This window comes from Schistosoma haematobium, chromosome 4 (genome assembly GCF_000699445.3).
Source record: "Schistosoma haematobium chromosome 4, whole genome shotgun sequence".
Taxonomy (NCBI): domain Eukaryota; kingdom Metazoa; phylum Platyhelminthes; class Trematoda; order Strigeidida; family Schistosomatidae; genus Schistosoma; species Schistosoma haematobium.
The window spans coordinates 22992681-23052860 of record NC_067199.1 but is presented as its reverse complement, the minus strand read 5'-3'; the positions used below and the strand labels follow the sequence as shown (position 1 = coordinate 23052860).

General features: G+C 33.5%; 3 protein-coding genes across 4 annotated transcripts; 2 read left to right on the top strand and 1 right to left on the bottom strand.

Annotated features, from left to right (window-relative positions):
- Positions 1-2510: 2510 nt before the first annotated feature.
- Positions 2511-16936, top strand: POU6F1_2 (POU domain, class 6, transcription factor 1). Of its 2 annotated transcripts, XM_051215999.1 has the most exons (7): positions 2511-2608; positions 3648-3840; positions 5571-6017; positions 8394-8607; positions 10167-10419; positions 14140-14335; positions 15091-16936. In XM_051215999.1, the coding sequence occupies exons 2-7, from the start codon at positions 3699-3701 to the stop codon at positions 15198-15200; spliced, it is 1362 nt and encodes a 453-aa protein (XP_051066547.1). In that variant the 5' UTR covers positions 2511-2608; positions 3648-3698; the 3' UTR covers positions 15201-16936. The 2 variants fall into 2 exon arrangements, with proteins under 2 accessions (XP_051066547.1, XP_051066546.1); XM_051216000.1 differs by lacking the exons at positions 2511-2608; positions 3648-3840 and adding an exon at positions 10903-11063 and having other exon boundaries at positions 5239-8607.
- A 2465-nt stretch (positions 16937-19401) lies between these two features.
- On the top strand, positions 19402-37840 carry MS3_00007682 (uncharacterized protein). Its single transcript, XM_051215998.1, has 9 exons — positions 19402-19782; positions 19822-19909; positions 19955-20102; positions 21980-22235; positions 29095-29253; positions 31213-31318; positions 33159-33332; positions 35314-35406; positions 36398-37840. Exons 1-9 carry the CDS (start codon positions 19682-19684, stop codon positions 36545-36547), a joined length of 1275 nt encoding a protein of 424 aa, XP_051066545.1. The 5' UTR covers positions 19402-19681; the 3' UTR covers positions 36548-37840.
- A 2988-nt stretch (positions 37841-40828) lies between these two features.
- Positions 40829-56394, bottom strand: SNX2 (sorting nexin-2). The gene is made up of 10 exons (XM_051215997.1): positions 56309-56394; positions 55056-55201; positions 54891-55019; positions 54607-54859; positions 54276-54574; positions 49186-49279; positions 46744-46949; positions 45141-45290; positions 42765-42917; positions 40829-42013 (listed from the first exon to the last, which is right to left on the bottom strand). Exons 5-10 carry the CDS (start codon positions 54333-54335, stop codon positions 41963-41965), a joined length of 714 nt encoding a protein of 237 aa, XP_051066544.1. The 5' UTR covers positions 54336-54574; positions 54607-54859; positions 54891-55019; positions 55056-55201; positions 56309-56394; the 3' UTR covers positions 40829-41962.
- Positions 56395-60180: the final 3786 nt, after the last annotated feature.

Sequence of the window (60180 nt, the reverse complement as noted above, 5' to 3'; positions counted from 1 at the left end):
AAGGTTTCGAGTTATGTAACCTATTAGACATTGAGACTTAGAGGTCTGTTTTAATATATGTTCTGTAAACGACAAGTCTTGGGAATATCTAAGTCCTAAGTCTACTACTGTATGTAACCTAGATAACACTTCTCCATTTATGGTAATGTCTAGGTTGAGTGATGTATCACCAAAGCATATCCATCCACATTTAGCCGTATCAAGCTCCAGTTGCCATTTTAAGCACCACTGTACTATCTTGTTAAGCTCCATGCTGACGCAATTTCGCATACTGTTCAGCTCATGTGGAGAAAATGAATATACTACTTTGAGATCATTTGCATATAGAAGCGGCTTACCGACACAAAAGCTTTCACAAATATCATTGATAAACACTAAAAAGAGCAAAGGACCTAAGACACTACCTTGTATTACACCACTTCTAACGGGGACAGCGTTAGACAATGAAGGGTTAATTTTAACTATTTGATGTAGATTGCTGAGAAAGGACTCAAACCAAGCTTGCAAATGATTTGAACCTCGTAAGATGCGAGTTTACCTATAAGAAGTTGGTGGCTAATCACGTCAAAGGCTTTAGAAATGTCCAGATATAGCACTAAGACTAGATATCCTTGGTTACGTAGAGAATAGACTAAATTAAAGAAGTCAAAATGGCATGTCATGCAAGATCGATTTTTAAGAAATCCATGTTGAGTATCACTGATGAATTTTCCAGCGAGTAAGTAGTTGGAAAGCTCATCACTTATAATTTTTTCCATAATCCTAGAGATAACTGGAGTAATATTTATCTGCCAATAATTGGTAATGTCAGTCTTATCTCAAAATTTGTAACGTGATATGATCTACGCGGTTTTCCAACCGTAAGGGTAAGAACCATTTTCCATAGAGAGAATAAACAGCTTTAGAAGAAGAAGTGGAATATCTGGGCTACCATATTTGTAGAGAAAGGATGAAATGCCGTCTGCTCTATGACCTCTCGAAAGCCTAAGGGTATTTATAGCCTTATTAATTTTTATGCATATGGAGGAGATATATTTTATTGAGTTGCTAGTCACTCACATAACTCTTGAAGCATAGCCACTTATGTTTTCTACACCATTCGCAAAAATACCACTGAAAAGGTCTGCTATAGTTTTAGAATCGTATATAAAAGTGCTATTATGCTGGTTGCATGGTATATCAACATTTTGAGTTGCTTTAGCGCGTTTATTGAAATGGAGAGGTCCCAGTCAGCATGCTTATATTCTCTATATTGACAGGCTTTTTGAATGGTTCGGCTATAAGACGGATAGATAGGGAGAGTGCAGACTACTATCTTATCGTCACTGCTTTCAACTTCATCAAGTACTTTTACAGATAGTGGAATAACATCTCCACTTAATATTAGATCGAGTATACTATCGCCTCTAGTCGGGGTACGAACCCACTGTGACCAGCAGTGCATGTTAATGGTTGCCGAGGACTCATCATTACATGACTGACAACTAACTGCACTCCAGTTAATCGCAGGATAATTGACATCCCCAGTGATAACCTTAGCATTAAAGTTAAGAGCAGATGCATGTATGAATGCATTGATAATAAGATCATTCCCATTATTCGAACCATCAGGAGCTCTGTATATACATCCAAGGAGTAGACTATGATTAAGGGAGTCGACTGATATCCCGACTGATTCTGGTAAACTATTCAGGACACTATCTTCAACTTTATTAGTTGTTAGGGTATCCAAAGCATATATAATACAACCACTTCCCCGCTTAGTTTCACTGTCACAACGATAGAGTCGATAGTTCTGGATATTTACAGTGTTCGTGAGTCCCAAACTCTAGTACTGCACGCAAGAGGCCAGTCCCCGTGTAAAAAGAGACAGTGCGGTTATATAGGGTCTAAAGAATCCCAACTAATCTGATTCGTAGGACGGCAAAGCCCGTGAATGATGATAAACTGGCTAAGCTAAACCTAATCCCATTGTCATATCAAAACACTAGAGGTGAGTTGATAACAGTTTTCAAATTACTTAGTGACGAATTCGCACCTTACATTCCCTCATTTTTATTGTCTTACAAAACAGAGAATTTACGAGGACACTGTAAAGAGGTTCACAGGCACAGAACAAATTACTTGTTGGCTGACTATCGACGTTCCCATCGAATCATCAACTTGTGGAATTCATTACCTCAACATGTGGTTAAAGCTCCATCTGTCAACGCCTTAAAAACAAAATTAAATCAACTGAGAGACCACTGTTGTTAGGATTAACACAGGCCACCTAGCCTCTTATCTTTTCCAAACTGAAACTGATGTCTGACTAACCAGAACGAATAGGATAGTGCCAAACTAAAATCATTTATCTGCGAGAACATACTAAAGAACTGCACAGTAATGGTGTTACGACATGAGCCAGTCCATGTGGCATAATCGACTAGTCTGCGTCAGCCATCCTTAACCTTGAATGTATTTTTATGCTGTTTCATTAGCAGTCATTTGAGCCTGTACAACAGTGAGCAGTTTTCAAAACCTTCAAGGTTGCCCATTTGTCTTCGAATGTCTAGTCATTGGTAACACATGCAAAACCTGTGGAGCTTTACTTCAAATTAGCTTGAAAGTAAACTGTAATATATTAAAAATTTTCTTCCCAATTGTGTCATTTATTAAAAAGCCATTTCTTGACACAACTAAATAAGATTTGTGAAATAAAAGTGAACTTTGGAAGAAAATACATGTATTTTCCCAATGTTTCCTGTACAGACAACAGTAGCCAAAATAATAAGTGTTAATTGGGGAGCATTGCAACCAAAGCTCATTTCCCACGTACGTTGGGGAAATAGTGAGACATTTGGCCTAAATGTCCCTCATAAGGCAAAAAGTTTGTAAATCATCAACTTCACAATCTCCCAATTTTAGGGTTCTCTCCAGAGTCCAATAAGAGATGAAATACCTATCAACCTCAATAGATATTTTCTCTTACACCTTTGTAACAGTAGTGAAATTACATAAAAATGGAAACAGTTGGATGCGTTTCGTTTGTCCCTTGCATGTATCTTCTTCGTAATCTTGTCAGTTGGCATACTTGCCTGTCTCATTGCTCACTGGTTCCCTGTGGTATGATTTGGTACGTGCTGCAGTCGATAAAAATGACTTAAATAAAATATGGTTGGAAATTTTATTTTCAATGGTTTGCAAGTCAGTCATAATCAACGCGGCACAAATCTGCATTAACCCATGTAGACACACTATAGCAACGGAATAAAGCCAAATTTAAGAATAGGACGGCATAATCTGCTTAGTACTCACCCGTTTGTTTTCAAATCACTGAGTGTAAAACTTTAACTTTCATAGCTAGGAGTCATTTATGCATACCATTTATAGGTTCTGTCAATGTCTGTGCTGTAGTGTTTCGTGATTCCTCTTCCTGTGGCACGAAATCAGTTTGTAGCACCTTGCAATCGTCTCATTACTTTTAGTATTTTAATCGCTGTTGCTTTTAGCCAGTGATACAGTGAGTTGATAAATAGTTGAATCTAAGTGTCTTATGCTATACAACAACACCTACATTACGTTTGGTCTAGTTTTTGGTTGTTCACACTCATTACACATCCGCGGTGACTATAGGCCCCGATATTTTTTTTAATTTTGCTTTGCAGGTATATAAGTACTATTCGTCGGTATACTTTAAAATTACATTTCGTAAAGTTATGGCTTTGGATCTTTCAAGTGTGAATGACACTTCTTTCGAAGAAACTGGCTCAAATACAACCTATAATTGTGTTTTCCTCTCTTCAGAAGTTATTTCTTTCCCTGGGACTAATGATATTCTCTTTTATATATCTGAAATAGGTAAGTGTTTGCAGCCTGTTTTAATCTTCATTTAATGACTGTTCTAGTTAGATGTGTGCTGGTGGAACCTTAGTCAATATAATGCAGCAGAGACTGATGTTACTTTACCCCTTACTATATTATATGCCTCATAGATCTGAGTATTCTACAAATTGATACGAGCATAGTTATGTAAGGACAATAGTTTCTGAAATGCATATTGTTTGACTGAATATCGTAGTTGCCAAATAAAAGTACAGGCATATAGAATTCTTAAAGGTCAATCCATTTAAGATCCTAAGTTTTCGAGTACAGTATTCTGTCGTGATTTCAATTTAACCTTTCATCAAATAACGATTGCTATTAGCGTATTTATCAGTGTTCATCATAGAGTAAGCTTGTGTACCAGCATCTTTGTAAGTAAACTGTATCTCCTCTCTATTAGTTAACTTCCCTTTTACTTGAACTTATGAAAATGGGACCAAAGACACTCAGAAGAGTAAAACAACAGTTTGCGAAACTCATGAAGCAACATCTTAATGCCAATATGTGTTTAGACTAATGACTCCTTTTCAGTCACAGATTCTTGTCATTCTGGCTTATTTATCTTATGGTTTTATGGTGCAAAGTATGTTTCAGACTGAGGGTCTAAAACCAATTTGTTAATAATATGAAATCTGAAACATACAGTGTGTATAATGGATTTTTTGACTTCGATCAAAATACAATTCAGCTTTTAAGATTTGGTGCAGCCAAATTTTACTCCAGTAACTATCTCATACACTTTTTAAAGCTCAGCACAACAGTTGTTTTACTCTACACTGATAGTACACTTAATGTAGCATATTTTTCAAATAATTTTGTCGATTTCCTGGCCTGAACTTTTTCTTCTTTGAAAAGAGTGTGATAGTTCTTCTTGGTTGGATTATTTGTACTGCTCAAAAAGTTACTCTTCTTCCAGTGGTGGATACAACTTGATAACTCATTGAACAGTAGCAGTGACTGATTTTTCTTGTAATTACTGTAAGGTACCAGTATGTTTTTTTCCTTCAGAATTTGGTAGGAAGCAACGATCCGATCATCTATATGGTGCTGTCTTTTTGTACCTAGCTTCATAAGAGCAGGTAAACAGATATATGCACATTGAATCATTCAGTTTTGATAGTCTGTCTTTTATGGATATATCTACTAATAAGTATATAGTTTAAGATATTCCCAAAGGAGCTGTTCGGAATATTTGTGGTAGTAACCTAGCCATACGACTTACATATTTCATCTATTCCATCAAGGTTTATATATTGTCGTGATAACCCCTGAATCGCTTTATATTTCTTTCTATAAACCATAGAAAGAGGCCATTTTCTACAAAGCTAGCTCTAGTGTGCTGGTGTTCCTTTTCTTTCCTGTTTTATGTGAACTAAAAAATGAATCAGACTTCTACTGCTGATCACCCATATGTTTTTTGTGTAAATATACCCCATTCATAACCCCAATGTTTCTCTCTGAAGATATAATATCTAATACGGACTACACTATAGGGATTCAACTTATTACTCACATGTGTACTAACAAACAAAATTGTTCTTCATATTACTTAATATTAACACAACTCTTTAGTTTTTAATGATGAACTCGTTCAAATAAACGTTTTGTTTTAGGATCATGACTTCAATAAATACATATTCTTTGACCGATTCCATCGAATCTCCAGTCAACTATTTTTTTACTATATAACAATTTTAACCATGTAGGTCATTTAATTTTGGCAAACTTCTTCGTTGAACATTCCAATGGAAGTTACATACTTAAAAAACTTCCACATATCAAATTTTCACATGATTCATCCGATTTACCAACAAATCTATCTTTGGATAAAAGTCTCTCAAACCAAGAAAATGTAATATCACAATTCTCAGTAAATGATTGTTCAAATATATTGGATTTAAACTTCCCTAGTAAATTTGGACGTATTGAGACAGATATACAGTCTTCAGCTTTGGATTGCACAAATGTTTCTCATGTTCAAACATGTTCACAACAGACAGTAGTTAATTCATCATCTTTGAACGTACCAGAATTAGAAAATCCAGCTAATTCTACCATTCCCCGTCCACAATGTGAAAACAGTTCAGCTAATATGAATAGAAGTAAAAATTCCTCGTCTCGCATTTCACGATCAAAATTTTTAGGGCAAATCGGTAACTAACGTTGTCTCTTTCATACTTAACAGCATTGTTTGTTATGGGTTGGCCTTTTCTATTTAGTTCCATGTTTTGTTCAATTGGTTAGTACCTTGACAATTGACTTGTTTAATTACCTAACTTTCAAGTTTCATTCATTGGCAGTTGTTAGTGAATTCTGTTAACTAACCGATATTGATGAAGATCTCAGTGTCTTAGAAGCATTTATTCAATTTTAATAGTTGACTTTTAGAAAACGAGTTTATCTCGTTTCTGTAATTATTAATTAGGTTTATTTTCTTGTTCACAAGGTAATTTATGATGAGTTTACAATTTAATCCAACTCATAACTGTAATGAAACATTGTGACCACAGTATAAACTACTCAAAGCACTTCCAAATTTTCCACTCAATGAATAAAGTTTGTATGTTGCAAGGATTCTGCGATATGTCCAATTCCAAGTAGCGATAGTAAAATCTTTACATCGGAATATAGATTTCAGTCCTTTTAAGTCTTTAAACCTGCTTTATAATTTCATATGGATAATCGTTACATATTTGACCGAAATATTTCACAAAAATTGTGAATCAAGTACATAGAAGTTATTATATGTAAAAATTCTATTTAAAATAATTTCAGTGGTTGAAATTTAAGTTGTTCTAACATTTCACACAGCAAGCTTGTCTGAACATCTTCAGGGTAATCATCATTATTATGAGACAATTTGTCCGGTTTAGAAATAAGTCTACATTGAGAGTTTATCCAATCCTATCTAGATGTTAGTTTTTATATAGTAAGATTATAGAAGTCGTCAGAGTAGAAAAATGTTCACAATGTGAAAAGGAATGATTACATTTGTGTGCGCTTTCATGTCATTAACAGTTAGAATTTTTAGTGAATAAATGAAATCTCGGGCCACTACTAAGACATGTCAGATATTTGTTAATTTAGCAGCTACCAAAGCTCAGCCAATTGTATTCAATCTTACATCTTCAAGCTGTTCTGATTAGCCCATCGTCGTTGCTTGATTCCACTAGCTAAATTTGCCAATCAGAATTATGATTATAACTTTCCTACTCCACATCTACTAATTTGTCTATAGATCAGAGACCTTACCGACACTATTAACCTTGAGCTAACGTGAACTTCTCTACTTTTGGTTCGCCCACACACACACATCTATTCCACTCTTGAGTCCAGAAAAGAGGTTCGCAGCCGAGCCTCTGTTGTTATATTTCTACGAACTAGCCCAACGGTGATCTCAAGCACTCATTGGTTTATACACATGACGAGTTCGACTAAGTCATACCATAAAATACAAGACCATAGCTCAACACGATCAAGCCAAAAGTGGCTGTGAACCGGAAAAACTAAATAAGTGATTAGCAATAATCTAGGATTAATAAAACGTGTGATGATGATTAGTGGGTCAGATAGAAGCTTATAATACGTAGAATATAAAGGTTTATTTATTGAGTGATTTAAAACAATAATATTGCAGAAAATAGTTCCTAAAGTTCTGACTTTTTCAGTACTCGACCGGTTATAACATTATATGGTCCTAAACAGAAAAGACGGTATACAATCAGCTGCGCTTTGGCAACTGCTAAACTAAATAACTGGACCTTATTATTATTACTATCCATCCTGTTTATAATGCTGTTACCTTGTTTCCAACAAAGAAATTGTTCTTTAAGTTTATTATCACAACTATTTGTTCAACTTTTCTCATTTTACATACATTTCGACGACCTAGAGTTTTCGTTTACACTGTTTTTTAGATAAATAAGATGACCGATGTCCTGAGGGAGTACCGACAAGCTTGCTGGATAAAACTTTGGAATTACTCCAATTTTAATCACATAAGGTTTTCATATAATGTTTATTTTGCTATGAAAAGGCGTTATTTTTCACTTAGTTGAGTAATCTATGATCTGTAATTAAAATGACTGAATTATTGTAATTTTTACTAAAATATTATTACTTGTACAGTTGATATCATTCTTTCCTGTCAAGTTCACAGTAATGCTCACGACTTCTGTTACTATGTTTACTAATTGTGCATAAGCATAAAAGTGTGCTTGTGGTCACTTCTTGGTTAGACTTGTTTGACAACAGAGTCCATAAATTCTGTTTTGTAAATTAATTACTGGGAAAGTTGACAGATAACTCAAGTCATCCAGTATGACATTTTTGTACATTCCTATAAAAGGAAAAACTGCAATAAAATCACTGTTAGGAAGGAACTTCAACCAACATAAAACTGCATCGGCTAACAATTTACTTAATCCTAACATTTTTATAATCTTTTCAACCTACATGCACATAGTGACAAATATTCATTTAAATATCTCATTTCTTTATACCTCATGGGATGCTTTGTCTTTCTGTAGTTTGTGGACTCTTGAACAAAATGAAGAATCGTATGACGTCATCAGAAAGTCAAGAAATTATCATTCAAGGACATAATTTAACTGAACTGGAGCATTTTGTTAAACGCTTGCGAGAGTTTCGTCTACATTTAGGTCTTTCACAAGTTCAACTAGGTATAGAGCTTTCAAAACATTTTAACGATAAAGCCTTATGTAGTCAAACTCTTTTATCAAGGTAAGATTTTTTTGAGAATGAAAATATTCCAAAAAAATATTAACGTCTAGTTTTTTATTCTGTTCCCATACAGCTTGCTCATATTTTATTCTTGATTTGATGTTAAATGTTTTTGTTGACATTGTATGTATTATAAAGAAATATAGAAATGTATCTAATCTCCTATGCCTGACACTAGTTTTATCGATTGTAATTAATTGGTAATTTTGTCATTCTACACCTCGTTCTGTCTTAATCTGCTATTTTTTTATATTTTGAGCGATTTTCTTGTTGACAGTTTATCATTTTTTTATTTTCACTACTCTATATTTTATTGATTTTGCTTGTTTGTACTATCTTTAAAAAATAGTTATTAGGATCTCATTGTGTCTTCATGTCTATGTTATTCTCCATCCATTTACTGTAATATCTTTTTCACAAGCTGAACATAAATACTCGCATTGTTTCTTCGGTATTCGAAATCTTGATTTCTTAGTGGACACTGCTGAGGATATTCTCTATTTAAATACGTCAATATCTATTCAACACTGTAGATCATTGGATTGTATTTTACCATTGGAAACTTCTAAATGACAATCTAGCACATGCAGCCACATTAGTTTGCATTTATCACTGTATTTGCATCGATCATAACACTCTTGAACGTAATCCAACGTGTATAGCAAAGACTGTGCCGTTTTGTTAGGCTTCTTCGTAAACTTGAATCACTTATTCCTCTAAAGATGGGTATCAAAATTCCAATCGAAGTTCTACTAAACAACTTAAAATGAACAAGAATAGCATTTTTCTATGACTGAAATTTCGCCAACTCAGATTTTCAGAGCAATGTTATTTGTCCTAAAAAAATGTGCGCTACTTCTATGTTCACTGTAGTACTGTAGCTCTGAAGAAGATTGTCAACAATTTTCTAACAATGTCATTACAGTTTTATCGTAATGCGCTTTTTTTGTATATTAATCACCTTTTTATTTCGCATTGTTAGATTTCTTCCTATTACCTAATGATCATTGACCCCTAACTGAATGTTTGTGGATTTTTTCTCTATACTTTTGACTATTTATCAACTAATGTTCAACCATAAAAATAAATTTGTTAAAAAAATTATATATATATATATATATATATATATATATATTGAGTATGGATCAAATTCATTCATTCATTCAACCATATAAATAGTCAGTTGGCTGATAGTCTTAATACATTGACTTGTATTGAATCCAGTAATTCAACATGTAGAGAGATGATCTAGTAGTCGAAGCACTTAGCATTCAATCAGTTGGTTTCAGATTCGAATTCTACTCCATCTACTGCTGTTTAGACAGTCGGGTAGTATTACTAGTCGTCACATAAATAGTGTAATTCAAAGTGAAATTCTTAAACCTAGATATGGTACATAAGTTACATTAGTCACTCTACATAAAGATCTCTGGTTTACTTCAAGTTATATACTGTTTAAAATAATGAACTTCAAGTACATTCAGAATTAAATAAAATCAAACGTACTTTTATGAGGATCTATGTTTTAATAATTTTTTCTGATGAATTTTTTTCATCAGGTTTGAGAAGTTAAATGTCACTGTTAGATCTGCTTATCGGCTTTTGCCCTACCTGAAACGTTGGATTTCACATGCTGAACAAAATCAATGTGGTCAAATCACTATTGAAAAATTGTCCGTCTTTCATCATTCGATTCCTGTACGTGCTGTAGGCAACTCCCGTTTAACTACATTGGCTCGTTTAGGTCGTACCGATTATAATCCTTCATCCTCTTCTTCAACTTCATCTGTTTTAGCTCTCGTAAAAAAACAAGTAATTCTCTTTTTTATTTATTTACCATTGTGATATCTTTTAACTGTTGTGTGTTCATTTGCATCTTTCCCTGTGTGCGAAAAAACTTACAAAAAGTGTATAGAAAGTCTTTCTTGTTACACAGAACACAAATTAATCTAAAAATTATTCCTAAACATTAGCTTTGCTCGTCTTGTAGCTTATTGTAATCTTAGGGTTAATACTATTCTTATTTAAATCGGAGTAACTACATATCACTGATCTTGTGGAAGTAAAGTCAAACTATCTTGTGGTAGATAGAGAGATAGCAGTTAATTCATTGACTTTGCTTAAAGCTATAGCTTACTGTTATTCCTCCTACAATTGTTTTGATGTGCGCATGAAAATGTATGCGAACATACTTTAGTAGAAGTGCTTTCATCTTGTATGTGAAATAATGAGAGACTAGGACATTTGTCATTTAGTTTTTTAATTTTTCTTACAAATAATCCTTTTCATTTCTAGGTAGTGAAAAAGTTTCAACCACCCAAAATGCTTATTCTAAAAGACCTTAGTGCATATCCAGTCAGTGTACAGATAACATAAGAGAACTAGTTTAATTTGTAAAACTAATGACAACGAAATTTCACAAATTATAACATCTAGACTACTTGCTAACATGGTCAGTAAGTATAATTGGTTCTTGTTTATCTATTAATGGATACTTTACTTTGAGAATACACATTCATTTTCCCAGTATATTTATTTTCTAAGATCGTCTTGATAAAATACATAACTTTACACATCATAGGATTTGAAATAACTCAACTATTTTAATAGTTAAGATCATGAGTCATTTGAAGCTAGACCACCATGGAAAACCTGGAAGCCCTAGACGGCCGTTTCGTCCTACTATGGGACTCCTTAGCAGTGCGCATCCACGACCCCGCCTCGCGAGATTCGAACCCAGGACCTATCGGTCTCACGCGTGCCCTTAACCACTAGACCACTAAGCCAGAATCCAACAGTGTTAATTCCTAACTCCAACTAATCCATGAAATTGAGCGGCACATCCACCATTGTCATCGGTGAGTTACTATCTCACAACTGACCCGGTCGAACTCCACTATTTTAGTCCATACCTCTTAACCACTACCGTAATATTTGAATGTAGCCAATTAATTTTACCCCATTTAAGAGCATATTGTTGTATTTGTAACTTATTCAGTCACTTTAGGAAAATTTAATTCTACAGATTAAAGTTTTAGTGTTTATTGAATTTGAGCAGACGTTTGGTAATGATATGGACGTGTGATATCTTGTTACAGGATATCGCCAGCTAGAGTTTTAAAACAAAGTAAGTCACCAGTTGACAGGAATACACACAAACTCCATGATTTCTTGCGATAGGATAAATTCGTAATAGCTAGTTTGATATGAAACTACCTCGTCCTACATCAAGCTATTAAACTACCATTAAGCCCATTTTCGGCAAGTGCGTGTATTATATTATGGATACTTAGTTTATCTGTTTGAAAAGGCTCGTGCTCAGTTTCATTGATGCATAAAATGCCTCATAACATAATTCAATGACTAAAAAAATACTTATCTAAATATATCTGTATAGAATAAAAGGAATATGGCTAGCAATGGGATCCTGGATGCGCATTTCATCCTATTTGGTACTCGTCAGCTGGATGTACCTGCATCCCAGAGTTTATGTTAACTTCGGAACTCAAACCTAGTACCCTTCGCTTAAGACGCTATTATGCTACCCACTTAGCTACTGAATCCGGATAGTAACTCACGTTTCGGATCCCATTGCTAAGGACATTCCTTCTATTCTACACTAACTTGTGTCATAATAATTGTATCAGACAATCCGCATAGCATACATATATGTCAACCAAGACCGATCGAATTTCAGTAAAAATATCAACAACGCGATAGTTCAGTCTATTTAAAATTAAATTAAATACATCTGGTTGTGTACATAGTATACCTCAGGGTTAACTTAGATATTAACCTTGCAAAAAATTGCACAAATTGAGTTGACTTCAAATATTTTATCATAACAGCATAGTCACAAGTAAATTAATTATAACACATTAGCGTAAATCGTATAAAAAGAATAGACACAAACAGAAATTCAAATTAATCAATGGCAGCTTTTTGATAGTAACTGTTTGAGCTTGGATTCTGAGAGATCATAGGCCGATGCAGACAGGAAACTCTGTCATTTATTTCTTTTGAGAGTTAGTGAATAATGTGCTTAGTTTTCAACTAAACTCTGGCTGCCGAATACTTATCTACACCGAATAAAGTACTGGATAGAAAAGCCGGTGATTCTAGAACTCAACTTGCAATCGTCGAATTCAAGCTCAAACCTGGATTCATCTACTACATTACTGGCAGTGTGGTGTGTGTGCTACTGATATCGATAGATATAAGTGGCATGTATCATCAGTTGAAAGTGAAACAACTGGCGGCAGAAGGTGAAGAAGATCGGAGAAAAGAGAACGAGAACAGAAAATAATTGATGTGGAAACGGGGGAACAATGAAGTCTGAGAAGATTGACTGATATTATTTACTGTATGGTTCTCGGATGTTACTAAGAGATTCTGTAATTTTGTGTTCAAATACATTCGATTGTCCCCACTTGTGTTCTCGTTCACCACAGTAGTATCACTGATCCTTACGTGAATTGTTTGATTCCAAGCTGAGTGTATAAACCCACACTTGATTACTAAGTTAAATTGTTTAAAAGTTTAAACTAAAATTTTGTTTAAACACTGATATAAGTCATCTAACTTGGCTAGAGAGATTGTGATATCCTATCTTAAAACTTAGATTTAATATGAATATCCTCTCTTTCTAAGTATTGACGTTTTAGTCAGTTTTTGTTTTTACTGGAGCCAAATTAATTGTCAGTAATTCATTTTTGTGAAAGTATAAAACTTCTGTGATACGTTTGTGTATTATTTTACTAAGTATGGTTTTAAAATTTCTACAATTATTATTAATTAACGTTTAGATTTTATTTAGGAGAAGTGAACACCTGAATATCATGTTGTTTTGTTAAGGTAAGTAGGGATGTTATAGAACAGTTACTTGGGTTCATCCGAATTTTTTTATATAAGTATCGACTTAGGATATGTTAGTGTACTATACAGATTAATGAATATGATTTCCGATTATTTTTTTTATTGGATTTTGTATGTAGTGCACCGTATTTACTCGTGTTATCCTCGATAACTAAACATTAAACTATACTTTGTGGTAACAAACTTTTTCTCTTTTTTGCAGCTTTCCTGTACATTTCAGTTTAAAATTGAATTCCTAACCGTAAGAGTAAGGATATATTTGCAGATAATTGTCGGAATAGATCTAATCATAAAGAAAATCGATAATTTTAATTGACAGCAAATTCTTAATCAGTTTGATAGACGACATTTCTTGTGGAAACTGACATTTTAAGTTGGACATTAACACTGTCGGATGCTGGTTCAGTAGTCTATAGGTTGTGTTCACGCGTGACACTGAAGTTCATGGATTCGATTCCTAGGTACGGGGTTGTGGATACTCCCTTTCAGGGATTCCCATACTAGGACGAAACAGCCATCCACTTTTTGCAGGTTTTCACGAATAGTGTAACTTAGATCGGTTCATTGTTTAAATAAAATGTTAATAAATGTTTTACACTTAATTTTACTGAATATTTAATTACAGACTTTTAAACTTTCTTTTTGTTCCTATTCTAGGTCAAAGATAATGATTGTGTTGCCGATTGTCCTACAGATCATTCTTCACTTTCGGAGCTAACTTCTGATATATCTGAATCCAATTGTAAATTACCAGATCCACAACAAAAAAGATGTCGGCGGCGCCGTACTTATTTTTCCCCAAAAGCTTTATCAATATTAACTGAATTTTATTCTACAAATACTCGACCAAAAGGTATGTACTCGTCATATATATATATAAATTTATATATATATATATATTCTGTGTTAGGTTACTTGTATTCGTGAAACTTTTATTGTCTATCGAGACAGTATCAGTACTAAATTCAAATAGTAATAAACGTTAGGAATTTTTTTATAAGCTACTTTGGCTTATTCTGTCGACCTTAAAGCTGACGAACAATTTTTATTCGTCGAATTTCCCGTGTATCTTAATTTATACATAAAAGAACAGAGTAATCTAAAGTAATTCACATCAATAACTTTGTGCATTTTCCTTCACATTAAGTTTTCTAACGGATGAGATTTGATTTTGACAAAATAATTTATGTATACAGAATTATTTAGTTTGTTCATTATTTCGTTTCTAGTTATTTTTTAATGATTTCTATGTTACTTTAGTGTGCAACTCAACTAAATTTTGTAAATAAACTTTTAAGAAGTTAAACAAACCAAAGTTATATACTTCAACAAATTGTCATCTTAGATTTGGTATTTAACTTCGCTTTCTTTTCTAATACACTGACATCTTACTAAAATGTTTTACTCAAATTATCTCAGTGTTATACTGTTCCACAGCATACTATAATCTGCAAGTCTTCTATGATAGCTGGGGATTTTTCTGTCCTGTTTTGACTTGTAAATAGGAATGTAATCTTTTATAAGAATATTAATCATTATGATTTCCATTTATTTGTTGTTATGACGGCAGTGAGATTTCACCTGTTTTATTCTATTGTCCATTGCCAGGTACTGATTTCACTGAATTGGCATCAAGGATTGGCTGTGATAGAGAATCAGTTCGCGTTTGGTTTTGTAACAGACGTCAATTAGATCATGAATGCTCTCGAAAAGTTTAGAGTGACCGCTTCAGTAGATTTGTAGGGTTGTCATCAGTAGACCGTTTATTTACTTTCTTGTTTATCCACTTTATCGTATCGCCGAACAATTTTAAAGAAAACTGCTATTTGAGAATTAAAGTTCTCAATAATTTGTACATTTGTTATAAGTTGTTTATACTATATTTTTATGCTGTTAATCCTCCATTGAGACCAAACCTTCGCAATAAAGTGTCTTGTTCTATGTTATTAAGAAATTAACCGGTAACTTAAGTGGATCCAAGCATATAATGTAAACTAGTAAAATCTCCCATTACATGTACAGAATCGTCTTGTCAACATTTTATCTGGAAAACAGCGTCCAATGAAGTAACTTATGGTGTGCGGTGCCTGGGACTAATACTCATACACAAACTTCCTATATGCAATATACTCAGTGGTACACTAAGACTGAAAAGAAGTTTATTGGGCTAGACTGAATCATATGTTAGCATTCATACATGAACGTCTACCACTTAAAAGACGAAACCGCCTCTTGGTCAGTAACACGCACTCGTCCCTTAGATTATTGATATAACGTGGCTCCCTTTGATGAGTTAGTTGGCCTGTTGTGTTAATAACTGTTGGTAAACATCACGAGGGCAGTATGTGTTAGACATAGCCAGGTGTTTATAGGCCATCCGTGATTGTAAGTTACTATGCCTGCCGAGTTTCCTATACGATGTCTCCAGGTTACTACAAACTAGCTTTCTGTGTGTTCAGACCCTTCATAGTGTCACTTAAAGGCTTTTAGTATTGAGATGTAGTATGGTGCTATTCCTACGTTCTGTATTCTGCATTGTACACTATTTTCTTCCGAAATGCCTATATATTACGTAAGTTATGTCAGTGTCCCCGAATGCCCTGGTACGACCAAGAGTGGGGAGAGTCAGCTCACCCTCTCGAAATACTTCCACATGGCTACGCGTATACAGCCACTCCGTCTTTTTCAACATCTTCGTGCTATACCACAGAAAACATTTGTGGAACATACGACTTTGCACCGCGCCATCGCTTACACCTCTGGAATTTAACCGGGGACACTGTCGAGAAGCACGAACTAATATATTCAAGTTGGTGTCTTCGACTGACTGCCCTGAACTTTGATTCTATTCATTGTCGACATCTAATTGCTTGTCGTAACATAAACCCCAAAAATCAGTCTTACTAGCATTATTATTCTTATGTACGAAAATTTGTTCCCTGTTTATACTATCCATGTGCTTTTTAGCATGTCAACCTAATTGTGTAACTTATTAGAGTAGGGCCTGTAGCATTTGTGAAAAAATCGACCTTGACCATAAAATGGCATGTCTAGTGTAAATAATGACTCATATTATTCTATGAAGATGATCTCTTAATCGTATGTCAGGACAGAAACTTCATTTACACCATCCGAACCCTAATTTTCCGGACAACTCGAAAATCATGGCATCAATGTAAACGCTCAGAAATATCAGGTTAGAACCAACCCCGCAGTTCTTCTCCAATACGCTATAAAAGCTCGAGTCATCTGCCCTCTGAAAAGCAAGAAGGCAGCCATCGTGGATTATCCGGAACCGACCACTGTCAAGCAATTATGTACGTTCAACGTCCTGGCAAGTATCTGTCGATTGGTCATACCAAATTGTGCGTCGTCTATGATTGGACATACCCAGGAAATTTTTAAAACTACTGTTGATTTCGCTGCAAGCAATATTGAATCTTGTAACTCCGATCCGATTAAGTTGAGTGCTTCTAATTATCATCCACCTTTATCCACGACTTCGAAAAACAGTGTAGAGTCATATGGTAGTCCAGAGTTAAATGAAACTCGTTATCATTGTGAGACAAAAGCCTCTAGTCAATCAACGTCTTCTCGGATTTCTCACGTTATCGTACTAGATATGGTTTGTCCTAACGACTCACATATTTCTGATGAAATTTCTTATAAATCTGAGGAAAATATGTTGAATGAATTAAATCATGATGAAAAATCTGATGCAGTTTTGATAGATGCTTATTTTTCTGATGATCGGTTACCCTCCAATGACATTCTTGATAAATTTGACGAAAAAAACTTCAGAAGAATGAAATCTTGATGATGTCACATCAAATGTCATTTGTCCTCATAATGCACATGCTTCTTGTGTTTTGTCATAATGTTTCATTTATTGCTAGTGAAATCTTTCTTACATGTGTTGAACAAGTATTAAATGAGTTAAAATCTTATTACAGTCCTTATGGTGTCGCATTAGAGGTTATTTGTCCTCATCACGGATTCATCATTAGTGATATCGATAATGAATTTGACAAACATATTCCAAATGAGTCAACTTCTAGTCACGTTTCTGATGTTCTTTTAACAGATGTTGGATATTCTCACAATCATTATGTGTAGAGAGTAATTCTTTGTCAGTGATGTGGTGAATCCGAGGGAGTAGCAAGTTTTCTCGAAGCAGTCGGAGACCTAGTTTGCCCAGATAGGAAGTTTGAATAGGCAGGAAACTTAAATCATATCCAAGATTATCCTAATAATTATGAAGCAGATGCATATTTTTCATTTGATTGTTTTGCATATGAATCACGTGTGTCAGTTGCACATATCAGTGTACAATTATCTGATAACTGGAACAATGGCTTTGTGTCTTTTAACGTGAAGAGCAAAGGGATTTGTATCATATTTTTATGCAAGTCAAAGTCACATGATGGAAAGCCTCAAATTATATGTCAGTGTGTATCCCCAGATACTCACATAGAATAATGATTGAAGTCAGTGTGAGAAATATATTCTAAAGGGAACCACCTTATGCACAACCTGGGGATATTAAGATCCAACATTGTTTCGTGAAGGAAGATATTTTTGGAAATTCTGTGGTTCAACTTTTATGTATTAGTGATGTCAGTACACAGCCTACATGCTGATCATTTGAAATTACAGGACCCAGGTGAGTCCGTTCCAATTTCACTTAATAATTCTACTACTAATGAGTATATTCTATATCACACAGATACCTTATTCAACGCACAGTCTGACAGATATACAATGAGCCTCAGGAGAATACGTACAATTGGTTACTGAAACTTAGATTTCAATTTAAGTTGTAGCAGTTGTGGTGATTGTATGAACTAACAATTCTTTTGTACTTGATGCCTGCCTGACTTTGAACTCCAAATACAGCACGTTCGTTTGTGCTCACCTAGTTTTATCTGGTCTTATTTGCGTCATTTCCGGGATTCCTAGTTCGTATAACTATTCAGATACTTCTAATCATCACAAATAGTTCCGCAAACATTCTACAATTATATTGACATCGTTTCCGCTACCTAATGATGCGCTCTCAAGTATAGCTTCAAGATCACAAATCATAGTGAGACGCTTCTCCTTGTCACTATAATATACTTAAAAATTAATATTTCTCGAATCCAGTTTATCCAATCGATGTGTTAGCTGCAGTTCTTATCAACACTTAATTGTAGTCTAATTGACTGTCTAACTGGCTACCAGGTATTTGTAAAATGAACATTTTTATACGTAAGATGGCCTATGACTATTTAACTTGTGTAGAGTAGCAATATTTCTTTACACTGTATCTATCTGTTGTCGTCCGTCTGCATTAAAGAGACTCCTAAAGAATACACTCGCATTCCATTATCGTTAGCGAAAATTACTCAGACTGTATATCTGGAACTAAGGATGAGTTCCACGTCGTCATTTTCATCCAAAAACAATGATGTCATCTAAGAACAAAAATATTTCTGGTGTATAGAACACGTTCTAGCATCAAAAGGTATATTGACAACTTATATACTGTAGAATTAAGTATCAAACAATCTGCTTTAGTCGTTTAAGCGCCTGGCGCGAGACCGATAGGTCCTGGGTTCGAATCCCGCGGGGTGCGGGACCGTGGATGCGCACTGCAGAGGAGTCCCATACTAGGACGAAACGGCCGTCCAGTGCTTCCAGGTTTTCCATGGTGGTCTAGCTTCCATTGACTCATGATTTCAATCAGTGAACTCTGCCTTATAACCTTAAGTTAATTCCTTCAAAAAAAATTGCCTGACATTTAGTTCAGACTTTGTGGTACTAAAAAGACTGCTGAAGATGTTTCGCTCCATTCAATTCGTTTAATAATACATGGTACTTCATCAAGCTCCCGCAAGATGAGGAAAGATTTGAACAATATAGAGCCAAGGATTCTATGAATCAACTAAACGGATACAGTTAACTAATGTAGTCCTACATGACAAATTCTTTCATATTCTGTTATCCCCTTAGTTGAAATGCCATAACATGTAGTCTAGTATTAGACAGCAGTGAGCTAAAATCTCACTTTCAGCCATTTTCATACTTACCAATCCGAGAAAAAAAAGAAAATCTTTGGTAGTACTGAAATCTTTTAGGGTTTATTCAATATTGAAGTTTGTTATAATGCATGACACTATGCCTATAAAATAAACAACAACTTTTTAAATGAGGAATAATGTCAAAAGCTGACAATCGATTAATGACATTTTTGAGACCTTTTGATAGGAATTTAGACGCAGCAAAGTTTTCGGAAAATATAAGTAGCCAGAATGTGTTGTAAGTTTAAATATAATTTGGGTCATGAAGAGAATTTAGAGATTTTGGCAATGTAAATGCTATGGTAGTGAGAACATCAAATGACAATAAATACTGGATTATTGGCCTTTCGAATGGCACAGTTGTTGTATGAATACTTTCAGTTGATCTTAGGTTGGCTAACGCCTTTTAGCTATTATCCACTGAAGATAGTGAGAAGCAGACAAATAATTTCTATACTTTGAACGCAGATGGCGAAGCTCTCCCTTGTTCAGATTTACAGCCTGTCCCAGAACTCAATGGTCAAATTCAGGATAACTGTCACCTAATTTTAGCCGTGTGTATGTTCTTAAAATTCTCTTTATAAATTTATTTATTGTATTAGTGTTCATGTAAATTGTTTTCTCTAATTTCTTAAAGCTAGTGTACGTTTTAAAAGAAAATTTTATGGTAAAACCTTGTTAGCACTTGTAGGACAAACTAGAGATTGATAGTGAACGGCTGAATCACGTAAATATACCCTGAATGTGATATCTTTGCATTCGAACACATTATATTAACAATTCTCTTTCAAAGTCACAACATGATAATATCTAAAAATCTCAAATTTGCGGTGGGTTTTAGTGCCGTTTATAAACTAAAAAGCATTTTTATTCCCATAGCTACCTTCAGATCAACCAAAATATATAGTTATTAGCCGTATCCTCTTACATTTAGTTTCTAATCGCTTAGTCTTAATCTTATTGTCGAAAGGTACAGTAGACTCTTAGATTTTAGTTGATTAATTTTAGGTGAAAAGGTCTATTTTTGCATGAGATAGATTGAAATCAAGTTTGGGATGGGTTCTGAGTGCATGATACCTGCACACTTGTAGCCTAGAAAGTAAACTTGTTGGTGTATATATGTCTATGGAGACAAATGTCGTTGTGATTAATGTAGCCGTGATTATCACAGATAATAAACTTAGCGTCATCTCACCTTCTATGAAAAAACACTAGGTGGAACAAGTATTTTCTTCACAACTTCAGCTAATTTCAACTAATAAGTTTAGACGTGATTATTCCTGTGGTTAAATACCAACAAGTATGAAGGACTATCTACAGCTGTCACCATGTGTAACATCTTCAAAGATTATAAATTTATTGTAAGTTATTCTTTTATCACCCAAAAGTTTGGTTACTTCTTGAAATATTACAAAGAAAAATGCGAAAACGTGGTATCACTGACTATAACATTATAAGTTGGTTGAAAACACTACTAACGCCTAGCATTTAGCAAGAAATCGCTCACTCGTGTATTTGAAGAAAACGTGAATGCACATTTATAAACCAAAGTGGCGGGGTGAAGCCTGGAACAGATATTTCATGAGACTCATAACTTTGCAGTTCCGATAGATGAAATAATGTTTTGATTCACGGTTGGATATTTTTCAAATAGCACCTTAAATGCTGCTGATTTCCATATCAGCTTATTATGAATGTGAAATATTAAAAATTGAGCTATATTGGGTACAAGTGGCCATGTTAATGTTTGCTCAAGATACGACGTAGTCAATTCTGTTAAACACCGTTTTCCAGTACCATCTTAAGTCTGTTCTAGGAACAAAGCAGATATTTCGAAATTATTTTTGTAAATATCGGGTTATTTGTGGAATGATTTATTAATTTCTTCTATTTGCCAGCTTGTTCTAAACAATCTAATTAGATGGTGAGTAAACTTATCCCAGTCAGTCTAACTACATGCCAGATGCCTAACTTTTAGCAGCCTGACCTTGTTTAGTATTCATTTAAATGTTTTATTTCATTAGTTTGTCCGAACGCTTATTAAACGACATCACTTTGCCACTAGTTGAGCTTCTATGGACGGCAATCACTCAACAGTACCTTATTTGCGTTCAGGTAATCTCTCATATTCCTCTGTGTTGTATCGATAACAACATCTTTGTAAATCAGTTATTTAAATCTTTCTAATATAAACTCTTAGACTTTTAGTCACTATTTTATTGTAAACATAAGTCGGACAATCAGCGATACAAATTACTGAAATATAAGTCATTTAGGGTCGCAGTATGTTGCTTAGTCCCTCTACGGACTCTGTTTAAGTTTTATTCAACGCATTACAAAGATGATGTGTAGTTTATACAAGATAAGTTTTTAAGATATTAGGACGAGATTTTACTCTGACTATTCTGTTTTTTCTCATATACCGTCTCAAAAAGATGTTTCTGGTCATGCACGCTTATGGCATTACACAGGAGCAATGAATTCATCACGTCTCTTGGCAACAATCACGGAAGAAAGGATCAGTAACCCATCTGATGCTCCTGTAAGAACAAATGCAGAAAACGTGATGAATCAGATATTATCGTGTTCATGTTCATATGATGGTAAACGATTTGTAACTGGTGGGGTTGATTGTCATTTAAGAGTTTATGACATGAAATCTCGTAGACGCTTGCGAATGTGTAGTTCAAGGTAAACACAAATTTATCATATCGTAATAGTTTAAAAAGTTTATGCTCTTAAGATTGTAATGTTCTACTGCTAGAGCCCAGCTAGTCAAAATAAGCTTCCCTAATGTAATCGTTCAGTTTGATATCATATGGACGACAGTTGCGTTGTAGCGCAAATCGTGTGGATTCGAAGATATGAACCTGTGGGTGATGACTGACGAGTCTAACGGTATCATACGCGATACATTAAGTTAATGTCATGACCTCGAATCTCGGTGAGGTCTTGAATCCACGCCCCAATATAACATTGGTTTTTTGACGTTTAAACTTATTCAAGTTAACACCTCATATTAGTCAATCCAGCATTAATGATTTCACTTTATTTTATGTGACGAACAATCCTTAATTGACATGTTACAATTTTAAATGATGTACTCTGCCTTAAGCCTGGCCAATTTAATGGACTATTAATTTGGATATGTAATTGTAGAACATGATGATAAATTACTGAGAAGGATATTAGAAAGGGTTTTGTGGGTTGATAGGTTCTGGGTTCAAATCTCGCGAGGTGGAGCCATGGATGCACCCTGCTTAGGAGTCCACAATAGGATAAAACGGCCGTCCAGTGCTTCCATGTTTTCCATGATGGCCTAGCTTCAATTGACTCATGATCTCAACTAATGAAAAGTGGTAAGTCTTGCGAATTGAACGCTATATTCGCATCCTAAGCTATTCTGTAACCCCCAAGCTAGAATTATACAGCGACCTGAACACGAGAGAGAAGACGCAAAGTATGCGAGAAGTAGTTTACTCCAAGGTTCATTTTAATACAGAAAACACAGAATTTTTACAATATTTTAAATGTCCTTGGGTTGCCAGAAGATTCTGAAATGCTACTAAACATAGTAGCAGTGTAGCAAACAACCAATCAGAGCCTCTGTATGTGACCTCTCGCTTCCTTGATATTTTTGGCTAAGACTTCAACTGAACGCTGATTGGACGAAACGCTTCTTAGTGTCTCCTGATGATTGCTCGTCTTTTGCAAGCACGTTTCTGGATCATCCCAACAAAAGGGATATTCTTCACTCATATAACTGTGTTTTATTAAGATCATTTTCAACTGTCTTTTCTATGTTTTTCTAATGAAATTCTGATAAAATAGTTGATAACTTAAAACTTCCTCCATCAATAAAATTCGATGGTTTTTATTTTATAGAAATATTGAGTTGTATAAATAGAGGTGGAGAACCAAGAACTTAGTATAGGAATCTCAGTATATATTAGTATTTGCTAATAAAATTATTTATGTCAATAAAACCAGCATTTAAAACTAAAAACATGTCTTTTCAGATAAGCAGACTTTCTATTATTACATTCAAAATGCATATTATCTTATCACCTATTCATAATAATCATAAAATGTAGTTTGTTTGATATATAGCTTATTTTGAAGAAAGATTATATGATGTCATTTGGTGAATCCCTCACTTTTCAATAACTCCTGAATTTCACATGTGGATTATTTACAATTAATCTAGTGGTGATGCTCTAAAACTAAGACTAAAACCGTTTAAAAGTTAGTGACAAATAGAGATGAAATGTGAAGTATTATTTTGGCATCTAATTCATTCAAAAGTTTCAGTCATAATTATATTATAATTATGCATGCTTTTTTAAATTTTATTAACAGATTATATATACGTGTATGTAATGCATCTTTTATAGTCAGATGACACTTTATTAACCAATTGATTGAAGTAGAAAATCTCGGAACAACTAATTAGAGCAATAATTTGCCTAACTTTTCCTAATTAAACGAGCAAATCTTTGCTCATATTTATACGGTCTATATAATGGCTAATGTAACGTTTTTTGGGACTTGTTCGTTACTTAACGTTTGAAAATACATGTAAATATTTAAGATCCTGCGAAAAATTATCTGGAGGGACATGGTCTACAAAATTCCTCAGACAAATGGTTTTCCTACTTATTATAAGCTGTTGATCAATGATCACCTTGCTCATATTATTTTTCATATAACTAATGCTGATTGTGTATCACGATCCTTGAATTTGCTTCGAAGCTAAAGTACTTTATAAAGTGTATGTTGTTAGTTCAACATATTCTTTTAAAACTGTGAGTTTAAGTATCTTCGAAAAGGTACTATCACTTTCTAGATGAAGGGTTCAAGGTAGAGACAGTAAGTTAACTGATAAAGCCATAAACTTTCATCGTTTCGGATGATAGTAACACATGGCAAATATGTCTAGCCACTCTCATAACCATCTTGTCTGCCATAAGAGCACTTTGGCAGAAATATTGAGGCTCCTAATTGAAGATACTGAACAGGCCAACCAAGTTACTGACTATCAGCTTGAAATATATATGCAGGTGGAGAATTGCAGGTCGGGATCCGCAAACTACCAGTAATATATGGTTGAAGACGTTGGATTGCATGATTCAAAGCTTACCTCATCGGTACAATCACACTCATGATTGATCTTTTAACTTTTAAATTCCGAGTCATTCTATACTGTTTATTCTCTTATCTCACTAGTTATTTTATAAACAAACGTTTTGTTCAACTTTCCTCACTTTTACCTCCCACCGTGATAATTTTCTCGCTTAATGTGCTGTTGTAAGGTATAAAAACGTAAGTGATACCTATTCGTGTCAGATTCTACCTTGTCTACGATTGACTGAAGATATCTGACGTGGGAATGATCTCATCAGTCGGTTTTTGAGTTTTGATAACTTCTTAGATAAATACATATAAAAAATAGTATAATTATAAAATGGTCTATGGTTGTTATATATCAATTTTAAAAGTATTCTTACAGTATATATGACAATCACTTACAAACCAATATACACTAAGTATGTTTATTTTTGTTTCACCTGTTATCAATATCAGCTGATATTTCTACTGTACTTATGAAAAAAGAATGTGTTGTTTATAATCTTATTTTTCCATACAAGTAGTTGATCAAAATAAAGGCGAATTCCGGTTTCAAGTTTTCAAGTAAATATTAAAAAAAGAAAAGTCTTCTTTAATTGTAAATAGTGAATCACATGCTAAAGTTTAGAACAATTTCACAATATAAATCAAATTCATTATTGAGTGATTCTTTTGTATATAATCTTGGAAACTACACTTTAATTGTTTCGTGACATATTTGATAGTTACTTAAGTCTTGTAAAAAATTCATTTAACTAAAGGAAGAAATCATGTGATTTGTCCTTCTATAAAAGTTAGTACATACATTGATTACATCATTCCAAAACGTTATATTTAATGTTGTTCACTAAACTGACACTAATGTTCTTTTGGTATAAATGGTATTTTTTATGTTGATTCAGTTCACGGTTATATGAGATGGTTATATTTTATGTTGAGTTCGCTTTTGTGTAATTTTCTCATAGTTGTTGAGATCTACTAATTACAATAAAAATGTAGTAATTTTCATGACTGCTACTAACACTACTATTTATTTACATAGTAGTAAACTTAATAAATTTGAAGCATACTATGTACAAAAACTATGAACCCAGCGTATTTTAAGTTTTGATAACTTTGACTTATCAGTACAAAGGAATACCAGCATCGGTTTTAAAAAGTGAAGGGAAATTTTAATCACAATTCTTGTGCATCAAATAATTTATGTCACCCAACATCTCTATCATAAAGTTAAGATAAAGTGTTTAGGAGACAATAGATTATTGTAAATATTCTACCATCTAATTACTTGATCTAAGCATAATTATTATGATCGAAATTCTTTGATGAACTTATCCACTACACACTAAGAATCATTCGTTCATTCGTTTATTTTAACATTGGTTCTTTATATTTTATGTTTAAACTATTTATTACATGTGTATATGATTTAAGCAACAACTTGTTTAGTAAAGTTTTCAGTGTTAAAAAAGCGAGATTATCACTAAAAGTGTAGAGACCAGTAAATTAACACAATTTCACAAGGATATTTGTGGTTATGTGATCTCGTTTTCTTTAGACTTGTTAATAAAACTGTGAAAGCTAGAGTATTGACAAAAGTTTGTCTGTATTATACTCTGTCCATTGTGGAAAAAAGAGTTCTGTTTTTCGATAAATAGTCGATCATTTCGGTTAAAATAATCTAAACAATAGTTTGATCGGTCACAATGAATGTACAATTTCAATAGCTGAGATTATGAGTCGATTAAAGCTAGACCACTATGGAAAATCTGGAAGCCCTGGACTCCTCAGTAGTGTGGATCCACGACCCCGCCCCGCGAGATCCGAACCCAGGATAAGATAATATTGATAAAATTGTTTAAAATATTTGCATCTATGTAGAGAAAGTTACTCGAACTCAACTGATGAGCTGTTTCATTTGAAAGAAATTCTCAGTGTAATTTATTTTTTGGATATAAAAATATATAAAAGCTGATCAGTTAAGCCATATAGTTTTTATAAATGTAATAGAATCAATTTTATTTAATTGACTAGCTATGTGCACTCTGGATAACTAGGGGGTTATATTAAATTGAACTGATAAAATTCGCAAACTTGCCCTGAATTTGTTCAAACACATACTATATTACTGAAAGTAAGCTATACAGAACCAGTAAGCAAGTTCTCATCCATTCACAAATGCTTAGGTGAATTTTTGCAAGTTCAGTCATTCTATAAGGAGTGTCTTTACTCAAAAACATATTATTGAACAAACTGACTGAGTAGCATCCTGTTTTGATTGATTATCTGACCGGAAACTGGAGTCACTAAAAACGGGACAAATGCGTTTGTGTTTGTTTGAATAAATTCAGAGTTGCTTGAATATAATTAAATCAATAAGTGAAGAATTCATAAATAATTTTTAACTACGCGTTAAGAAAATAAATCGGCTTAATGAGTTATTAATCAACGGTAACTAAGATAGTTACTAAATGTACTCAACTAACTTCAATAAAAATGGGAGCTGAAACAGGTTAAATATGAAAGCCTTTGGGGAGTATCGGACCAAATCAATTCATCAAGGAGACATCTGTGAATCCTACCGTTAAAAATATCTATATCTTGGAACTGCTAACATTTGGTGTTCTGAATAAACAAAATTTTTCTCCTATTACATCATAGTAATCAACGTATTCCCTTCTGAATATTAATAAATTGTGCTAACCTGAAATAAATTAGTTGTAACAGAAAAGATCACTCCTACGTTTATGCTTGTGGCGTACTATTTTTTTAATGTTTGCTGTATTATTCTTGTAGCGTGTATTTTTATAGAAACTTTAATCTAGTTAGACAAAAAAAGTATGGTCTATTGTATAACCAAAACTAACTTTCGTTAATAATATCTGTCTTATTATTGATATGGTTGAACTCAATTGGATAGTACTCACTTAATCTTACAAATTGAAAAGAAAGTGAATAATTGTGTTCGAACTCAGTGATTTAAAGGTATCCCTTTCATTACAACGTTCAGAGTCCAATTATTAGTGAGGTGTGAAATAGATTGTTGAAATGTCCAATAGTAAAAATACGTAGTAACTTTTCAATCCTGTTCCCTTCTAGATGGTTCTCTGGCTGATTATAATACGTTCTGTGGGTTGCCCTTAAATAAAACCGTCTCCATAATGCTGATCATGTTATTCAAAGATACAACGCCAAAAGTAGAACCATCGAATTGTGTTTATGTTATCGAATGTAATGACTGTAGTGTTGGATATTTAGGGGAGACATCACGACAGTTGACTGTGAGCGTGTAGGAATACAAACTTTACTGATAGCTGATTTCTAAATCATCAGAAAACTTGCAAATAGATTGGTGTTATTATTGAATTTAGTGGAAACCGGACATATAATCGACTTGGAAGCGGCAAAAGTCCTTCAAAATATTCTCGGTTCTTACAAAGACTGATGGGTGTAACCTAACATTTATGAGCAAACATGAAAAATTCAAATCGACAAGAATGAATACAATTAGCTGGACCATAGCAACTATCATTTAATACATAGATTAAAATTTTATTTACTAATCATTTTTCATATCACGTTTTGTGGACCACAATGACTTAGATTCAACCAATGATTATGATTGGATACGCCATGTACAGTCAGTTTGTTTAACATAACAATACAAGCACATATTTATTTATTTACCATCGTTTTATGAATGCTTTGATTATTAATTAGATTAATTAATTTTATTGAAATCACAAGCCGACAACCATTGAAAACCTTGAAGCAATAGACATCCGTGACATATACATCCATGATCATGAGGGCGAGAATCGAACTCAAGACATTCGATCTCGCTCACGAACGCCTAAACTCTAGACCATTTGGCCGGGATTCAGTGGTGTACAAGTCTAACTTATAACAGTCTATAATATGACACAACCATTATCCATTGTCTTTGGTGGGCAACTCCCTCATAACCGCTATGATTTAACTACCTAATTTTACCTCAGATTATAGCCTAGAGCCAAACATGATCAATGGTTTTTTTACATCAGACTTGCATATACCTAAATGAACTTCTTTATCTACTACAATTTCACCATAGTTCACACCAAGAGACTCATATTCTCACTTTTACAAGTTCTAAATTCAACATTTTAACATATTGTGAAATCATTAGGCACACAGTGGTATTGTGAAACCTGTTTGTTAGTATGAAAAACGTCGGGTCAGATTGTCGAGCAAAGCGTTGAATTTATTTTAAACTGTGATCACTGGAATTTCCACAAATACAGTTTCCTTTTCACTATCTATCTTAATAAGTTAATTTTTATATGATAAAACTTTTAGTTCTGCATGTTAGTGGGAAAGATTCTAGTAAGTATTCTTAACGTTTATTAGTTATTATATTATGACAATATATATTTTAATCAAGTTTTACTAAGGAAAAAATGGATGGACATGTAATGCGTATATGTGCTGTGAAATATCATCCACGTGGTGCAGTTTATGAAGATTATGTGCATATATTTATTACCGGTGGTTGGGATGATACAATACAAATATGGGATGATCGGTATTTACATTCTTTATGGTAATTATTTTTGTTTATTTATAATTATTATCTGTAAGGTTTCTTTGTATACTAATATTATACAATCATCTTTTTGTTTAAGTTATTGTTTATTACTATTCGAAGATAAATGAATGATCCTAGAATATTCTAGATTATTTCATGTTTGGTTTTGTAAAGGCATAGAATAAATTGTTTTTATACATTAAATGAAATTACTATCTATTTTAGTTAGAAGTGATTGATAAGAATACATATATATATATCTGAAAGATATATACTGAATACTGCTGCTACTCATCAATCCGAATATATACATACATAAATACTTTCGTCAAAATCATATATAAACCAGTGTTTAAATTGTGAAAAGATTTAATGAAGACCCTTTATGAACAAAGGATTAGATATCTTGATAGAGCAATTAAAAGACGGAGTTGATTTGAAAAATGTGGTGTTTTAGCGCTATACATTTTGAAAAATCTGGTCACATATATACTTTCAGATCAACTCCGTCTTCTCATTGCTCTATCAAAATTTATAAAAGGGACTAATTGCTTTAAATTAAAATTCTAATGAAAAATTTATATCATTCAAAAAGTAAACGTTTATTTCTTTAGTGAAATCCTATATACTAATGACTGGTTAGTCATTATGTACAATATGATAAGTGTTGATATAAGAAGGCCTCTATGGAAAGGCTCTGAGTATTATAAGCTTAGGTTTAAGATGAGTATAAATTACTTTGAGTTTTATCATACTAGAGATGTCCAGAAGTAGCAGAAAGTGAGTGTTTGTCATCAGTCCTTGTTGAATAAATGAAGTTTATCTACTTTTGTAACATTTTAGTTATATGTACATTACATTTGCTCTTCCCTATGCGTATATTTTCACGTACACATGTAAATCCATAGACATAACGAAATGTCCTGTAATCTTCTAGATCCCCTTTGTTTATTTTTGACAACTCAGAGAACCTTTTTTAAATTTCAATGACCTTACCTCTTTTGTGAATTCTGTTTCATTTCAACATAAAATTCTTTGACTGATTATGGAATGGTAGGGTTATGTAAGCGCTTTGCTAATGCTAAAGACGTCGCAGCTCATAAAATTTCGAAGTTTTACTACTGGTATGTGAAGTTTAACGGGTATCCATTTTTTACAAAACATATTGATCTGATGAATTGTATTTTATTAATAGTCTACATCTTTCATTACACTATTGGAATTTATCAGTTGAACTATCTGTTCAGATCAATTTATATTTCTGATTCCTTTTCATTCATAAAAGCGTGATGCTTATCTAATATTGAAAGTTTTTAAGAACTCAAAACTTTACGGATTTAAAATAATCGTAATTTCCTTATTTCGGTACAATTCTGTTCCAACTTGTGCTTCAATAATATTGACTGATAATAAAGTTATCTGAAACAGTCTTCGTTGGCAGAATATTTCACTTGGAAAAATATGATTATCAAATTTTGTAAGCATATTTGGGCCGGATGGGTTTAAAGAAGAGATCCCTATGTCACGAACCAAAAGAGCTCTAGGAACTAAGCTATGGGACACATTTAAATATATTTCAAATCTATTTTTCCCACTGATCATTATAGCACTATTTAATATGAATGTAAAGCATATTACTAGTCATACTTCAATACACGATACTACTACTTTGAATACTATCTCAATTGAGATTTAATCCAGGTTTTACTTATCGTCGTCACACAATGAGCACTTTCGCTAGATTAATCTCCCATGAGAATTCTGTATAAAATTATCTGCAGAAATATAAAAACTTAACACTTATATTCATTCTAGACGTGACCGTATTTTGTACATCACTATAAAACCACTTGGAAATAAGTTTGATTGTACTATATTTGTTAGTTGTCAGTGTATCATTAACAAGAAAGGAAAAATTAATTTTATTAACTCAATTAGAAAACACCTATTTTATTACTTCCGTTATATCTTTAGGATTTATTATGGTCCTCATATTTGTGGATCAGATGCACTGGAAATCGAATCAGAATCAAATCATATATTATCAAGTTCATGGCGCCGTGATAAATCAATTTTGCAAGTAATAAATATTTATGATATATATATATATATATATATATATATATATATATATATATATTAACAATGATTGTCCAATTTTGTCCTGAATATTAGTAGTTGAGAGAAAACGTTATAATTAATAAACAGATACTTATGTTTTGTTTAATATTTACTGTTTACTATTATTTAGATTAACGTCATAAAAAGGAATATGCCTACAACTATTTATATTTTTTTCTTTCGAAATCCTACTCTTACTTAAACAGTATATATTATTTATCAACGTATAAAACACATAAAATAACATAGTTGTCTATCGGCAACTATCGTTTAAATAATGATTATTCATTTAATGAAATCAGTCTAGACCTACACCGTGTATCGGCTTCGTAAAACCGTATCTTAGAACATAAAGTTAGAGCAACTATTCTTGAAAGTAAAAACACTTCTTGCTAAATACAATATAAGTTATATCTTCGATAAAAATTCCTGTTAGAGCAGGTATTCCTTTTTAGCTGTTTAATTGTGGCTAGTAGTTGAACCCAAGACTAACGTTTTGTCCTGGATGCATCCAGTTGACGAGTCCTGGATCCTAATGCTAGTTATAATCCGACTCTGCATATGACACCTGTGTCCCAACGGCCATATTGATCCAGTCTGCACCGGATGCACATATGCCAAAAGAGATTTATCGGCTGCTGTCCTAAATATCAATGGGAAGATTCAAACAACCAATACAAATGAATTAGTTATTCCTCATATTTTATTATATTTCATCACGAAGCATTTTTGAGTTTTTGTAAAATATTTCAAAGGTAGAATCCTTATAATATTTTCAATCAATAAAAGAAAATTGATTGAGATGTCTTAATAGTTGACTGGTTTACGTTGTCTTCTGTGCTCTTTTACTATTCAACTCAGTTAAACTGCTTATTCTATCTGAAGTTTAAAGATAAAATCAACTACTTACAAGAGACACTAACCACCAAATGTTGATATTCGTAACACTTCCGTTTTAGATAAAATTCAAGCAGGAGACAAATTTAAATAGCCTATTATTGTTAGATATTTTTAAGAACAGATTTCATAGTAAGCAGCCTAGTACAAATCAGTACTTTATTATACCAACTGAGGCTATCCCACATAGAGATGAATGACTATGATACCTGATTATCGCTTCATGTGCACAGTTCTTTCCTGTAAATAGTATTCAGTATCATAAACAACTCCAAATAGAAATATATGGTTGGTATATTGAACGATCAATTTGTATATTTCAGTATGAATGAAAGCTTCATTAGTGCTGTATAAATGTTTCTTAACCATAAGTGTTCACCAGCCACAATAACAAATTTCAGCTGTTTTAACAACCATCGTCTACTACTGAATTGAATGAAGAACTTAATTCATAAAACCACTAATTGTTATGAACATTTTATAGCTTAGGCGATATAAGACATTATTTTATCAACAAATTGTAGCAATACTGTTTTTAAAACGTCTACTACCATAAGAAAACATTATTGTACAGATTTACATAATAACGAAGTGTATTCAGATACATTTTCATTCAAATTAAAAATATACAAAGTATTTTTGATTGTAATTCAAAGCCTTTCAAGATTACAGTCTGGCTGTTAAGAAAGATATGTATATAAGTTAAAGAAATAAGTCAACAATTAACTGAACTTTATGGTAGAATCAAACAACATTGAGATGATAATGTAAAAAGAAACAATACTATTCAGCATCCGTAGGAAACTTCTGTACAGACTATATATCTTTAGTAAATTATTGAATTGAATTTCGTTTGTTTACTTTCGTTCTAAACATAAATTGTTTTCACTTATCTACATAAGGTTTGGAAATTTAATGAAGAGCTTATGATTGAATTTTATAATTCAGCTGAACATCAAGGTGATGAATTGTTTATACCAACTGGAAGGGAAATCATAAATAAACAAACTGGAGCTTTATACTACTGTAAACCAGTAGCTGAAATACCTCAAGATGCCTATGATGGACCGAGTAAAGTAAGTGAATTGAGTACATGAGGTCTAAATACCTAACAAACTTCTAGTCAAATAAAACCACCTCATTTTCTTTTCTGTAAATTATAGAATATATCGTTTTAAAAAACCAAGTATTTATTTGTGTATAGTAAAAGAAAATACCATTTTGAAAATGAAACTAGAAGATGGAGCTTGTCTCAAAAATGCGTGATATTTTGGACAGTACATCTTAGCTAATTTATTTAGACACTTATTTATTGAAATCTTTTGTATGTAAACTAGGAAAAGGCAGGAAATAATCCAGGCTGATGGAACATACACTGTAATAGTTCCAGAGTTAGTTGACGTAGCAAGCTCAGATAACCCTCAGGACTAGATGGGCATTCTTCTAATGCAAAGAATATAATTGAGACCGGTCAACTGGTACAAACCTCATCTATTAGAAAACGTGAGAATTAATTTTCTATTCAAAAACGCTTTATCCTTACTTTGAACTTCTCTCGGTAATAGCTAATATATGTTTAACGCCAGCAATCATGTGACAACTTGATATTCTCCTTATATTATGCCCTTTTTCTTATACTTTCAGTTGTCACTTCTGATTTAAGTGACCTTTCTTTGTTTGAGGTGAAATTCATTGATACGTAAGTCTGTGATCAGATTATACAAAATGCGTTACGCTGACACATCACACACTTTTAACACAGACTCCATCTTATTATTGCACTTTCGGAATTTATAAACAAGATCATTCATTGCACACTTCCTGAGTGATGCATTATTCGATGTTGCTACAAGTCACAGAATAAGAATTACTTATTTCATTTTTAATCAGAATTCACTTACAAAATCTAAGTGAAAACTGTTGATACCATTAGTTATGGCTGTCATAAGTTACGTTTTTAGTGTTCAATCGGTATGTTATATCCGGCACTTTCGAGCACAGTTCTTTTTTTCATTTGATGGATGAGTGCTGCATCTTAGAGTGTAATGTTAATTAAAAATTACAGTTCAAAGGTCTGCAGTTATCTGCGATGGTCGTTCATGAATATTTCAGAATAGTACTGACAAACATCTAGGATGATAAAGACAATATTTTAGAAGTTAGAACCTGAAATAAAATCTCTAGTCAAAACTTTACTGTATTATACATCATTCACTCGAAAAGTGGCCATTACTGGATATAACACATTACTTAAACATTAAAAACATGACAGATAAAATCAGCCTTAATTATTAAATCGGTATTCTGCATTTTGTTTCTTTTATATAATAAATAAGACATCATATGACTGAAAAAAAGCACATTTAAGCTACAACTTATAAGAAAACAAAATCGTAGTGTTTTTAATAACCATTACAACATGAATCAATTTGTTATGATATGCAAAAATAAACAACAGCCAGTCAATAACTGAATATATTATCCAATATGACAAAACAAATATATCTGTTTGTGAATATCACAACCAAAATTTGATTTAATAAACTTGAATAAATTAAACAATAAAATGATTATGCGAGGCGGTATCATCAATGCGCACTGCTAAGGAGACCCACGTTGTTGTAAAAATGCCTACATTTTGAATTGCTAAATAGGACTTACAGCGAATAAAGAAAGAAACAACAGCAACCCATCAGATATAAGTAATGAGATCAAAAAACTAGATAGGATATCGCATTAAGTATAACTGCATAGACAGTTATTGAATAAATGAAAGCCTTATTTAGACTAGATTTAATAAACTTATTTATAAGATAATATAGTTGTTAATTGATTTAGGTTAATAGTAACTAGATGATCAGAATTAAATTTCGTGTCTATCTAAAGTCAATCCATTATGTGAACTGTAAAATAAATCGTCTAATCGATTAGTATGTGGTGAATGCTCAGTGCCGCAATTGTCAATATATGATTCATTTCAAAGTTGATTCAGATAACTAGGTCAATATTATATATATATATATATATATATAATTTGTCCTTCTATTATGTTTTTAGGGTTATGTAGCAAAATGGCTTGGACCGTATTACATAGCATTCGGTGGGTCAGATGCAAATATTCTAAAACTTATCAGTCGTTTCACATTGAATGTGAGTTCTAAATTTATTTAATTTTCATTCAATTTTAAGTTTATGAGTGCAATCTTCAAAATACCCGGTATTTTCATTGGGTCCTCATCAATATCTACTGGAAAGTCGTATGTGCAATTACCAGGGTGTTATCCTCTTAAAGAACCGGACCCGCTCATCTTATATAGTGTTGGTTGAGCCAGACCTTTTTAATTTATTTAGGAAATAGATGAAAAGCTCATTGAGCACTCAAAAGGAACGAACTAGGACAAATAATTTTCTGTTACCAGCACTTTTGGAAATCCTTTCTTGTAGACCATCAACTCAATAGTTCAATACTTATAATACATTTCGAAATGACGATTTTATACTACACCCATTTTAATTGGCCAGTTCCAATGGTTTATTTTGTTCAGAATTACCACTCTAATAACAGATGGAAATTAGGGTTTCTGTCGTACTAAACTGGACTATCTAAACAATGAAGAAAGAGAAGCATTTTGAAGGGGATTTTAACTTGTAACCTTACCATCGAAAAAAGTTTATAGATCATTTAATAGCTTTCTCTTACGTGTGTAGGATATAAAATTGTTATGAGGTAAATAAATTAGAAACTAACATTTTAGACCTCTCATCCATGAGATAGAAATTTTTATATACCAGATTTAGATTACTGATGGTATCCTGTCTGAATAAAATACTTGAGTAAGTTATTCTTCCGCTGGACAAATCAGTATGAAATAATCAGTTGCTTTTCATTGCAATTTCAGATCAGTTAACGATATATGTAGAATTATGTTATCAACAAGTGATAATTCTTTAGTCACAGATTGTCATTTTACTATATTACCGCGGATCAACGAGACATTAGGAACTTTTTTATATCAGTTGTATTTATTGTCGATTTCTGTGTTGTCACTATAAGTCTGTTCTTCGTGCTGTGTCAATCCAATTATATCAATAATGTTTACTAAATTGTACATTCACGTTATTTGATTAATTAAATACTCAGGTTGTTGGATCTGTAACGGAATTGACAAGTGGTATTTATTCATTGGCCTTTATTGAGCCAAAGACAAGTGACAACAGTAACAAACGTATGGTGCAATTCGCATTTGCCTCTGGTACTCGTGTTTACATTGCACAATATGAACAAAAATAAATTTGCGGAGATTTATTTTTTTTTAACCGACAACTATTTACTGAATTTTATACTCAAAAAAGTTATTTTTATTCATCTTTTTAAAATAACTTTTGCATTAGCATATGTTTTGCCGATTGAAATAATAATATCGTTTTTCTTCCGATTAACAGGATGTACGTAAATAAAAGACTCAAATATTTCCTTTCACTCAATTTATTGGACTTTTTGTCTATTTACCAAGCCATATTACTCACTTTTAAGCAAAGTTTTGAGAGCGTCTAGCAAAGAATTCTAGGACGCACAATTCGTCCTATTTATTATTCGTTTGCCGGATATGCCCGCAGTGTTTATATCCTCATCAGAATTTGAACTAATTACCTCTCACAACCAAATCCTTAGTAATAAAATTCAAGCTGGTCCCTTGTGCACTTCCAGTAGCTGACTAAACTCATTACCCCAGTGGATTTTAATGGCCCTGAATCTGACCCTAATTAGATTGTATGTTTAATTGTTATTGAGATATACATATCGCCTATCCTCGTATGTAATTATCGACTTAATCTGTGTTAGTGAATAACGGAATTAAATAAGCCAAATACGAGAATAGATTTCGAATGCGCATATTTTGTACAATCGTTGATCGGAAAAGATGATCAGAAAAACGTAACGAAGGGAGCGAAGAAGAGAGAGCGAAACAAGACGGCGCGCAGTGAAGACGTGTCAGCCAATTCAATTTAATTAAGCGTGAATCAATATTCATAGTCACACAAAAATAAGTTACAGACATGTGATGAATAGGATAAGAAGTGCACACACATACGCTCGTATAAAAACAGTCATGATTGATAAGTAAATAATTAACAAGGTCAAAACGTGACTCAAGAAGAATGATGAATAAACTTGCCTGTCCAAAAGCTAGAATAAGTTATATGGGTTTAACATAGTAACCGACACTACAGGATGATACGTTGGCATGTGATGCAGAAAGCAGCAGGTCCTGGTGGGAATGTCAACACTGAAGTGCATGTATATCTAGCTGACGAGTACCAATTGGGACAACGGGCGTGTCATCTATTAGCTGCTACGAAAGCTTAGCTTAAAGATGCGTGTGACAAAGACACTCTCTAGGCAGTCCACATGAGATATACATACACCAAAGGAGACTGATCGATTGCAGCCCAAAACACCAACAATGGAAAGGTTCAAGCCTTTACAAGTGAAACTACTTAACTCACTGATATACAGGGAATTAATTGTTGTGTAAGTAGAATTTCTAATATTGTAAACTGAAGGAGATGAGTAGAGTGGCCATCAATCATAGGTGATACATCTGATGCAGGCAGTTCATCACTCACTCATTATATGATCTCAAATAAAAACCACATGTGGTCGTTTTGAGAAAAAGATCACAAACGGAACTACACGACTAAGCCAACATCACCAGAATTTAACTATAGGTTTACTGGATGAACTGAAACAATAGAAGCTAACCATTTCCCTATTTCGAAGTCAAGCTCAAAAGTAATTTATCTCATCAAACCTACATTTTAACGAAACATAATGTACTAAACTTTTATATGGTTAAATGATATGAAAATGCTGAGAACTGATGTAGCTGTTGAAGAATCGTTCGGACAGTGCTCTGAGCCTATCGGTTTCCGGATTTCTGTTTTACATCTTGGAAATCAGATCATGGTGTTTTAGTGAAGATTAATGCTGAGATGGCGTAAGCCAGTTGTTAATGTATACTCTTTTCGTCGTAATTCAAATGTTATTCAAGCACTTCAAATTAGCTGAAAGGCTTTGAGTTTTTTTGAAACCTTAATCTATGAAAAACTTATTTGGGTGAAGAAAAATAGTTTTACAGCAAGCAATTACTACTTGCTTTCCAAATCACTAACAATAGAATAATAAAAGCTCTTGATGACCTCACATATGATGGTAGATACAAACCAGTATCTATCACCAACCTTCTTCAAAATTGTCCACATTGAATGTTGGTACTATCTGTGTGAATAACATTGATGTTGAAGTGCTTATTTAACCATACAGACAAATTTTCAAAGTAATTTTATTCCTAATCAGTTTTTGATTTCATGAACAGATGTATATATGACAACACTAATATTCATATAAACAATCCTTAGTCACTAATGCCTCTTCATTCAGTACAGATTCAAGGACAAGCTATATAAGATTACAATACTTGATTGATTTATTCCTTCTCTCAGTGGTTTACTCATGCAACTGTTAAAGATTTGCAAGGAATGTAGAGTTTACTGGTTTAAACAGTACTGAAAAGTAAGATTACTTATCTATGGTACTAATAATACTTGAACTTGGTCTGAGCAAGTTAACGAACCACTCTTGACGAGTGACTGCAGTATAAGTATATGTGGTAAAAACCTTACACCAAAGACCATATACAAGAAGATACACAGCCTTAATTTTTTAATTTGTGGTATGAATTATTCATTTACTTTTAACTATCTGACAGCCAACTGTACCTAGACAACTGACTGTTGTCTTGATAACTTTTGAATAGAAATCCAGGTGACGATAAGTGTAAAACTTCAGATCTTGTAACAGTACAAGTAACAAACATGCACAACTTAATGATAACGTGTTCGATTATCACCATTATAAACGATTTATGTTTTTCAAACGATAGAATTACAAATGTTTTGAATATTGCTTAGTGGTTAGCAATTGATGGCAACTTCACGTTGGCATAAATCAGTATAAACTTTGGTTTTTCACACTGCATAGTTACCTTAATGTCAACTGATGTTTTAATCTAGAATATTCGAGTATTAATATAAACACATTTCGTGATTATACTAAGAGTGAAAAGTATTGTAGTCCTATGTGGAATTTTTGTTGGTAATTGGCAAGAAACACTGAACCTTGATTTCGTCTTAGTTGACATTCCTCAACAAGGAATAACTGAGATCGTGAGAGCTGATGTTCCCCATGAGATTCGGGCCCGAGTAACAAAACCTTACAGTTTTAGATATCACCGCTGAGGTGTTCGAGCAGCAATTGACCTGTTATGATTCATAATGTACCTAGAAAAACTTTCATTTTCTAAACTTTCACCACTAGAACACTTTAAACATGCTTCGAATTGTTTAAGCAGTGATTTATCTACATTAAAAGGTATTTATATTAATTATTATGGCGCAAACTGGTTTTATATTGTTTTATGTTGTGTACATACACATATTGAACAGGAACTTTCAAATCAACTATTTACCTTAACATTCAAATCGATTTAAACCGTATGACAGACTAACCCGATGAATCATTTATGCTAATCATAAAAGTTGTACAATCATTCATCTTAATGATAATAAAACATTTATTAGTTAGCTTCTTTGTGACTAATTACACATAAAAGCTCTTTGAATTACTGTAGATAAACAGACTACAGTCAGGAAGGGTCTTTGATATTCTATAATAGTATAAACAGTTAAGTTACAAGCAGTTAGTCAGTTTTACTAAAAATTATTATCAGAATGGTTAAATTACTGACTCACTAAACAGTATATGTCTTTATGTGTTGTACAATCGAGCGATTGATTGGTGGTTGAGGTCTTCAAATTACAACCACCAAGTGGCAGGGTTGAACCCCGCTCCGCTTAATTCGGTCTGGGAAACCAGGTAGTACTACTAGCCTTCATTCTTAGGATATGGTTCGAGTCCAAGTTCACAGATCTATACCTAGCAAATTAGTTGATAATAATGCACTGAAACATAAATAGAGAAACGAACATAAATTGCATCCTTAGATTACTGGATATAAATCGATTACCACGGAAGATGACCAAAAGTACAAGATAGGCGCTTCTGTGCAAAATTCAGGTTCAGACACTTATCTCTTCGTTGGACTCATCAAATATTGTCTAGGTTTTACAGAGGACTATTCATTCCACAGGTAAAATCGATGTAAATCATTTACTAAGCACATGCTTGTATATATATATCGAACTATATACACCTTTTGCATTAAGGATAGTGATATGTTTTATTTTCTACCCAGAATTCGCCATCCACAAGAACATGAACTATTGGTCAACTTTCAGTTCAAATTACTTAAATAACTAAAAATAAAAAAAGACAAATCTATCAATAATCAGAGTGTTACGGCATGGCGTATAATTAATCTGTAGTAATCGAGGTTGTAGATGTAATCTTCGGGTTCGACACAGATAGTGGTGTGTCCATGTTCAAATTACTGCTGGTTTTATCAAAACACTTTGTAACTAACTGGTAACTGAGAAAGAACTGGTGTATGTCACATATTATGAGAACTACCATGTACAAGCTATGTGAGATGGGTTCTTTTAGTTGAAACTGTTATATAAAGGGATATTGTTATCAACAAGATCTTGTCGCGATTTAATCATAATGTAAAGCAGACTAATTATACTGTCATATTTTAAATGAACGAACATAATACTACACATAACTTTTCAGTGAAGAAATTGAAAAGAAATTATGTATTTAGATCATAATCACCCATTATGTTTTCTAAGGTACACAGAACGTCTAAAGTTACGTATACTAGAAAGGTAAACTAGTCTGCAAACAAGTGAACTATTTAAATTTTCTTAAACACAGAATGCGCGTTATTATTTAGACTGTTCATGCTAGTTGGAACAGAATGAAGGATAATGTCCTTCCACGCTGATGTTTATCCTATGTCATTGGTTGTCTGTTTATAGACAGCACATATAGGGCAAAAGGAAAAAGAAACTCATGTATACAATCCTATCATATAAGACTGCGCAGATATCAATAATGGTGAAGAAAATAATGTTCCCATCTAAGGTGATTTTATGAATTTTATAATGAACATGAAGTTCCAACGGGAGAAGGAAACACAGTAAAGTACTTATTTGCAAAAACTCTCCTGTTAAAAAATTGTCATTAAATTGTTTAATACTCTGTACTCCTACTACGTCTGTTAATATTTGTTATCCCATGAGGGTGAAATATATAATAATTCCATTGCTTACTTTTCAAATCAAAACACCATATTATTATTAAATATATGCATGAAATCAGCATAAAGTGGCAGAGATATGAAATCAATCTAAGAGTTACATAAATTACAAAATGATTAACAGAAGAAAAAAATAAAGACTTATCACAACCACCATATCCAAGCGATTATTTAGAATTAATTACCCGAAATACAGTCAGTATACAAGTGTATACACATGCATTATCTGGGTGTGTGTGTGTGCGTGTTACGTGAACACAAAGGATGGGAAATTAACATATATGTTTAACTTAAAATTTCAGTGGAACAATAAATAAGTGTGGAATATTGATTGTGTAATAAAGAGAGGGAAAATAATTCCAAAACCAAGGATATTTCTTTTCTAGAAATAAAAAAATTGTTAACAGAGCCTATATGCGCATACATCAATTGATACCGTTTGTATAAGACAAATATTTCTCCCAGTTCTCTAACACCTATTGTCCAATGTATACAAAAGACGATGAAAAAGAAGTTAAGTTTATTTCAAATATAAATATATGTTTGATTTTTAAAGATAATGTTATATTTAATTATTCAATGTTTAATTGGAGGTGGACAAGAAATAATTGTTATCAAAATCTGTTTTCTTTTCATAGTTTACATTACGGACTGATTTTAGCTAATTAAACAATAAAAACAAGGAAGCACTGGACAGTTGTTTTGTCCTAGTATAGGACTTCTCATCAGTGTGTATCTGCGACTACATCACGGAAAAAACCGAGAAAGTTCTGAATTCCCTTCGAATACCTAACCTTTAGACCGCTGACCACTAGTTTACATATCTAGCTTCGGATAATTCACAATATTGCGCAACCATGTTTGGATGAAAGTAATAGGAATTCGCCTCACATTCGACATGTTTGAGCTTCACTAGTCATGGCTTCTCAGTGGAACCCCGTGAATTATCCTTTACAATTAGTCACTAGCGAGAACATGATTATTGCTGGTATAAGTGATCTTAGTCGAACAACCATGAAAATAACTTTTAATTGTTTTTCAGTTGCTATCAGTTCAATTTTCTCAATGAAAATGGTAATAAGTATTGGATTAACTTTTAACTAATTATAGTTTGAAAATAATGTCCATCATAACAAATTAACTGAAACATTAACATTGAAAACAAAGTGGTTATGAAAATAGTAACTTGTGTTTGTGTTTTAACCATAGGAAACAATATTCACTTACTTTTAATTGAATTTGCAATAACAATTCTAAATATTCCGTAGTGGCTTGTTTGAAATAAGCAAAACGATTCAAGTCGAAATTTTGAAATTCTCTTTTAATATTTATAGATATATTATTAAACTTATGCTGAGCTTGATCTACACGATTTTCAAGCTTTAAAAGAAATGAAGAAAAAAGAATACAACCATGTAACTATGTGTAATGTACAAAATGAAATATACAAAAAATAAGAACTAGTAATCATAACAAAAACCTTGATTTATATAATAAAAACAATCGTGCATAGATAAATGGTGCAAAATATTCTCAATCATCTAACAATAAAAAATACCCGAAGAAAATTCACAAGGTGGGATAATTGTTTGGAGAGTAAGTGAAGAAAGAGCACTATATGTAAAGCAAATAGTTTAGAGACTATATCCTAAAATTGCACCAAGGATTTTGATTAACATCAGAGAAATGAGGACAATTAATACTCGTGGCATCGGTTTATGAAGTCATTGACTGTAGGACTAAGCCATTGTAGGTAGATGCAGACTACCTTTTGAGGTCACCCAGTGATTATTTTAACGAGTATTTGAGACGGTGGATAATATGGCTTAGAGTTGATAGCACTAGTGCTAGTGTATTCACTCTTCGTCTCCTTTTAGATCTTGAGTATCAAAATTATCTTACTTTTTTATCTTATGAAGTCGTTCCTTCGTCCAGAATCACACTGTCGATTCTCATGCCTCCCACTACCACTGACACTTAATAACCCAACTGCTCTGACACTTACTTATCTCACTTTGTTAATTCAGTGTGACAACTTAGATCGATGCATGTATATGCCAGGTTCAATGTTACGTATGACTGATCGAATACTTGATTAGTAAAATTGTACGAGTTAATCAGTTGTGTTGATAAGTTGCTGTGAAAGTACATAGATCAATAAAGCTGATGGTGAAATGTTGAATATCCTATAGAGTATCACATGCTAACTTTTAATTACTATTTCCAGAAATATGATTCCCATCCAGCTTATAGCTTTAAGTATTAGTTTTTAAATTGAAGGTTTGGTTTTAAATAGCGACTAATTTGTAACAATAACTTTAAGATCAAGTGTAACCTAGGGGGAAAACAAAAACGTAGTATCCACCAGTACTTATCGACAATTTTTAATGAATTCTTATTTCAAATGGAATACAACGAAAAGTTTCATTAAAATTTTAAATCCTAATGATGATTAGGTAGGTTAAGATCATTTTAATCCTCTTTGGATAAATCAGTGAAAACATGTTGTTTGAGTAATATTTGATGTTTATGTCCTATAAGTTGAATATACTATAAAATAAGTTATTAATATACGCAGTAATTAATTAATAATACAGTCATCTAATATGGAGTGCCAATCAGAAGTAGCCTAATGAAAAAGTCAATCGATAGCATTCAGATGTGACATAAAAATCAAGTACATTTCATTGGAGTCAAAATGGGTCAATTTCCTACAGATAGACTGGTATATATATATATATATATATATATATATATATATATATGGGTGTGTTTGTGTATTTTATTAGATAGTCCAGTATACTTTCCCGCTTACTCTTGTATTCTCGTCCAAATAGTCAGTCGTGTGTGACGTGAAATCAGTCGTCTAAATTCATGTGAACTGCGATCAAGTGAAGGCTGTTCACAAAAAAACCCAGTTATTGACGTAAATTATCTAATAAATGGGAATAATAAGAAATAAAAACATGTCGTTTTGTTAACCGATATGATACATATGTACATAACATTTGACACAAAAAATAAACTGCTATGTTTGAAGAGATTAGGAGACCACCTGAAATCTGTGAACGGAACGAAGGATTAGCAACACAACGACAAGACAAGCTAAACTACTCCAATGTGTCCCAGCCCTGATAACTATAGGGAGAAGACCGGTATCAGCCAGGGGAAAAGTGTATTCCGCAAGCATCCAGATGCAGGAACAGACAAGCACACAACTCAAGCGTATATGTACAGCGTAAAAAGGTCCTTAGGAAACGTCACAAAATAGCGTATTAAAAGAGACGAACCAATCAAACTTAAAGTCCTGTCAAGTTGGAAATACAATCTGGAGATAAAAATGGATACTTTTGGTGCGAAGACGACAAATTAAAATTCCCGAAATAAAATTACAAAAATAAGACGTTCGCCAGGAAATTGCTGGGGATCTGGCATCCCCAACATAATAATAATTATTATGGTAACATATTAATAAAACTCATCATCAATCATTGGATCAGAGACAAATTGGTCCAAAAATAAATTCAAACTGATGGGAGCATATTTGCTTTTGTTAGTATTAAATGAAAATAATCAGTATAAAAAAGGAATAAATTATCTTACATCTTCCAACTCCATTGTTATCGTGGCCATCTTTTTATTATCATTTCTAGGTGCCATTTCCATTCGAATTTTCTGTTCGCGCTTTGAACGAAGATTAGCTTCAGCGGTTTTCCATGTACGATATATTCGTACACGTTCACTCAAAACATCCTAAATTATATACATTTAACTTGGTATTATGAATATTTTTTTCAAAATAATGAAGTAATATTAATAAGATTTTTCGTTTAGAAATAACAAGACAAACAGTTAAATTAAAACTATCTATTTGAATATTGATTAGAGGATTATTTTTCATTTTAAAGTTTTATGGCTACCATGTGATTAATCAATAAGGGGTCTCATATTCTTAAATTTGTCGTAATTGCAAAATAGTGTAACGTTTAATAATCCCATGATTCTTTAAATATTACAGCCCAATTCAATTCTAAATATCTATCTCAACACATTCTGCTTGAAATTCAAACATTCGGTAGTAGACTATGAGTAGTCCCATAAAAAGAGTGAACAGATGGTAATTTTAGGGTATACTTTAGTTTATGTGCTACACTACACTTCAGATGTCCTGACCAAAGACTTAGAAGACAACTTAGACTTGATAAATAACGAAATAATTTAAAGCAATAAACGAAAAATAAATACCTGGTTGTATTGATAGTAGCAAAGCTCTACCACAGTCTGATACATATAAACTAGAGAGTGCAAACCTTTTGTAAACAAAAGCGGGACTGAAAAACACTTTGTCTGCATAGTTTAACAAAACCCTAACTTTTCCAGAAACAGTCCGTTTTGAGTACATCGTGAAAGATAAATTTTAAGGCAACAGTTTTGATAAATGTTTTGGAAGAACTTCATAAAAACATGGTGTTATAATCTCTTTCTTACGATTATGACCCAGCCATTCCTATTGCTCAGTATTCTCGGGCACCGATTCACTCGACAAGTCCCCAAATCAAAACACGGTTGAACAGGAAAGAGATTATATTCCAAATAACAAGGTTAGATGGAAGTAAGAAGCACAATAGGGAAAACGTTAGTATATTTATAGTTTTTACACGAGAAGATTCTAGAGTATTCTCTAACTATCGACTAGTGCTGATCGGATAAGAATTAGCCAATCAGCGTGCACCAAAGCAATCGTGCATAGAGCATGCTTTAATCCAGTCTATGTCCCGCTAACACATGGTTTACGATTAAACAGCATGACTGCATCACCGTTTAAATCAATCGTTAAGTCAACATATACTTTCTAAGTAAGTTTAGAGAAACAATAACTATTACAGTTTTTGTGACCTCCCAATGAGTAGAAATTTGTACTTTTGACGTTTCGTCATAATAATAAATAAATAATAGGACGAAACAGCCGTCCAGTGCTTACAGATTTTCATTTGTGGCCTGACATCGATCGATTCGCGATCTCAATCAAAACTCAACAATCTCCATAACCCTATACTGACAAATCGATTTGCTCTGAAGAAGTTACTTACTTTGAGTCAGGAGACGTTAGAAATACAAATTCTTACTCATTGGGACATCATAAAAAAATTTATTATTAACTTTCCACCCAACGCTCAATTTATTTAAAACTATCAGGAAAACTTACCTTGCAAGCCTGAACCATGCCTAGTAATTCTCGAGAATACTCCACTAAATGGCACGTATGCGCTTCTGCTTGTAAAGCGTGTAAATCAGCGACATGTCCTTCTGTTTCTGCCAGATGATGAAGTGCTTGAGCTAGACCAGTATTTTCTTCTACATTAGCCAGGAGAAGAACTGAACGAGCCAAGCCAGCTTCGGCATTTGCTAGGTCTGAAGTAAGTTGAAATAACTGTTTCTTAACTGAGAGCAATTTAAAGTTATGGTGATGCAACTGAGAAATAATTCCGTGTGTTTCGCTTCGAGATGCAGTTAACATATGGTGAGCACTGATACTTGGTGGTTAATCAGATTGCAGTAGTTCGAGAGGTGTTTGGATTTATGACTAAATGACGCAAAGATATGTGCTTTGAGAACTGAGTTGCATTTCTAAAAGTATCGTATTTTTTTAATATCAATGCTTGTTTGTTTGTTACTATTATAACTTGTGGCCTGTGTGCCCTGTTAATGTATACGTAATGATACCGTCAATTAGACAGTAGTGACTTATCGATCGGACCAATGACGCGTAAAACACGTACGAGCAGTCTAGAGTACTTACCGGTCCTGCTTCCAGCCTAGCCCAGCCAGTTAAGTCCAGAACACCAATCTCAGCCTCTGAAATATGAGCCATTTATTTCAAAAATACGGGGTTTATTTACCAATCAAACAGACCACATCGTACCAATAAAATAGGAAACAACATTTACGCAAGATTTGGCCAAATGTGGCTGTGAATGTGGGAAGTAGTAATTAGTGGACAGGGCATAATTCAAGAACAGTAAACAGTATAATAATAGTTCAGAGGTCAAAATAAGGCTCAAATAAGAGGGATATGAATATGGATAGATTAGTCATTTAACAATTATACGATAAAAGTATACGCATAGTATTGGCCCATAAATGGATCCCAAAAGTTACCATTCATTATGCTTATCAGGACATAACAGTTACAAACAATAGCAATTCAACGCAGGTGACAATAGAGACCAAATAACATATGGTTTGAGTTTGACTACCATATATCTATCCACTTTATCATTCCGGTAACAGCAAATTTAAATGCACGAAACAAATAATGGTTTAACTCAACAACACTAAACTGAATACGTGGAGCCAGTAAAAATCTATGCCAAATTCTTTTACAGTTCACTCTTTCAGTAAATTAAAATTGGCGATATGTTTTGATCTTCTACTGTGGTCGTAATTACAAGTGAGAGAAGACCATGGTTTGGTGTGTTTAACACATGGAAAAGCCAAGTTAGTCTCCAAGGCTGAAAAAACTTATTGATTTATCAACAATACTTTTCTAAATCACCACGCCAAATCTTGGTGTTTCCCATTCAGTGGATTCACTACATTTGATTAATGTTTTAGCGATAAATCTGACAGGATGACGAAAGTTGCTTCAAATAACAAGGTCCTTAGTTAAAAAGGTTGGTCAAAGCATCCTCATCAACAAACTATTAAGATTTTATCCAGGCACTACAATATTACGTTGGTGTCTGAAATGGCAGACTGTAAGATGTCAAGTGGAATTTTATAGTCCGCTAGTTGGCAATATCCAAAGATAAAGTAGTCAACACATTCAACTACGCAACTCTATCTTTAAACTTTATGCTAAAAGAAGCTAGTTATGAAGTGCCATCTATTTAACAGATGCCACATGTATAAAGAGTTTTATTGAGTCTTCATTCAATTTTTTTCACAACAAACAGTAGTTTGCTAACATTTGTCTCTCTATCCAAGAAGTCTATTTTGTTTGGATAATAATTTAAGACATTCTGGTACGTAAATAACATATATTCCCATTTATCCGTTTACATTATCTGTACTAAGTTTAAAATACGTGGGTCCCTTCCATATTTACTATTCTTTAGTCTAGATCATGCCCTATGGAGCTTATGACTTCTGGAATTAAGCAAATGAAGCTGAGAACCAGACGGTTATCACTGAATAATTCCTCTGGTTTCTCGCAAGTCTAAAGGTGCTACTTCTAACTAACATATCGTAGTACATACCTCAGTAGTAGTTCAGTTAATACCTCTGAACTACCATACATAAAAGTAGCTAAAACTAAACTGTGAGGATTTAATATCCTTTCTCAATCCACCTTTTGTATCAACTTACCGATATTGATCAACATTATTCAAACTGTCACATCAAAATGTTTAATTCCTTGGAAAAAACAAACAACCATCCGTAAGCAAAAGAACAACACATCTAACCAACAAAAGCAATAAACTAAGACTCATGTTTGAAACAATCTCATATCAGTATACGACAGTCGGAAAATTCACTGACTATTCAGTATACACGTAATGTCATTTGCATATTACATGTTTTATAGATATTAAATCACAATCATTAGGATTATAAAAAGAAAAACTCAAATAAATCAAATGCCTACCATTGTCTCCTGATACTAAATTAAGAAGCGAGGAGTGAAGACGTTTAAGTTGCTTTTCCCAACTATCTAATTCATCTGCTTTCTGATAGAAGAACTAGAAGAGTAAAGAGAAATATAATTAAATGGACATATAATATAATGCAAAAAAGAAGCATTTACTACTGGGCTGAACTGTAAACATCACAAAAGAGGAATGCAGATGATGTAGGTAGTGTTACATCTATGTTGATAGTTGGTAGTTCAAGCCTGTGCTTCCGTTATGCTGTGCGGTGTCCAGTATGGTAATATTCAAGCTTTTTGTGCACGAGCCCAACCGGTCACTCGAGTGAGAAGGAAGCTTTCATTAGCTAACCGAATTGAGAGATATCTGTACGCTTATTCACTCATATATATTTTTGCTTCTTAGAAATTTAATTTGCATGTTCAACCGACCGAGTGTCTCTTTCTTGAAAAAAAAACAAATGTTGACTAATAGTATGCGCTTGCCATTTGGTCGATGTTTGGTTGATCCACTATATCACTGTATGTTGGAAATATCCCATTTTTAGCTGTAATACTTTAAATGGCGGAAACCAGAAGATACAGCTCTAGAACTTCTTCACATAGAATCATACAATCTCTTAACCCCGAGCAACACGAGTTTCGAGACAAGCATTCATGCTTGACCAACTTATTGCGAGAGAGGATTGAACAGCGACCCTAGATAATGACCTGTTTGTCGATACGATATTCATAGACTTTAACAAAGCATTTGACAACGTTTTTCACCTAGGTCTAAAGCAGAGGCTATCGAGCTTTGGAATAACAGGTGCTGTACAGGAACGAATAAGAAACTTTTTATGTGGCCGAAGATAGAGGTTGAGGGTTAATGGGACACTATCTGAATGGAAGCTGGTCAAAAGTGGTATACCCCAAGGTACCATCTTAGGTCCCCTACTTTCTCTTCTCTAAGTCAACTAATTACCGCTATTGCTTAGGTCGTCGATATTGTTTGCAGATGATGTAAAAATCTGGAGGATAGTAAGGAGTACGGCTGATCATTTGTTTTCCAAACTGAACTAAACGAATTAGTTAGATGATCGCAATGTTGGGGCTTAGAAATTAGTTCTAGAAAGTGTTCTCATGCACATCGGACACGGTAGCAGTTACCAGCATACTAACGACGGTACATATCTTCCATGCGTGCAGGAACATAACGACTTAGAGGTAATAGTAAGTCACGACTTGAAAACAACTACGAATTGAGAAGCTGCAACTGAAATAAACAATATCTACTGGATCCTTCTACTTATACAACCTATTATAAAAAATATTTTCGATGTGAATCAATAACTTACGTAATTTTAATGCTGTAGATTTAACACTTAAATAGAGTACTATAGGGCTCAGTTTTATGCTTTAGCGAATACTTGTTACCAAAAATAACCGTGGATTATGCCACCTTTAAAATTAGAACAAGCTAACTTTACACGTGCTTGTCAAGCGCATCTCTTCTTTATTAAGACACTACAGTACTCAGTGGCTCACAACGATACAGAAACATCGTAACAAGATTAGTTAGACAGATTTAATGATTCCAGTTAAAAACAGCAGGACAATTTAAATACACGCAATCCATAAAGTAGATTTTATCTTTGGTCTCGATTTAGTTTGTAGCTAGAACGTGTATGTTTTTGAATAATTCATACTCGTTTCACTAGGCGCAGATAATCACGTATACAAAATCTATACTTTTTGAGAATTAATTCATTCACTATTTCCCTAAGACCAATCATTTACATATACGATGTTAGTAAAAGGCAGTTCTATAGTATTATGGCCTTTTAAGTTAAAAACATTTTATCTATAGAATTCACTCTTATGAATTTACTATCATAACTTATGAAACTATGTAGTTGAGAAACAGTTTAGACGAAAGAAGCAATTATTTTTTTGATCAATAATACATCGTTCGACTAACATTGCACCGATTAAAAAAATAAGGACTATACTGGGAGACCGTGAAATATAATCACATATTAGGAAAACAGATCGAAATTGATTTGCACAGCGAAATAATTTATAACCATACACTGATTAAAAATTTATCAAAACAACAGTAAAGCATTTGATTTTTCAAGCACATACATGCAACACAATGGATTTATATGTAAATACAATCAAGACACTAGATATGGTCGGCAAGCTATAGGTGAAAAAATGATTAAGCATTGAATATAAGACTTATTTATCTGATCTCAGTCATAAAACATTACTAAATTTTAGTGCTTAAGTTACAGGCCTCATAACTAATTAAATCATACTTTGATAGACCGAGAGTTTCGATTCCAAACTCATATAAGGATGGAAACCGCTAAACATTATAGTCGTTTAAAAGCAATTTACCTAATTTTAAAATCCTTCAGTGATTGGCCATAACCTTCCTCGTTCCCAGTGTATGTTTTGGAAATAACCACATAAAGGTCTAGTGAAACTCTACATATGTTAATATCAGTTCCATTGTACTATCGTGCACCTTACGATAACTAAATATTATTTTCTTGGTTACAAGTTATCACTGTAACAATAAACCATCAATCGATTAATCATGTTTTTTAGTTTGAAACTGATAATACCAAAAACAATGAAACGACAGAAAGTTGACAACACGCAAAATATACTTATTATACGACCAAAAACACTAACGAAACTGGTCATGAATTGAAAGTTTTTATTCGGGTAATGAATATGACTCGTGAGACTTTTATTTCCAGTGTCATAACTAAGAAACTAAGGCCAGTGTGTATTATTGAAGTTGAAACTACTCAAAAACTTAGGTTCCCAAATAAAAACGTGATTATTAGGTGTAAATAAACAAACTGCAGAGTTCACATACTGCTCTACCATGTCTTATTATCTTACGGATCTCAAACTAGCATTTAATATCGTAAGCCATATACTTCACGTTGAAAGGTAAAAATCGTACGCTGCTAATAATTCAGCACATTTTTTACAAGGTATATGATTACCACTATACAATGGATGCCTCTACTGGCTTTGGTTTCTTAGCTTGTTGACTAGTAACCCGGTATTTATATTACATTTAGTCAGTCGCATAAACGTAGCTGAAATCAAACGCAGTCTTACAATATCTACAACTTATGTATGAAACAAGCCGAACGTTCTACAATTTTTATTTGAAAAATTTTTAAAACTTAAGTTCCATTTTTTCCACTTACAATCTTTGTATCCATGGTGGATCCAGTTACTGCAGTGACAAATACGTTCTAAAAATGTAGCCACTAATGAGGTTAATAATTATAGGACATGTAGAGATTATCATGACAAATCACTTAAAATTACTAGTTAATCGTTCCAAAACTCAAATATCGTGGTCTCAGCCCTGTTTGAGGCTCATCAATCAGCTAAACAGTTTTTAAAGGAAAATGAACAAACGCCAAAGTGGTTGACATAGAATTAAATTGCCGATGTACCGTATACCAGTTATTGAGTCTAAATGAAAACCACAGACTGTACTACATCTTTCAAATAATATCAGGCAAATTTAAAGCTTCTGAACATCTGTTTAAGTCTTAATAAGATTATTAGTGAAAAAAATACTGAACTACTAATATGAATCAGAAAAAGAATGAAATGGAAATCACAACACAAAGCATCTCATCAAGAAGTGCAAATGATATATATTTCAAAATTGTATTTTAAAATGAACATTCAATGAATTGTAGTGTTAAAACGATGGCGGCCAATGGACGTTAGGGACTAACTTACCTCCTCAGCAGTATTCTGAAAACCATATAATATGAACCATGATAAAATCTAATAAGAGGCAAATGTGACGTAATTGTTTTGGATGCTTTATTTTGTTAACCTGGAAGGCTAGAACTAACCGGTTAAATGCAAGTCCATACTGTAAGCAATACAGTTGTTTAAGAAGCCACTGAACTAACCTTTCGAAGAATTATAACAGGTTTTAACAAAACCTTCTCTAAACAGGGACTATCATGCACAACGACTAATTCATGGATGAAATTCAGTATCCAGAGAACTTAAGTGATAGGGTTTGAAATCGGTTACAGAAATCCCGACCCATTTTTTCTCTGCCCTTTCATAATTTTCGGACCCATCATCTTTCATCTATTTGTACAATGTTGCTTGCCTCTTTTTCCTATCGTTATTTCTTTTTATATATTGTGAAGCAAACCAACCTGAACCAGCGCACTACAGCGCTCCATTTTGCACATCGTTTTGACTTCATGAAATGCATAATCTGATATGAATTACTTCATAGTATAGAAGACTAAGTGTTTTCTGTTCTAGTCTGACAAAATTTAGTGGCAAGTGATTGAAAAATCAGCAACGATCTATCTAGATTGACTGTATATTATTTGCATGAAGCAGTAACCAAGTACTTAAGGCACTTGACTTTCAAACAGCAGGTCATAATTCCTGACCATCCCGCTTATCGCAGTTTGAGCAGCGATTTACTATCGATATCCCTCATACAGACAGTATAGCTCGAAGTCAAATACACAAAACTGTACAGTTGGTAAATGAGTTACATGAATGATTTCCAAAACAGGCGCATCATATGTGTAAACTCAGAAACATTAACACAACGCAGAACTTAATCATCCCAATCTACCGAAGTTCCCCTGGTATTTTGCACAATTCGAGGATAAAATAGCTGGTTTTGTTGGAAATGTACGATAAGCATTATGGACTAGGTAATCGTTCAGAATTAAAATATTCCCGAAATTTATTACTTTCGGATATACTAACCACTGATATGTGGCTCTGAAACCTGGCCAAATTACTTTTAGATGCAGAGGGGCAGGTTCATGTGTTAGCTTATCCAAAAGATTTTGTACAAGCAGGTAGTATCAGCTCTTGTACCATATTTTCTCGTCACTAGGGAAAGTAAATTCCTTGAAATATTTAGTATTACCAGTTCCAAAATATTCTATATAGATCTTTTTTCTACCCGAGTGATTCCCAGAAACGGAAAGAAATTATCAATATTTAATGAACGATACAATTTATCATACTATTGGATATAAAATAACCCCTCAAACAGTTTTATCAGTGCTTACCTCTTCGGGATCATCAACTTTGTAAGCAAACTTTCCAATCGCATCACCCAAATTTTTCATCACTTTTATCGCTGCAGCACCGGACAATAGTTGGGTGTTTGTTGCACGTGGTAGCTCTCCTTCATGCCGAAGGAACTCACAGACATCTTCATCAATATGTAAAACTGGATGTGAGAGTACTCGTGATAGGAATCTGTGAAATTATTAACAAAATTCCTACCGTTCTAAAGCTATTCGGCGACGTTCAACAAATTCATTTTCCGCAGAAACGTCCTTTGACATTTTAACTTTAGTTGTAGCTGAAGAGCATAAAACAAAACTAAACCGTTACCTAGCATATCTTTAGAAGGAACAGGGGGAACAATAACTCCTTCAGAAAGATACTTCGCGACTATCCTTTCATGCAACCCAAGGAAATCAGAAAACCGTCTGAGGACTGAAAATTCCTTGCCATTAAACTTGAAAATAATGTCATTATGATCACAAACCTTTGTATTAACACGATATACTATGTATGACGAAATACCCTCACCAACTTTTGCAGGGCTTGTGACTTTTACAAATGCAACATCGGAAACAGTGTTCTGAATTTCATCAAAATAAGGCTAAACATACTACAGTTTCTTTCCCAGTGTCAATGGGCGATATGTCATGTGTGACATTTCGTTCAGGTGTGAAACCTGTCCGCAGATAAGACTCAGAATTCAACGGTACATTTAAAGAGTTTTCAGAGTTTTCATTTAGCTAAAAATAAAAGCATAATTATGACAGAACACTCACGTCCAGCTCAGCGAACTCATCCTCTAACATTATGCGACTCCCAATAGTTGAAATGCCTGTGTCCAGGTTGGGGGCACTTAAGTATATGAAAACAAGAGCAAGGTGCACAGATATAACAACCGTCGTTCCCTAGCCAGGACAATAATCTAGAAGGGATAAAACAAAACTAAGGCTACCGAATAACAAGCAATCCAGTTTAATATTTTGATAAAAACTATTTTAAAAGGACAGTGGTACTGTTTCTTGAGTGAATGTCTTATACGAATAGATAACCTTCTTGTTGGGTGTACATAAAGTATGGTTGAAAAATATTTAGTAAATTTATCCAGGTTATGGTCTGGGTGTCAGCAGTCATTATTTTATAAGCGGATAACTTTACAAGTCCTCTGCTGTTGTTAGCCTCATTAGAAAGCGAATATATGGGGGGAACAAGACGAAGAGGGTACTATGGTACACAATAAAGATCAAGAAAACTTACAAGAATGAACCCACATTTGAAGAATGTTATTAGATGTCCTCAAGCTCATTAAGAAACATCCTCGTACCCATGTTAAGTAATCTGAGGTTTACTGTCAGTCAGGGCGAGAAAAATACTGGAGAGTGATGACTTACAGCCGTAAAGCATCCACGAACATCTTAGGCAATAATTGAGGAACTCGGTCACCGAGATATCAAGGAGCATATGAATTTGGGGTGTTTTTGTCCACAATTAGAGTATAATATATAAGCAGCCCGTCCAGTTAAAAGAATGTAAGCTGGTGGAATAGTTTTGAAGAACTTGAAACACGCCAAAACACAACATTCCGATATTTCCGAGTGGCAGTAGATTATCTGAACCAAATAGACTCTATTTCTTAAGTGAAGACTTGAGGTGACCCGATCACAATCATTAAGCTATCTTGCTATTAAAATAACAAGTTTAGGGAGACAAAAAAGATCTCATGAGATCATAACGACTTGCGATAAAACTAGTGAAATTTCCAGCGAATCACCAAAATGTGGGAGCCTGTCAATAGTTATGAATATACTACTTGAAAGCAGAGAAACTTTATATGCATACAGTTTCCCGTTAACCCGCAGCATCTCGTCAAGTGCTTACTTAAACTTTTATGTTTAATTATAATTGAGTAACCCATAATTTTGTGACAACTTTGTGCACTACTGGAATTTCTCGAAATCGTTTGAACCAAGTAGCTAGCTATTGAACTCAAACCAATTAATTTTAAGCAAATGCATACGGAATATTATATTACTCTATGGCTGAACTTCAACAGCTAAAGGTCTCTGTTGAGTAAACGCAAAAAGCACAAGTAACGCAACGCATATATCTGGCGCGACCGAGTAGCTTAGATAGAAGAGAACAGAATAAAAGAAGCTTTCGCTTAACAGACTGCAGTTTATAGGCGTAATAGATCACTGATGCATCCAGGTAAGAAACTAAGTATATTTAACAGGCGAAATATAAATATAGATAAATTATGAAAAAGTACAGTAGCATGGTTGAAAGTAATGTCTGTCGTTTTTGCTCACATGAAGCGTGATATTGTGTACATTGTGCAATCGACATTTTTCAGCTTAATGCTCCGATTTTGCTATTTTAACGTTTTTAACGCATTTCGAACAGTTTTAGCTCATACTTTATGACAAATAATCTTGATCTATTCCTGGGTTCGTGCTCCATCTGTGAGATTGCTACATCAGCTTTAATCTTGTCTTTCAAGCCTTCTAAACACAGTATAGTTATAATCCCATTGTTAAACAGATTCATGCTGGCTTATTTTTAGATTATGAACTGAATTATCGCTCTCAGGTATTAACAAGCAAGTCGTATTATTTGCCACGCCAGTTAATGTTGATATTTTTTAATTAATTATAATATGATAAACTAGTATTTGAACGAAGAATATTCTTTTCGATAAGTTCTCTTCAGATTCTACAACCATATATCCAAATTAATAATCCGAAAAATGGCCAGGTTAAGGGCAAAGTACATCGTTTAAAGCATGTGAATTTAGGATTGTGATAAACAAAATACAATAAAATTGTTAGTGTTAATATGAATCATATAGAATGTTAACTTGAATCTACGTATATGTTAAGTTAGATTTAAGATCCATGATCAGAATAAATATGGGTCAAATAAGGTGAGAGAGAAATAATGGTGCAATTAAAATTCGATCAAATAAGACGTAATACGGAGGGATGAATGCGAAGTGAATGAACGATTAATGATGTTTAACCAATTATACGAATAATAATAATACGAAGATTTATGAACGAAGATAACAGGGACAATTACAATTGACTACGAAAGGTCATAGTCAAATTAGGTCATTCAATACTTAAGATTACGACTGATTAATCGGCCTTGATGTTGACCAGGGGAGGAGGAGTGGTTGAATATATTCCTCCTGTACGCATAGCTCCGGTTTCTTGATCCGGATGGCTACTGCCTCAGCCGTTTGAAGGACTTTCAGTCTGACCAGTTTTGGCAAAAAATTACCATTGGGCGCGTAGAAAATACTAATCGAAGTTCTCCGGCGTTAAAAGACTTTTGTATTGTCCTACGCAATCTCTGAGTTAGTATTTCACTAAATTGTGGACGGATGAACAAGAATTTCTTCTTCACTGTTTGTAATTCGCCCACTTTCGCCTTCGTGAACATATATTTAATTATAAACTTTCTAGGGTAGCCGTTCCCCCTGAGAGTATTATGCAAGGTGTTAAGCTCTTGTTCGATTATATCAGCAGAACATATAGTCCGGATACGGTAACTAAGGTTTTTGATCAAGTTTCGTTTGTACTGTAGAGGTACAAAGCTCAGGAAATTCGTATACTGCCCAGTGCATGTACTTTTTCTGTTTAAGTTCCTTTTTAACGATCCATCCTTTTTCTTAGTCAAGAGAACGTCCAAAAAGACTATTCGGCCCTCACTCTCTTCTTCACATGTAAACTGAATGGCTGGATGCACTTCACTAAATCGCCTAAGAACCTCTTGCGGCGACGTATTATTTTTACAGAGGATGAACCTATCTACAGTAAAATGTGAAGTTTTGAATGATCTTTTTTAGTGGACCATTTTTTAGTTTAGCTAGAAAAATATCATCTAGTATAGGGCCCAGTGGTAAACCCATCGCCATTTTTCGGATTATTATTTTGGATATATAATTGTAGAACCTGTAGAGAATTTATCGAAAAGAATATTCTTCGTTCAAATACTAGTCTTTTAATATGACGGGAATCTTTAAATGAATAATATCATAAACTTCATGCTAAAGTATAACTTGAGTGTGCTTTTACTTGAAAGTTTTTATGATTCCATTCATAACAGAGCGAAAAGTCCTGGAGAATTCATCAATAAATTGAATTAAATCTGCTTAGTTTATACGGAAAACATGTCGTTTAGAAAAGCTCTCATACATTGCTACTTATTAAATACTAGGACTCAGTCGTAATAAGCATTCTTGTTTATTTAGCACTTTCGAAGCTCAGGAATTTTATGTGGTTTCAATTGCGGGTGACAATTCTTATCATTTATAACCGAAATAAGGGGCTTGAACTCTCAGTTTCTCAATACTGTTGAAAATTATCGTAAAAATTTCTGTAAATAAATGGTTCTTCACATGAACGATCCTATTTATTATGTAAACTGGGATATTCATTTTAAAAGTCGTATCTTTTAGTCAAATATATCAGTTAAAACCGTTTGGTTTTCTCAGGGTTAGCGATTAAATGTCACTCCTAGGTAGGAGTGGCCATACAGTTCTGATTCTGTCTTTCCATATGGTTATCCGAAACGACGTGTCAGGTAGCACAAATGTTTGGAAAGCAAATGCACAGGAACTTGTAAAGTGGAGCTTCAGAATCATCAGAAATCTTGTGAATGGTCTAGAATTTTGTAGTATCCGTAAATGTTTGCAAGTGGATAATGCTCCATAGTTGTCACCAAGTTACACATATATAAAGAGTGAATAACCCTGGGATTTTCGTGTCGGTAGATACTCTTCTTTTGAGGAAACCAGACTATTTGTTGAATAGATCTTTATTCTGAGCACTTGGAGAGCGACGTTTTTTGCACATAACGTTTCCAACACTCAATACAAATCAAATAAAATATCTAAACAATATGAGGAAGTGAGTGAATATTTGGAATATAGTATTTCGATATCGTTCAGATGTCTTCAGCCAACTCTCAACCAATCAGCCTATGTTGTTACGTCAGCTTCCTCTTGGAATCTACCTCCATAGGAATATAGGTTCAATCAGTTTATCAAGCAATGACATTTCGGTTCTGTTTCCCCAGTCCAATAGAGAGTTACTGACTCGTTCAGTACTTGACCTCCAATCAATGACGGCCACGGCCCAGTCAATATTCAGGGCTTCTTCGTAGATGTCATATATCTCACGAGCTTGTTATCTTATTTAGTAACATTTACCTTCTCACAAATTATCGAGCATGACTTAGTGAACGTGCCCTCATTATGGAGAATCTAGCTTGTAAGAAAATAAAAGGTAAGAAAATGAAACAAGGTTATCTGATGAAAGTCAGTGAGCAGGTTACTGAACACCATGTTGGTGACGTATGATTTTCCCATGATCTGCGGGCTACGAGGCGTCTACTCGCCTTCCTCTTGAGTCACCCATAGTTAAAACCAAAGTGGAATCTGCCTCAAAAAAGGAACTAAAGTCATTCAAACCTGAAGAATCCCTGCACTGTCAGCACAAAATTATCAGATACAAAAAGGGGATGCACAATTATAAGTGATAAATATCGTGTTTTACACAAGTGTTTGACTTCACAGAACGTGTTGGTAATCTGGTAGGAAATAAACATCGTGTGGACATCTTAAACACGAATGCTCACTAAGCATAAAAGTTACGTTGTGAATAAAAAATATCAGTATAAACCTTCCAGAAGTTGAATTCATCGCGTAACTCGATTAGATACATGACCCTGAGTTTGTGACGACCGCCCTTTAAAACTCGGTCCATAACTACAGGTACATAAATTGTCGTCTGTCCAGGAATAATAAGAATACAAATATATAAAACAATAAAAATGCTCAGACTTCTGGAATCGAATCGGCATGTTAGGATCGGCGACATAATCATAGTCTTGTAGTGG

Bases quoted from the DNA above. Each gene is read 5' to 3' on its own strand.
- POU6F1_2 (XM_051215999.1), top strand. From the start codon at position 3,699: ATGGCTTTGGATCTTTCAAGTGTGAATGACACTTCTTTCGAAGAAACT. The intron at 3,841-5,570 runs GTAAGTGTTTGC...TTAACCATGTAG, and splicing joins CTTTTATATATCTGAAATAG to GTCATTTAATTTTGGCAAAC. The intron at 8,608-10,166 runs GTAAGATTTTTT...TTTTTTCATCAG, and splicing joins AGTCAAACTCTTTTATCAAG to GTTTGAGAAGTTAAATGTCA.
- MS3_00007682 (XM_051215998.1), top strand. From the start codon at position 19,682: ATGTCAAAAGCTGACAATCGATTAATGACATTTTTGAGACCTTTTGAT. The intron at 19,783-19,821 runs GTAAGTTTAAAT...AAGAGAATTTAG, and splicing joins ATAAGTAGCCAGAATGTGTT to AGATTTTGGCAATGTAAATG. The intron at 20,103-21,979 runs GTATGTTCTTAA...CGTCTCAAAAAG, and splicing joins TCACCTAATTTTAGCCGTGT to ATGTTTCTGGTCATGCACGC.
- SNX2 (XM_051215997.1), bottom strand. From the start codon at position 54,335: ATGAAAAATTTGGGTGATGCGATTGGAAAGTTTGCTTACAAAGTTGAT. The intron at 46,950-49,185 runs GTAGGCATTTGA...AACTTACTTCAG, and splicing joins TTTAGTATCAGGAGACAATG to ACCTAGCAAATGCCGAAGCT. The intron at 42,014-42,764 runs GTAAGTGAATAT...ATTGGACAATAG, and splicing joins TATTGCAAATTCAATTAAAA to GTGTTAGAGAACTGGGAGAA.